The following is a 56014-nucleotide window of genomic DNA, read 5'->3' on the forward strand; positions in this document are numbered from 1 at the left end:
GTGGGCACTTAGTGCTATGAACTTTCCTCTTAGCACTGCTTTCATCGTGTCCCATAGGTTTGAGTATGTTGTCTCTTTATTTTCATTAAATTCAAGGAAGACTTTGATTTCTTTCTTAATTTCTTCCTTGACCCAGGTGTGGTTCAGTAGTTGACTGTTCAGTTTCCATGAGTTTGTCGGCTTTCTGGGGGTAGCATTTTTGTTGCCTTCTAACTTTAATCCGTGGTGATCTGATAAGACACAGGTGGACACTGATTTTTTTTGTATCTGTGGAAGTTTCCTTTGTTTCCGAGTACGTGGTCAATTTTCAAGAAGGTTCCATGAGCTGCAGAGAAGAAGGTATATTCTTTCCTATTTGGGTGGAATGTTCTATAGATGTCTGTTAAATCTATTTGCTTCATTACCTCCAATAATTCTCTTAATTTTCTATTAGGTTTCTGTCTGTTTGACCTGTCCCTTGGAGAGAGTGGTGTGTTGAAGTCTCCTACTACTAGTGTGTGTGGTTTGATGTCTGCCTTGAGTTCTAGTAATATTTATATTACATAAGTGGGTGCTTTTATATTAGGGGCGTAGATATTCAGGATTGAGACATCATCCTGATGATTTCTTCCTGTTATGAGTATAAAGTGTCCATCTCAATCTCTTCTGATTGATTTTAGTTTGAAGTCAGTTTTGTTAGAAATTAGTATGGCCACACCTGCTTTTTTCTTAGGTCCATTTGCTTGAAACACCTTTTCCCAACCCTTTACTCTGAGTAGATGCCTGTCTTTGTGGTTGAGGTTGAGATGTGTTTCTTGCAAACAGCAGAATGTTGGATCCTGTTTTCATATCCAATCTCTTAGCCTGTGCCTTTTTAGAGGTGAATTGAGCCCATTAATATTAAGTGATATTAATGACCAGTGGTTGTTTACTGTTGGAGGAATTCTTGCATTGGCTGTCAACTGTCTCTATACCTCTTCAATATAGTGCTTGAAGTTCTAGCAATAGCAATAAGACAACATAAGGCAATCAAGGGGGTACGAATTAGAAAAGAAAAACTCAAACTTTCATTATTTGCAGATGATATGATAGTGTAATTTAGTGACCCCAAAAACTCTACCAGCGAACTCCTACAAATGATAAATACCTTCAGTGATGTGGCAGTATACAAGATCAACTGAAAAAAATCAGTAGCCCTCCTATACACAAAAACAAAGAAGCAGAGAGTGAAATCAGAGAAACATCACCTTTCACAATATCCACAAATAGCACAACGTATCTTGGGGTACCTCTAACAAAGGAAGTTCAAGATCCTTTTGACAAGAACTTTAAGCTTTAAAGAAAGAAATTGAAGAGGGTACCAGAAAATGGAAAAACCTCCCATGCTGTTGGATTGGTAGGATCAACATAGTAAAAATGGCAATTCTACCAAAGGCAATCTATAGATTGAATGCAATTTCCATCAAATCCCATCAAAATTCTTTACGGACCTAGAGAACAATAATCAACTTTATATGGAAAATCAAAAAACCCAGGATAGCCAAAACAATCATATACAATAATGGAACTTCCAGAGGCATTATTATACCTGACTTCAAACTCTATTACAGAGCCACAGTAATGTAAACAACTTGGTACTGGCATAAAAGCAGAGATGTTGACAAATGGAATCAAATTGAAGACTGTTATATTAATCCACAAACCTATGAACACCTGATTTTTTATAAAGAAGCTAAAATTGTACAATGGAATAAAGAAAGCTTCTTTAACAAATGATGCTGGCATAACTGGATGTCAACCTGTAGAAGAATGAAAATAAACAGATATCTATCACCATGCATAAAACTCAAGTCCAAATGGATTAAAGACCTCAATATTAACCTGACCACACTGATCCTGATAGAAGAGAAATTGGGAAGTGGACTGCAATACATGGGCACAGTACACTACTTCCTACATTTAACCCTAGTAACACAGACAATCAGAGAAAAAATGAATAAATGGGACCTCCTGAACCTGAAAAGCTTCTGTAAAGCAAAGGACACTATCCTTAAGACAAAAAGGCAACCTACTGAATGGGAGAAGATCTTCACCAACCCCACATCAGACAAAGGTCTGATCTCCAAAATATATAAAGAACTCAAGAAACTAGACATTAAAATTCTAATTAACCCAATTAAAAAAAGGGGGTACTGAACTGAACAGAGAATTCTCAACAGAAGAAGTTCAAATGGCCAAAAGATACTTAAGGTCATGCTCAACCTCCTTAGCGATCAGGGAAATGCAAATCAAAACAACTTTGAGATAACATCGTACACCTGTCTGAATAGCTAAAGTCAAAAACACCAATGATAATCAATGCTGGAAAGCATATGGACTAAGGGGAATATTCATCCATTGCTGGTGGGAATGCAAACTTGTGCAACCTCTTTGGAAATCAGTGTGGTGGTTTCTCAGGAAACTGGGAGTCAACCTACCTCAGGATCCAGCAATACCACTCTTGGGAATATACCCAAGAGATGTCCTATCATACTACAAAAGCATTTGTTCAACTATGTTCATAGCAGCATTATTTGTAATAGTCAGAACCTGGAAACAACCTAGGTGCCCCTGAATGGAAGAATGGATAAAGAAGGTGTGGCACATCTACACATTAGAGTTCTACTCAGCAAAAAAAAAAAAAAAAAAAAAAATGACATCTTGAATTTTGCATGCAAATGGGTTGAAATAGAAAACACTATTCTGATTGAGGTAACCCAGACCCAAAAAGATGAATATGGTATGTACTTACTCATTAGTGATTCTATCCATAAACAAAGGACATTGAATCTATAGTTCTCGATAATAGAGAAACTAAGTTATAAGGTGAACCCAAAGAAAAACATATATAAGTCCTCCTGGAAATTGGAAGCAGACAAGATCACGAGGCAAAAGTTGGGAGCATGGGGGTGGGGTGGGTTGAGGGGACAGGGAGAGTGGGAGAAAAGAAAGAAGAGGAGGGTTGGGGAGAGTTTGGGGGAAATAGGATGGTTGAGATGGAGGAATGATGGATATGGGAACAGGGAAAAATATATCTTAATTAAGGGAACCATTTTGGGGCTGGCAAGAGGCTTGACTCTAGAGGGGTTCCCTTGTGTCCACAGGGATGTCTCCAGCTATAACTCTGGGCAGTGGAGGAGAGGGTGCCTGAACTAGCCTTGTCCCTTAGTCAGACTGATGACTATCTTGAATATCACCATAGAACCTTCGTCCAGCAACAGATGGAGATAGAGATAGAGACAGAGACCTACACTGGACTGACTTTCCAAGGTCCAGTTGAAGAGCAGAAGGAGGGAGAAGAGTAAGGAAGTCAGGAATGTGAAATCAGTGGTCAACCCACTGAGTCAGTGCGCCTGAGCTAATGGGAGCTCACCAAATTCAACTGGACTGGGACTGAATGAGTATGGGATCAAACTGGACCCTCTGGATGAGGCTGACAATTGAGGATGACTGAGAACCCAATGATAATGTCACTGGGATATGTCTCTACTGCATGTACAGGCTTTTTAGGACCCTAGTCTATTTGGGTGCACACCTTCATAGGCATGGATGAAGGAGGGAGGGCCTTGAACTTCCCACAGGGAAGGGTACCCTGCCCTCTCTTAAGACTGGAGGGGCAAGGGGAAGGGGAAGTGTGGGAGTGGAAGGGATGTGGGAGGAGGGGAGGAAGTGGAAATTTGAATGGTATTATTTATAAAGTAATAAAAAAATTATTAGAAAAAAATCTGACCACATTGAAACTGAGAAAAGAGAAAGTGGGAAGTAGACATCACTGCATGTGCACAGGAGAATACCTCCTAAACATAACCCCAGTAGCACAGCAACTATAAATAAACTGGACCTCCTGAAACTGAGAAGCTTCTGTAAAACAAAGGACACAGTCAATAACACAAAAAGGCAGCCTACTAAATGAGAAAAAACTTCACAGACCCCACATCAGACAAAGAACTGATCTCCAAAATATATAAAGAACTCAAGAAATTAGACATCAAAATTCCAAATAACCTAGTTAAAAAATGGGCTACAGAACTAAACAGACAATTCTCAACAGAAGAATAACAAATGGCCGAAAGAAATGTTCAACATCCTTAGCCATCAGGAAAATGCAAATCAAAACAACTCTGAGATACCATCTTACACCAGTCAGAATGACTATGATCAAAAGTACCAATGATAGCTTATGCTGGAGAGGATGAGGAGTAAGGGGAACACTCCTTTTTTGCTTGTGTGAATGCAAACTTGCACAACCATTCTAGAAGACAGTACTATGGTATCTCAGAAAATTGGGAATCACCCTACCTCAGGACCCAGCGATACCACTCTTGGGTATATACCCAAAAGATGTTAAATCATACTACAAGCTGTATGATTTGTGGTATCATTTGTTCAAATATGTTCATAGCAGCATTATTTGTAATATCCAGAACCTAGAAATTATATAGATTCCCCTCAACTGAAGAATGGATAAAGAAAATGTGGTACATTTACACAATGGAGTACTACTCAGCAGTAAAAAAACAAATGACATCTTAAAATTTGGATGTAAATGGATGGAACTAGAAAAAAACATTCTGAGTGAGGTAACTCAGACCCAGAAAGATGAATATGGTACGTACTCACTCAGAGGTGAATACAAGCCATAAAGCAAAGAACAATGAGGATATTGTGCATGACCATAGAGAAGCTAAGTAACAAAATGAACTCTAAGTGAAACATTTATAGATCCCCCGAATAGGGAAATAGACAAGATCTCCTGACAAAATTGGGAGCATGGGGCTGGGGGAGGGCGGTCAGAAGGGGAGAAGGAAGGAAGAATTGGTAGGGGGAAGAGAACTTGAGGGAACAGAACAGTCCAGATGGAGGAAGGACAGAGACGAGAGAAAGGAAAGAGATATTTTGATTGAGGGAGTCATCGTGGGGCTAGCAAGAAACCTGGCACTAGAGAAATTCCCAGGGATCCACAAGGATGACCCCAGCTAAGACCCTAAGCAATAGTGGAGCGGTTGCCCAAACTGGCCTTTCCATGGAGATAATTTGATGCCTACCTTTTTTAATTTGTTTTGTTTTGTCTTGTCTTATTTGATAACTATCTTAAATGTCACCACAGAAACTTCATCCAGCAACTGATGGAGAAAGGGGCAGAGTCCCACAGTGGAGCACTGAGCTGAGCTCCAGTAGAAGATTGGAAGGAGTTAGAATATGAGCAAAGAGGTCAAGACGATAATGGGTACTCCCACAAAAATAGCTTACCCAAACTACTAAAGGCAACTCACCAGAGAGGGAAGGAACCAGCACAGGACCAAACTAGACCCTCTAAATGTGGGTGACATTTGATTGGCAGGGGAAGAATTCGGGGCAACTACTGGTGGTACAAGGATTTGTCCCTGATGCTTGTACTGCCTATTTGGAACCCATTCTCTTTGGATGGATACCTTAATCAGGCTGGTTATAGTGGGGAGGGCCTTGGTCCTTCCTCAGAGCAATGTGCCTTGGCCCTTGCTACAGAGTGGATGATGGTGTTGTTGAAGGAGGAGGGGATGGGAGGACAGGAGGCAGTGTAAACTGGGATTAGTACGTAAAATGAAAAAAAGATAGATTTTTTTGTAAAACATTTAAAAAGAATGAAATATGTATAGATTCTGAAAACTAATTAGGAAAGAACAAACTCTACATACCAGTCCTCTGACTCAAAATGGAATGTATGGCATATGCATGTGCATACACAGAGAGAGAGACAGAGAGAGACAGAGAGACAGACAGAGACAGAGTCTTAAATATAAAATAGATATATTCAAGTAAGGAGACAAATTCCAAACTGTTATTTCAACAGATAAATGTAATTCTCCAACACAACCATAATCCCCATATGAAGTCAAAAATAGAGTCAAAACAATGACTCAGCCTTTAGCACATAAAGGAAGCCTGACAACCTTCATTAAATCACCAGGTCCCTCACTCAATGGTCAGAGGTGAGAACTGACTTCTGAAACTCACCCTCTGACCTCAACATTGTGCTTTGACTATTGCATGACAAAAAGCATTGATGGAAACAGCACACCAATCTACCAATCAATAAATATATAAATTACAATCAAATAAATTAAAACCTGCAATTCACCTGTTCACTGATATTTCAGCTCACACTTATTTCATTTCCACTTTCAATAGTTTGATCTTTTCTTAGAAATCAGAATATAAAGAAACTTCACACTCTGTAATTAAGGACTATTGTTTTAATACAAGCTTTATTGAGACATAATTTAAAATTATACATTAAATCCATTTACATTAATGAACATTTTATGTGTGGGAGCACACATAAAATCCAAGCACACATTATCCTGAAGAGGGGGATTGCTACAAGTTTTAAACCAGCCTGGTTGATGTGGAATGAACCTGTTCCAAATAAATTTTAAAAAACTAGGAGATGACAATTAAGTTGTCTTTAGCTTATTGGTGGAGTCTGATAACCTTTCCAAATCATTTTTTTAATTAAACATGGTGTGCAGTACGGCACATGAGTACAGGTGCACACAGACCAGACGTACTAAGTCCCCTGGAGCTGGAATCACAGGTAACTGTCTGCTGCCTGACATGAGCTCTGGCAACCAGGCTGGGTCCTCTGGAGGAGCGAGTGCTCTGAAGAACTGAGCCACCTCTCCAGCCCCACCTAATAAATTTGAGACCTTCAACTCCCCAGAATTAAATGCTGCACCATTTAGGCTACATCCCTCACCTCCAAACTCCCCTCAAAAATAGTTTCCCCTCAAGAAACCATTAGTTTAATATGTCTTTATGAGATTGCTTCTTCATGTATTAGAATATGAAAATATACTATTTCCTTTATCTAGCTTCCTTAACTCAGCAAAACATTCTGGGAACTTAACCATATAATAAACACTGTTTTATTTCATTTTATATTTATTTCTTTTGCCAAATATATTCTAGTGATGAGCAAGTCATGCAAAACATTCATGTACTGACAAACATTGAGATTGTTTGAAGACTTACAACATTAATAATATTTCCCTGAAGGTTCATTTATGATCTTGGCAGCCATGTGTTTATTATCATGCATACATATATCTAAGAGTGAGATTGTAAATCACATGCTAAGTCTGCGCAGGAACAGCCAGTGAAGGGATCAGTGCACACTACTGAAGCTCTCAGAACAAAGAGACCAGTGATCTGCTGTCAGTTCCTCACACCCTCAGGAACCTTCACATCCTCATCCCCTCATCACGCTTTTCACACTCTTGCAGATGGAGGACTGTGTGTGCTTCGGGTGGCAAGAGGAAGTCACAGAACAAATTAGTGAAATCAGCCCTCTCCTCCCAACATGTGGGTCCTGAGTATCAAATAAAGGTTGTCATGCTTAGTGGCAAGTATTTTGACCCACTGAGCCATGTTGCCTTCTCCCATTTATAAACTTTCTTAATTGTGATAAATGTTAGCAGTAAAATGGAGAGAGAGTAGAAAATAACATCGATGATTCTAGTATCATCGATAATCAGGAGTTATTAGTTCTGAGTGACTCACTCTTACCTTGATCGTTCCTTTAAATTTTTTTGGATCCACACAGAAACAGTGAGCTAAAACCACAGTTGGTCCTAGTGGGCCCCCCTCAAGGACTAGGTCATGAATCCTTGTGGTGCAGACCTGGGGAGACACCTTCTCTGGAGCATCTCACTCTGCCTATTTTGCTGTGCCTTGTGGTCATGCTTTAGCCAGGCAGGCGTGTTCCTCTCTGGTCTCAGCAAGATGATGTAGCACTTGGGGATGAAGATGCCACCCAGAAGGCCAGCCGTGGAGGCCAGGATGGAGAAGATCTCTACAGCCGCAGTGGACTTGCCCCGGGCACTGTGGTACAGGGGCAGGAACGCTGTCCAGACACTGCAGAAGAGCAGCATGCTGAAGGCCAGGAACTTAGTCTCGTTGAAGACATCTGGCAGGCCCCTGGCCAGAAAAGCCACAGAGAAGGTACCCCCTGCCAGGAACCCCAAGTAGCCCAGCACACAGAAGAAGATGGTGCCAGAGCCCTCCTGGCACTGGATGACAATGTGCTGGGGCTCCGAGACCATATCCCTGTCTGGGAATGGTGGGGAGGTGGCCAGCCAGACCCCACAAAGAACAACCTGCATGAAGGAAGCAATGAGGACCACTGAGGTGGAAGCCCCAGGGCTCAGGCACACCTGGATCCTGGCCCCTGGCCTGGTGACCCTGAAGGCCAGGACCACTGTGAGAGTCTTGGCCAGAACAGAGGAGACGGCCACCGTGAACACCACAGCAAAGGTCGTCTGACGCAGGAGGCACGTGGGGACACTGGGGCGGCCAAGGAACAGCAAGGCACACAGGGCACAGAGGGAGAGGGAGATCAGCAGGAAGTAGCTGAGGGTTCTGTTGTTGGCCCTGACCACGGGGGTGTCCCTGTGCTTCAGGAACACTCCCAGAACCAGGACAGCCAGACCAGCCAGGAAGAGTGCCACCAAAGCCAGCATGAATCCCAGAGGTTCCTCAAAGGCCAGGAAGATCTCTGTCCTGGGCAGGCAGCGGTCTCTGGTGTGGCTCGAGTACTGCTCCTTGGGACACAGGAGACATCTCTTCATGTCTACGGGAGACACAGACACCATTCCTACAACACAGTGCCAACTGCACCAGCTCGGAAGGAAGGTGCCCCAAGCACTCCCTGCCCTTACAGCCTTTCCATCAAGTCATGGATTTATGAATTATTCTTGGTGACAATGGCTGGGCTAGGTGATATTAGAGGCAGAAGCACAATGAAAAAAGCTACATTTCTGTGTCTGTTTTATGTGAGAGTTTTTGTTTCTGTCTTCAGTGTCGCATGGAACTCAGGCTGAGGGGCAGAGGGTGGCCATAAACTCCTAAGCCTCCTTCCTCAACCTCTTAAGTGCTGTGATTATACAAGTGCACCACTATACCTAACCTATGCTTGTGTGTGCAGGTTTGTGTGTGCACACATGTTTATAAGTGAATGCACATGCTTGTCAAGACCAGACATTTAACATGTGATATAATTCCTCAATCATTCCCCCTAGCTTATATTTCTAATCAAACATATTTTTATATTTTGTTTGTGTGAGTATGTGTATTGGCTCAGGCATGCCCTGGTTTCCTAGTGGAGGTCAACATAACTTTCATAAACTTGGGGTTCTCTTTCTACAATTTGGGTCCCAGGGCCTGAACTTTTGCTTTCAGTGTTGACAGTGAATACTTTAACTGATAGGCTGGCCGTGTAACCAGTCTCCACAGCTTCTTCTTTTATAATGACCTCTTTTATTTTGCTTGTTGACTGTTTTCTTACTACATATCTTTTGAAACCATGTGCATGTCTGGAATATGCAGAAGTCAGAAGATATCATCAGTTCCCCTATAACTGGAGTTATACTTGGTTGTGACCCACCATGTTGTGTTTCTAACTGTTGAGCTACCTCTATAGGCCCCTTTTCACCTTACTTTAAGACAGGGTCTCTTACCTAGTCTAGAGATCACTGAGTTGACTACACTCTCAGGCCACAATGCACAAAGATCCTCCTGTCTCTGGCCCCTAGGTGCTGAGATTAAAGGTCTCTTGTGTGAGTTCTTAACAGTTCATTTCAGTGAAACAGGACCAGTAATTGGCCAAATTAACAAATGTTTTAGACTGCGCTGTGTCCCCAAAACTCATTTGTTGAAATCCTGCACCTAAGCACCTCAAAATGAGATATAGTTCTCATGGGTAAACTGGTGATAAATAATAAAGGTTAAATGAGGTCTCCAGGTTAAATTAGGTACACACTAACTCTAACAGTGCAGCTATTCTACTAAGAAGGTGGAGCTGGAGTGGTGGTGGTTGCACATGACTTTAATCTCATGATTTAATTTTAGGGGCAGAGGCAGGTAGACTTTTAATAGTTTGGGGGAAGACTGATAAATGTAGTGACTTCCAAGTCAGCCAGGGCTGCAGAGACAGTGGCTCAAAACCAAACAACAAGCCAAAAGAAGACACACACACGCTCACGATAAACACATACACACTCACAACACAAACACGCATAACAACAATGAAATGAGAGCACCCAGTGAGGATATTCTTTTCCAAGGCCTCACACAACACCAACTCTGGTGAAAACTTGGCTTTGCTTTCCAACTTTCAGAAAGGTAAAGGAATAACTTCTGTAGCTGAAATAGTAGGGAATGTGGTGGTCCATTGCCACTAAACTTCTAAGAATAATCTCACAAATACAAAGCAGAAGAAAGTCACAAAAGGACATCAGCCATGCTACTCCAATTACAGGAGGTTTGAAAAGCAAGTGAAATCATCAGTGTTAGCAAATCTAGGGTTCTGACTACACGACCACTAGAAGCTTGTGGAAGCAGTTTAGGCCTGTTTCTTGATCAGGGGTCAAGGATGTGCAGTGATTGACAGAGGACAATTCTTCTGCATTCTAATTATGGGTAGCACACTTGTCTTTTAGGATAAAGCATTTACCTAACAATATCTATTAGCAGAGCTCTAGCTGATGTTCCATGAGACAGCAAGGACTCCGCGGTGTTTTGGAGGATGGGTGTGGGGATTTGACTTAGAATGGCCCCAAAGTCTCAGATATTTAAATGATTTCTTCCTACCTGGTAGATGTTGGAGATGGATAGGGAGGTGGAACATTTGGGATGAGGGGAGTCACTGTGGGTAGTCTTTGAAAGTTCAGACTCACACACCTGGCCCACTCTCCACCTCACTGCCTGCCTGCTACCTGTAGATAAGAATGGAAACCCTCAGCTACTGCCTGGCACCATGCATCCTGCCATGATGGTCATGAACTAAGTAAGCTCCCAGTTAAAGCCTTTTCGTTTAGAAGTTGCCTTGGTTATGGTGTCTCTTCAGAGCAGTGGGACGGTAACTAAGACAATGTAGAAATACAAGAGGCTCAAAATTCCTTTTGGTCCCTCAGATTCCAGATCCACATGTCCTTACCTTTTTTGTCTGCAAACTGTCCCTCGGGGCAGGGACTGCAATCAAAACAGCATTGGGGTGCTCCCAGCCTGGGCACTTGGCTGAACCCTGGAAGACAGCTTTCACTGCAGACAGAGGTGGGCACCTAGTAACAGTGAGCATAATGTCACCAGTGATTCTGTAGGGATAAAGATGCTTAACCTCATCCTAAGAACCAGAACAGGAGAGTTCCCTCTCAGCCCACTAGATGACAGGCCTTTCAGAAACATGTCTATCTGAGCAGATGCCAGACTGGAAATGTACCTTTGAGTGTAATAAACAGAACTACATTTGATTTACTTGGCTAAGGGATTAAATACATAGCTAAAAATGTTAATGTGTTATCTTCCAGTCTTGTATCAACAATTGAAGATATGGGGGTAGGAGAGAAGGCACCTAGGTTAAAACTACAGACTGCTCTTCCAGAATATCAGGGTTCAATTCCCAGGACCAGTACAGCAGCTCACACTGTAACTCCAGTTGCAAAGGATCCACTGCCCTCCTCTGGCCTGCACAGACACCAGCACACAAATATAGGTGCAGGGAAACATGCATACATGCAAAATAAAATATAAACAATAATTTGGGTATTGGCAGTCATTACAAAAGTCCATATAGCCTGGGTATGATTTTCTTGACGCCTTCAGATTTCTGCATTTTCTGAAACTCCAGCCAGCCCTGTGGCTTCTTCAGGGACTCCATTTATAATTCAAAAGACCTGGTTATATCTTTTCTTTTTCTCCATCTCCCTCTCTGATGCTGTTGAGATTTACAGTTTGGCTGACCTTGTGTTTAACAATTACATTCTAATAACAAAACATCATCCAACTTCAGTAAGAGCAGAAATGCAGTTACTGACTCCCCGAATACACACACACACACACACACACACACACACACACATTCCTAGCACACTCAGTGGCCCTCTCATTTACCTCGGAACAGCCAAGGATGACCCAGTTTATCTTAGGATAGCTCTACCTCCAGGCAAGGATTATAAAGAAGGAAGTGTGGGTGCTGACATTTCTGCCACAACAGAAGAAAGCAGAAAACCCTCCCCAGATCACGGCCATTAAAAAATTCTTCAAAGGAGTCCTGGAAACACATAGTATGTGTCTTTTTTTCATGATTGAGAAATCCAAGAATGGGAATCTCATTCTCATGTGGAATACCTTAAGGCCACCACTGACTGGAGTGGCCACCAAAATGAAGTTAGATAAAGTTGCAGAGGAGGGGACTCTTTCTTCATTGGCACAGGACAGGGAGCTGAGCCATTTCTATGTACCAGACTCCACACATAGACATAAATAACACAACACTGTTTCAAATTTTGTTAATAAATATCAGGGTTTGAATCTCAAATGTTTCCCGAAGTCTCTTGTGTTGGACCACTGGTCACCTGACAGTGGGTATGTTAAGAATGATTGAATATTGATGCTACAGTAGTTTCAATGTAATTGGCCAAAATAAGCTCATATGGAGAGGCACTATGGGGGATTTGACTTTGTTATAAGAAGTGTGTCATTGTGGGGGTGGATTTGGGGTGTCATAAATGCTCAAGCCACACCCAGTGACCCAGTTCACCTCTTGTAGTCTACAGGTCAAGATTTAGGACTTTCAGTTCCTTCTCTAGGACAATGTCTGCCTGCATGCCACCATGTTGCACCAAGATGATAATGAACTAAACTTCTGAAAATGGAAGCCACCACAATGAAATGTTTTTTATTATAGGAGATTTTGGGCTCATGGTATGTCTTCACAGCAACAGAAACCTTAACTAAGACAGAAGTTGGGTTCTGCAACTTAGGTATTGAATTGATAGGCCTGATAATGCTTCTGTTTCAATAAACATGGACCATGGGACAGTAGATTAGAAAAGCAGTAGAAAATTTTAAGTGCACTTAATGCTACTATTGCCATACTAATAAAAGCATAGAACAAGGGACTGAGTCTGATTAGATTAACTATGGGCCGGGCTCAAGAAGTTTCATCTTGTGTCATTATATATGGGAAATATGTAACCTGATTTCTTACTTTGATTTTATATGAGATTACAGTTAAGAAATTGCATGAATCTCAGAAGAGACTGAATTTTGGACTTTTAAACATGCTTCAATTGTGATAGACAGTGAGAACTTTGGACAATGTGCTGCTAAATGCAGTTTTTATTATAATATTGTCACAAGCTGAGGAGTCAGGATATGGAATGTGGTGGTTAGAATGTAAATGGCCCACATAAACTCATAGGAAGAGGCACTATTAAAAGACATGGCTTTGTTGGAGAAGGTGTGGCCTTGTTGGTGGAAGTATATCATTGTGGGGGTGAGCCTTGGGGTATCATATATGCTCAAGCCATACCAAGTGACACAGTTCACTTCCTCTTGCCTACAGGAAAAGATGTAAGACTCTCGGCTCCTTCTCCAGCATGATTTCTGCCTATATGCCTCCATGATCCATAAGGATGATTATGGACCAAATAAACCTCTGAAAATGTAAGCCTCTTCATTAAATCCTTTTCCTTTATAAGAGGTGCCTGGCTGTGGTGTCTCTTGACACTAATAGAAACCCTAAGTAAGAGAATGCCTCTGACAAGATCAATGGATTAATTCCTCAATGGATTCGCAATCTGATAAATTAGTATACATATTAGAAATAGAACATGGGACTAGGTTTGGGGTAGTGGGACATGGAGGCTATGCACTAGTCAGATATAACTTGTTTACCTGTCTAATCTATCAAGATCCCTACCACCTCACTTCCTGAGCCACATGCCCTCATCACCAACCTCTCCCACCACACATGTCTGTTGTCCTACATGACATACTGCGTCAATCACACACATCCAGAGCAATTGATACATCTGACCCTGAATCCCTCAAACCATGGGATTTGTCATTGTGGTTGAAATAAACTAACACAGTAAGTAAACTGAATGTCTATTGAGTCCACTTTCCATATTGTCTATGGGAAGGTATTTAACTGAGTGTATCACTATCTTCATCTTCTCATAACAGATCCCAAGCACAAAGAATATATTTCCAAGGTAGTACCAGCTACAGATTCTCATTGTATTTTGTATATCTTGTATGTCCAACTCCCCCCATTTCCATAAGTGTGGGTGGTGTAAATGTGTATGCATGTATTTGTACACCTATGTGGACTCGTGTTCATGTATAAAGAAGCACATGTGGAGGCCCAAGATTAATGCTGGGAATCATCCTCAATTGCTTTTCCATTATGTTCATTGAGGTAGAGGCTCAAAGGAAAACCCAGAGTAAGACTGATATGGCTAGTCTTACTCATCAGGTTTCTGTGGACATCTCCTTGTTTCCATCCTCCAGGGATGAAATTACAGGTGAGACCCACTGTCCACTACGCATGTACAAGTGTTCTGGAGATCCAAATTTTGGTTCCTGTACTTGCATACAAAACACTTTGACCACTGGCAATCTCCTAACCCCATCTTTTACATTTTCCTTTTTGCTGGTGAATCAATATCATTCAGAGAAAGATCTCTAATGAGATAAACAGCATAGCCAGTTATAACTGACTGACCCAATCCAAAGCCTCATCAACTTGATGCAGAAGTAGCAATGAAGACCCCTGAACTGAAATTTCCCTGTGACTTTAACACACTAGGACAAGAGTCATCTCTGCATTCAGGCAACTCACTTGGATTTCCTCCTTCAAATGGACCTTCATTTTGTTCCCCGAAGAGACTTGAGGGTCTATCATTCCTACATGGACCAAGCGGAATACACCCTCAGGGGTCTTCTGCCCTTGGAAAATGTCAAATTTTGTCACCAAATCTCCATTGGCATCAAATATAATTTCACTTCCATCAGGAGTCTTGAAGTGCACATTCCTAAGAGCTTGAAGCAGCTGAGGAAAGAAGGGAGACACTGTAGACCAACCAGGGGCAATCTGGAGTCTTGTCCAAAATACCACATCCCATTCACCTCTGCAGTGAGACAGAGTCACTTCAACCAAGGATTGGCACCATTGGGAGTAAGGGAGATCAAGTATGTGTGATATATTCAGGAACTCACAAATATATTTCTCTTTCTCTTTCTCTCTCTCTCTCTCTCTCTCTCTCTCTCTCTCTCTCTCTCTCTCTGTGTGTGTGTGTGTGTGTGTGTGTGTGTGTGTGTGTATCATTAACACTGTATAATCCACATGACAACTCTCAGGAATGCTCTCTCCTTCTGCTGCCATGTGGGATTCGGGAATCCAACTAATGCTTGGGGACAAGTCCTTTACTCACTGAGCCATCTCAGCAGCCTTAAAATTAAACCCAAAAACATGACAATGTAGTTCCTGCTCCAGGGTCTCATTTGGGTGTGCGCTATTGTCCTCAGTCTTCCCATCACACTCAGAAGACTCCAAACTCTAGGAAGACCTCCACAGACTGGGCTCAGCTCACCCAGTCTGCCCACTGACTCCAACCAGTCTCCCACAGTTCATCAGTCCCACCCCGGTGGCTCTTCTGTTTGTCTCCATTCAGGGCCCTGACATGCTGGACCTGCCATCTGCAATGCTATCATTTTTACCCATGGTGAGACTTCTCATCCTCTTGTCTGGAACTCAAATAGTTGCTGACAGAGAAAACTACACCAGCCTTTCACTTCCCTTCACTTCTTCATACTCAGTCTACTTTATATCCTCATCATTAAGTACACACAGACAGCTTGACACTTACATGTTTTAATTTTGTGATGAAATCTTCCTTAGTAGTCCAGATTGGCCTCAACATTCTGTGTGCTAGCATGATAAACATGGGCCTCCAAGCCTGACTTTGTGCAAATTTTAATCTGTCACCCCCAGTCAAATGACAAAAAGTATCACTGTTCTTCCTGTTTACAACCTTATGTATCTTCACCAGGCACACACTAGAATCTCAGGTCATCTGAGTGATGGTAATGAAAACACACCTCCTCCTTGGCAACCCTTCTCACTGTTTACCTCAGCAGTGAGCTACATGTCTTCCAGGGGTCCTCGTACAGATCGTGACCTACGCTACCCTGGGTGGCTAAGAAAAGATAGATAGAGAGGAGATCCATCCAAACGGGTGAGTGTGTGCCCACCCAGGGAGGATGTTCCAGGAAGGGAGCACTGGGCCCCTCTAGCTCCTACTTTTTTGTTCCATACAACCCCGCTTCCCCCAAGCCTGCCCTATTGTATGTGAGGTCCTTGACCCAAGAACAGTTCCTGCTCCTGCACTGAGGAGATCCAGCCTAATGGAGGAGGGTCATCTGTCTATGTGTTATTTTCATTGGTGAATAGAGAAACTGCCTTGGCCCTTTAATAGGACAGAAAATAAGGTAGGTGGAGTAAACAGAACAGGATGCTGGGTAGAAAGCAGTGAGGCAGCCACCATGGAGCCAGCCACCAGGTCAGACATGCCGAATCTTTCCCAGTATGCCACCATCTCGTGGTGCTTCACAGATTATTAGAAATGGGTTAATCAAGATGTGGGAACTAGCCAATAAGAGGCTAGAACTAATGGGCCAAGCAGTGTTTAAATGAATACAGTTTGTGTGGTTTTTTTTTCGGGTGTAAATCTAGCTGTGCAGGAGCTAGGCGGGACAAAAAGCAGGCCTGCCTGCAGCTCCATCTATGAATGGTGCCCAGATGTGGATTACTGAATCCACAGAAAGCCCGAGAAAGCTTGGGAAAGAATAGAGTAAAGCATGTTTTCTTGGTAGCAGCAATTTCTCAGGTCTGCTCTGCTTGCTAGAGGCAAGCAAGCGCTCTCATCTAAGAGAGGCTTCATGACTCAGCTTTAGCTGCAAAAACCTGCGGCACTTTTAAGAGGTCCTGCCACGAAACACTTAAATAGTGTTGATGAAAAGCCAACCACATGCTTTTCAGTTTTCAGACGTAGCAGGAAAAAAGCTGTGCTGTTTTAAAATGCCGGCTTTCTGGGCTGTCCTGCCAGCAAACTCTGACTCTTTCAGGCAGGCAGTCTGACTGAGTGTGGTCTGTGAGCAGAATGTTGCAGCTTGCTTGCTGGCAGAGACCTTGAAATATTGTAGAGTTGTTGCAATAAACATGGCTACAGCCGGTACCTCTGCCATGAGGCTGTAACGTTAAGAAATGGGCTGGATTCAGCTGTCAAAGCCACGTCTTTGGTCCTACTGATATTGCTTGGTAAATTAAAGACTCATGTGATCACAAAAAGAGAGATATTCAGTAAAAGAAAGACTCAAAGTCGAAGAAAACGTCTAAATGGTTTACAATGTTTAAAAATATAAGCAGGCTTGAAAAAAAAGTTAAAGTTCTTAAAGTTAAAAAAAAAGAGAGTAGTTGGGTGTGGTGATACACACCTTTAATCCGAACACTTAGGAGGCAGAGGTAGATTGACCTCTGTGACTTCAAGTTGTGGTAGCACGCACCTTTAATCCCAATGCCTGGGCGGCAGAGACAGAGGGATCTCTGAGAGTTCAAGGACAGCCTGGCCTACAGAGTTATTCCAGGACGAAGATATACAGAGAACCTTTCTCAAAAAATAAAAATAAAATAAATAGAGGTTAAAACAAAGCCGCACAAAGAAGGAAAATACACAGAGAATCTTGATGCTGTATGGTATTAAGCTCTCTTTGAATTGTTTGAATTCTGAGGAAGGAGCAACGGCTGCTAAAAGATATTTGTTTATGAATGCTGCTAAACTAATCCAAGATAGATATTTTGAAAATACCTTAAATTCAAAATTTGGCTCTAAGGTTATGATGCTTTGGGAAAGTTCTTTTGTTTTCACAGAGGATGAGACTGTGGATTGCTTCTATCCCAATATGGTATTATAGATCATGCCCTCCTGAAAGGTTGCAGTGAACACCTTCAAAAAATTACTTCACTCAACTGCTGACTGAGATGAATGTAGCACACGAGTTATACCATGAAAGACCTGAATAACAGCACCCCCATTCAGCACAAAGCAGTTTGGAGAGAAAAAACTGCACACATATTCCCAAATATTGTTTATAAATGTTCTTTTACATTTAAAGGGGATATGGTATAGATATGAATAATTTATATTGGTATGGATTTGACTTTACTGATATAAATTTAAGGTCAATCTTGTTATGTGCATATGTATTTCTGATCTTGATTAAGGTATGTGATTGTGAAGTTCATTTTTAAAATGTATTGTATAATTAGGAAATATAGGTTGTTAATGGATAATCATCAATAATAGTCAAGCTTATAGTCATGTTAGTTAGATTTTCTAGAAATATAGAGATATATTTCAGTTAGATAGGCATTCTTCATATCTTTCAAAGACTACAGAATATGGCATTTTAAATGTTTTAATAATTTAGGGTTTTTCATGACAATGAGACACATCTGCTCCTGGCAGCACCAATCTTCTTCAAGAGGAAGATGGGCATCAAAGAGGCTACTTATGGAGTTTGATAGCCATTTGGGCAAGAAACTGCTCTTGCCTGGACTGATGCATGAAATGGACACAAAGAACCCACAGAAAGAGGACTGCTGCACTTGCCTAAAGGTGAGATGGTCCTTTGGGGTTCCTGATTCATGAAAGAGTCTGTGAGATATTCTGCAGGACACGGAAAATAGTAACTGAATTGTCTTTGAAATTTCCTGCTTCATGGAAATGTCCACTGGATACCAAGGGTCTTTAGGCTGAAGATGGATGCCCCAATGATATAAAAGAACTTTGGGTGACTGTACAGGCAGTGAGATATCTCTGTCATTTCTAGAGTTTGAAAGTTGCTTATTTCTTGTTTACTTAGGTAATATTATATTACATCCTTCTGGAGTCTTTGGTGGAGTTGAAGAATGGTTAGTTATAGTTATAGTTTTTCTTAGTTATGATAAAAGATAAAATATATATAAATATTGTAACTGTGATTTTTGCTTTATAACTGTTTTGTTATATGTAATTTTACTATGTTAAAGTTAAAGCCTTCCTTTTTGTTTAAACAGAAAAAGGGGAAATGATGGAGGAGGGTCATCTATCTATGTGTTACTTTTATTAGTAATAAAATTAGAATTCAATAGCAATTCTACCGCCAAAAAGCCTACAAACTCATGGAAACTGAACAGTCAACTATAGAACCACCCCTGGGTCAAGGAAGAAATAAAGAAAGAAATTAAAGTCTTCCTTGAATTCAATGAAAATAAAGACACAACATATCAAAACCTATGGGACACTATAAAAGCAATACTAAGCATAGTATATAGGAATAAGTGTCCACATAGAGAAAACAGAGAAAGCACACTTTAGAGACTTAACAGCACACCTAAAAGATCTAGAAAAAAGAAGCAGACTCACCAAGGAGAAATAGAAGACTGGAAATAATCAAACTGAGGGCTGAAATCAACAAAATAGAAACATATAAAACAATCCAAAGAATCAATAAAACAAAAAGCTGGTTCTTAAAGAAAATCAACAAGATTGACAAACCCCTATCCAAACTAAACAAATAGCAGAGGGAGAACATGCAAATTAATAAGATCAGAAAAGAAAAGGGGGACATAACCACAGACACAGAAGAAATTCAGAGAATCATTAGATCCTATTACAAAAGCCTGTACCACAAAATTGGAAAATGTAAAAGAAATGAACATTTTTTTAGATAAGTACCATATACTAAATTTAAATCATGACTAGGTGAACAATTTAAATAGACCTGTAAGTTGCCAGGAATTAGAAACTGGCATCAAGAACCTCCCTACCAAAAAAGACCAGGACCAGATGGTTTCAATGAAGAATTATACCAGAACTTCCAAGAAGAGCTAATATCTTTACTTCTAAAAGTATTTCACAAAATAGAAACAGAAGAGTCATTGCCAAACTCCTTTTATGAAGTTACAGTCACCCTGATACCAAAACCACACAAAGACTCAACCAAGAAAGAGAATTACAGGCCAATCTCACTCATGAACATCGATGTAAAAATCCTCAATAAAATACTGACAAACCGAATCCAAGAACACATTAGAAAAATTATCCATTATGATCAAGTAGGCTTCATCCCAGAGATGTAGGGCTAGTTCAACATACAAAAATCTCAATGTAATGCATCATATAAATAAATTGAAGGAAAAAACATATGATTATTTCATTAAATGCTGAAAAAGCATTTGAAAAATTTCAACATCCCTTTATGATAAAGGTCTTGGAGAGATTAGGGACACAAGGGTCATACCTAAATATAATAAAAGCAATTACAGCAAGCCAACAGCTAACATCAAATTAAATGGAGAGAAACTCAAAGCCATCCCACTAAAATCAGGAACACGACAAGGCTGTCCTCTCTCTCCATATCTCTTCAACATACTGCTTGAAGTTCTAGCAATAGCAATAAGACAACATAAGAAGATCAAGGGGATTCGAATTGGAAAGGAAGAAATTAAACTTTCGTTATTTGCAAATGATATGATAGTGTACTTAAGCGACCCCAAAAACCCTATCAAAGAATTCCTACAGCTGATAAACACTTTTAGTAATGTGGCAGGATGCAAGATCAACTCAAAAAAATCAGTTGCCCTCCTAAAAACAAAGAACAAAGAAGCAGAGAGGGAAATCAGAAAAGCATCACCTTTCACGACAGCCACAAATAGCATAAAATATCTTGGGGTAATTCTAACCAAGGAAGTGAAAAATCCTTTGACAAGAATTTTAAGACTTTAAAGAAAGAAATTGAAGAGGATATGAGTAAATGGAAGGATCTCCCATGCTCTTGGATTGGGAGGATCAACATAGTAAAAATGGCAATTCTACCAAAAGCAATCTATAGATTCAATGCAATCCCCATCAAAATCGCAACAAAATTCTTCACATATCTTGAGAGAATAATAATCAATTTTATATAAAAAAAAAAAAAACCGAAAACCCAGGAGAGCCAAAACGATCTTATACAATAAATGTACTTCCAGAGGCATTACCATTTCTGACTTCAAACTCTATTACAGAGCTACAGTTATGAAAACAGCTTGGTTGATGTGGGAGTGTCATATATCAATCTGTTGATTTCATTGGTTAAGTTATAATAAACCAGCTGCTTGGCCTCATGGCTTGGAACATAGATGGGAGGAGTAAACAGAATAGAATTCTGGGCGGAAGAGGAAGTGAGGTCAGACTCTGCTCTGTTCCCAGAGAGACGCCATGCTCAGCTCTCCTGGGTAGACGCAACGATGGATGGAGGCTAGAATCTTCCAGGTAAGCGCACCTTGGGGTGCTTACAAACATCATTAGAAATGGGCTAGTCCAGGTGAGAGAATTAGCCTGTAAGGGCTAGAGTTCATGGGCCAAGCAGTTCTTAAATGAATACAGTTTGTGTGTTGTTATTTCGGGCATGAGCTAACCAAGCGGCCGGGGTGTTGGGGACGCAGCCCCGCCGCTCCTATTTCAACACTTGGTATTGGCATAAAAACAGAGATGTTGAACAATGGAATTGAATTGAAGACCCGTATATTAACCCACAAACCTATGAACACCTGATTTTCGACAAATTATACGATGGAAGAAAGAAAGCATCTTCAACAAATGGTGCTGGCATAACTGGATGTCAACCTGTAGAAGAATAAAAATAGATCCATATCTATCACCATGCACAAAATTCAAGTCCAAATGGATTAAAGACCTCAATATAAATCTGACGACACTGAACCTGATAGAAGAGAAAGTAGGAAGTAGTCTGCAACACATGGACACAGGAGACCACTTCCTACTAATAACTCCATTAGCACAGACAATAACAGCAACAATAAATAAATGGGACCTCCTGAGCCTGAGAAGCTTCTGTAAAGCACAGGACACTGTCATTAAGACAAAAGGGCATCCTACTGAATGGGAGAAGATCTTCCCCAACCCCACATCAGACAAAGGTCTGATCTCCAAAATATATAAAGAACTGAAGAAACTAGACATTAAAATTCTGAATAACCAAATGAAAAAATGGGTACTGAACTGAACAGAGAATTCTCAACAGAAGAAGTTCAAATGGCCAAAAGACACTTAAGGTCATACTCAACCTCCTTAATGAACAGGGAATTGCAAATCAAAACAACTTTGAATTTCCATCTTACACCTGTCAGAATGGCGAAAATCAAAAACATCAATAATAACCTATGATGGAGAGGATGTGGAGTAAGGGGAACACTCATCCATTGCTGATGGGAATGCAAACTTGTGCAACCACTTTGAAAATCAGTGTGGCAGTTTCTCAGAAGACTTTGAGTCAACCTACCTTAGGATCCAGAAATTCCACTCTTGGGAATATACCCAAGAGATGCGCTATCATACTACAAAAGCATTTGTTCAACTATGTTCATAGCAGCATTATTTGTAATAGCTAGAACCTGGATACAACCTAGATGCCCCTCAATGGAAGAATGGATAAAGAAAGTGCAGCACATATACACATTAGAGTTCTACTCAGCAGTAAAAAACAATGACATCTTGAATTTTGCATGAAAATGGATGGAAATAGAAAACACTTTACTGAGTGAGATAACTCAGACACAAAAAGATTAATATGGTATATACTCACTCATTAGTGGATTCTAGCCATAAACAAAAAGCATTGAGCCTATAGTTTGTGATCCTAAAGAAACTAAATAATAAGGTGAACCCAAAGAAAAATATTTATTTATTCTCCTGGAAATTGGAAGTAGACAAGATCACCAGGCAAAAGTTGGGAGCATGGGGGTAGGGAAAAAGGAAGAAGGGGATAAGGGAGAAGGGGAGGACTGGGGAAAGCTTGGGGATTGGGATGGTTGAGATGGAGGAAGGGTGGATATGGAAGCAGGGAAGAAGATATCTTCATTAAGGGAGCCATTTTATGATTGGCAAGAGACTTGGGCTCTAGAGGGGTTCCCGGGTATCCAAGGGGATGTTCCCAGCTAGGTCCTTGGGCAGCAGAGGAGAGGGTGTCTGAACTGGCCTTATTTCATAGCCACACTGATGAATATCTTGCATATCACCATAGAACCTTCATCTGGCGATGGATGGAGATAGAGACCGAGACCCACATTGGAGCACTGGACTCTCAAGGTCCAGATGAAGAGCAAAAGGAGAGAGAAGATGAGCAAGGAAGTCAGGACCGTGAGGGGTACATCCACCCATGGAGACGGTGGGACTGATCTAATGGGACCTCACCAAGACCTACTGGATTGGGATGAACGAGTATGTGATCAAACCAAACTCTCTGAATGTGGCTGACAATGGGGACTGACTGAGAAGCCAATGATTAATGGCACTGGGATTTGTCTCTACTGCATATACTGGCTTTTTGGGAGCCTAGTCTGTTTGGATGCACACATTCCTAGACCTGAATGGAACAGAAGAGGGCCTTGGACTTCCCACAGGGCAGGGTACCCTGCATTTTCTTAGGTCTGGAGAGGGAGGAGGAGAAGTAGTGGGGGAAGTCTGGAGGGGAGGAGGTGGAAATTTTTAATAAAAAAAATTTAAAAAAGAATAGATGATAGATAGATAGATAGATAGATAGATAGATAGATAGATAGATAGATAGATAGATAGATAGATGAGTTAGATGATGAATAGGTAGATGGATGGACAGACATATAGAAAGAAAAACAGACAGGGAGGTGGACAGAAAGATGGACAAAAACTCAGGGGAAAAAGACCAACATATATTATACACATGTATGAAATTTTCAATATTTTTAAATAGAAAAATAATTAAGGGCTTTGGATATGGCTCAGTGATTAAAGCACTTGTCATAAAAGCCTGAGGATCAGACCTCAAAACACAGAACCCACCTAAATTTCAGGTGGATGTGGCCACTATTCTCTAATTACATTCTCAGAAGGAGGAGACAGGAAATGCATGAAAAAGCTGACTACCGAGACTAGCCACATCAACAAGTTCTGGGATTGAGTGAGAAACCATGCCCCAAAAATTAAGATGGAAGAATGATTGAAAGGTGATTCCTCATCATCCTCAGATATTCCCACATGTATGTACAAGTGAGAGCACAACCCGCCCGCATGGGCCTGTATGCTTACAAACATGTGCCCATATACATGTCCCATACACCAAAAAATGAAAAATAAATGGCATTTTATATCTGTTTGAAATTCTGATTTGCAGCACATCTATACTAAAAGTCATCCACTGTTTATCAAAGCTTAAATTTGGGGTATTAAAAACTCTATGACATGGGATGCCCTTCTGTTTGCTGTGGATATGTATTGATTTTATTAGTTGATGAATAAAGTTACTTTGGCCTATGGCCAGGGAGAAACCCAAACTTAATACTGGAAGAAAGAAGGAAGAATCCAGGCAGATGCCAGGAGCTGCTGGAGCAGCAAGATGTGAAGTAACAAGCCACAAACTTGTGGTAAAATAGAAAATAATAGAAATGGGTTAATTTGGTTTTAATAGCCTGACTGCAGCAAGGTTGGCCTTTTGTCTGCGAGCTACCTGGCCAGTAAGAAGACCTGATCTTGGTACCAGAACACACTTAACCTGATAGAAGAGAAAGTAGGAAGTACTCTACAACATATGGGCACAGGAGATCACTTCCTACATATATCCCCAGCAGCACAGACATTAGGGCAACATTGAATAAATGGGACCTCCTAAAACTGAGAAGCTTCTGTAAAGCAAAGGACACTGTCACTAAGAAAAAAAAGGCAACCTACTGACTGGGAGAAGATCTTCACTAACCCCGCAAGAGACAAAGGTCTTATCTCCAAAATATATAATGAACTTAAGAAACTAGACTTTAAAATGCTAATTAACCCAATTAAAAAAATGGGGCACTGAACTGAACAGAGAATCCTCAACAGAAAAAGTTCAAATGGCCAAAAGCACTTAAGGTCATGCTCAACTTCCTTAGCGATCAGGGAAATACAAATCAAAACAACTTTGAGATACCATCTTACACCAGTCAGAATGGCTAAAATCAAAAACACCAATGATAGCCTTTGCTGGAGAGGTTGTGGAGTAAGGGGAACACTCATCCATTGCTGGTGGGAATGCAAACTTATGCAACCACTTTGGAAATTGGTGTGGCAGTTTTTCAGGAAATTCGGGATCATCCTACCCCAGGACCTAGCAATACCACTCTTGGGAATATACCCAAGAGATTCCCTATAATATGACAAAATCATTTGTTCAACTATGTTCATTGCAGCATTATTTGTAATCACCAGAACCTGGAAACAACCTAAATGCCCTTCAATGGAAGAATGGATGAAGAAAGTGTGGAATATATACATATTAGAGTACTACTCAGTGGTTAAAAAAAATGACATCTTGAATTTTGCATGAAAATTGATGGAAATAGAAAACACTATCCTGAGTGAGGTAACCCAGACCCAAAAAGATTAACATGGGATGTGCTCACTCATAATTGGTTTCTAGCCATAAATAAAGGACATCAAACCTATAATTCATGATCCTAGAGAAGCTGAATAAGAAGGTGAACCCAAAGAAAAACACATAGTTATCCTCCTGGGTATTGGAAGTAGACAAGATTGCAGGGCAAAACCTGGGAACTTGGGGGTGAGGTGGCATGGGGGTAAGGTGAGATGGGGAGAGAAAAGTGAGAAGGGGAGGATGGGGGGAGATGGGGGAATGGGATGGTTGGGATAAAGGAAGGGTGGATATGGGAGCAGGGAAGTATATATCTTAATTAAGGGAGCCAGTTTTGGGTTGGCAAGAGACTTGACTCTAGAGGGGTTCCCAGGTGTCCAGGGAGATGTCCCCAGCGAGTTCCTTGGGTAGCTGAGGAGAAGAAACCTGAAATGGCCCTATCCTATAGCCATACTGATAAATATCTTGCATATCACCATAGAACCTTCTAGCTATGGATGGAGATAGAGACAGAGACCCACATTGTAGCACTGGACTGAACTCCCAAGGTCCAAATGAGGAGCAAAAGGAGAGAGAACATGAGCAGGGAAGTCAGGAATGCAAGGGATACACCCACCCACTGAGACAGTGGGGCTGATCTATTGGGAGCTCACCAAGGCCAACTGGACTGGGACTGAATAAGCATGGGATAAAACAGGACTCTCTGAACATGGCGGACAATGAGGGCTGCTGAGAAGCCAAGGACAATGGCACTGGGTTTTGATCCTACTGCATATACTGCCTTTGTGAGAGCCTAGCCTGTTTGGAGGCTCACCTTCCTAGACCTGGATGGAGAGGGGAGGACCTTGGACTTCCTACAGGGCAGGGAACCCTGACTGCTCTTCGAACAGGAGAGGGAGGAGGAGAGAAGTAGGGGGAGGGGGAGAGAAATGGGAGGCGGGAAAGAGGCAGAAAGTTTTTCAATAAAAAAATGAATAAAAATAAATGTATTAGGTCATTTGGAAAAAAAATGAATAAAATCATAAAAAAGAAATGAGTTAATTTAAAAGAGCTACTAAATAATAAGATTAAGCAAATAGATCAAAATTTATAATTAATATAAGCCTCTGAGTGTTTATTCAGGAACTGGTGGAAAGAAAAAACTCCACTTACATGTTTACTGTTATGTGAAATACTAATTTTACTAGGCATCCTGATGGTGCTAAATCAGGCAACCCACAGGAACTGGACTCTTCTGAGATCCCACACATGGCAGGGATTCCTTGGCTACTGTTCCTTCTAAGATGCCTCTCATTGGTAAGCATGTGACATCCTTGCTGAAGCATATAGTCAGCTTTTCTACACCCTAGTCAGTACCAATGTCCTCTTCCCCCACTATCCCAGAGCCACCCACTGCACATGTCCTCTCACCTGCCAGGGCTGGAAGTCCTGGGAGTCTGTACTTTTCCCATCCTGCTGTCCATTGGTTATCACGTCGTGCAGGGCATGGGCAATGCTGTAGACAGCTGTGTAAGCTGCATCAATTTTACTCACTTCTGGGAAAGGATACTGCTTGTTTATCAGACTCTCATTCCCTGAGCACAGCTGGACACCCTCTGTCACTGTACTGCTCTGGTCGGGCCATGTGCAATCAAAGGTAAACTCCCAAAACTTCTTTATAAACATATCTTCTGGAGTATGTCTGGGGCGTAGGTTAGCAAGGAACTCTGGGAAGCCAGTAGCCCTGCAGCTGTGATACAGAAGGCCAAATGTGCCGAACAATACCTGGGAAATGCCTGGAATAGACAGGGCAAGTGCCATGTGCAGAGTGCCCTTGCTGACCCAGACCTGGCCTGAAACAGGAACGCCCAGTAACCTATATAGAATAAGCTGGAAATTTGAATTGCTTAGGAAAACCAGAACAACCCTGGCTGTGCATTTCTGCATCTTCTGGACAATCTCTCCAATCTTCCCCATGGACTCATGGGAAGGGACATGGAGGGTGAACTCAATGCACACACCAAATGAGCTCAGTTCCTGATTGGCCAAAGAGCTGGCCTGCTGCCCAAAGTCATCATCATGGGCCAGAATGATCACCCAGGACCACTGAAAATGAATGATCAGCTGGGTCACTGCACGGCAAGATGTGAGGTCACTAGTCAGGGTTCGAAGGAAAGATGGGAACTGGATCTTGTCACTGAGGCTGGGTAGTGAGGACGAATAACTGACCTGTCAAGGAAGAACCAGGCAATAGAAGGGTGAATGAGACTGGGACTTATGCATAGGCTGATGATCTGGTTTAAAGGTGGGAAGGAGGAGGCTGGAGACTTGACTCAGTGGTTAAGAGCCCTTGTTCTTCTGGTAGAAGACTCAAGTTCAAGATCTAGCACACACACCAGGTGGCTCACATCTGCCTATCACTCCAAGTCAAGGAAATCTGATACCCTCTTCTAGCTTCCTCTTACACCTGCGGCATAGACTCACATAGGTAACAAAACACATAAACGTATATTAAGCTCTCTGATTTGCATACAGCTGTGATGCTGTTCTTTTTCACTTTCGTGTGTGTGTGTGTGTGTGTGTGTGTGTGTGTGTGTGTGTGTGTGTGTTGTCTGATAGTACATGTGTGGAGGTCAGGAGACAAATTGTGGGGACTAGTTCTCTTCCACCACATGGGTTCCAGAGGTTCAAACTCAAGTCATCAAGCTTGGTTAGCGTCTTTACCCCACAAACCTTCTTTTAGTCCCTGGTAGGGACCAATGGGTTCTCAGTAGAACCACCAGGCAAGAACAACGATCAGCTCTTATCACACCACCACTACAAGACATTCCTATTTACTGAGTTTACTTCCCAGAACCAACATAGAAGAAAATAACTGACTCCCAAAAGGTGTCTTTTAACTAACATGCAGATGTGTACAATGGCACTGGTGTTGAGTATACACACAAACACACACACACATAATAATAATAATAAATGATGTAGAGATGGTTCAGTGGTTAAGAGTACTTACTACTATTTCAGAGAACTGAGATTCAATTCCCAGGACCCATATGACAGTTAAAAAAATCTGGAACTCAGTCTAGAGAATTCAATGTCCTCTGATTTTCATGGGCATGAGGCAAACATGTAATACATGTGTGCATATAAATATATATAGATGCATATATAAAACATATAAATATTTACATATATGCATATATGTATATGTACATGTGTGCATATATACATGAAGGAAAATACTCATAAAATAAAAATAAATAAATCTTTAAAATATTTCTTAAATAAAAAAGAAATGTTTTCAGTTTCCTGGTCACTGAGAGGGATGCCAGTTCTCTCTAAACTATCTTTATCTGTATATGGAGGGGAACCATGTTGCACATGGAGAATACTTGCAGGGAGCCTGGCTCCACAGCAGAGCTGCTCACACCTGTGGCCATCACCATCAGGTTCTCTATCATCATTAAGGGACTGCACTACATTCATGAAGGAAGAAGGCTTGAGACACTCACCTGGGGAAACTTGTACAGCCCCAGAAGTCTGGCCATGGAGACAGACAGGGATGACCGTGTGTCCCCAACCAGAGCAGCCTGAGGAGAGCCATGCTGGCAGGTATAGTTGGGGATGGGCTCCTCCTGCCTCGAGAGAAAGCTCATTGTCTCGTGGACGGCTCCATGCACTGAGTCCCCAGAGTTTCGAATGGAGAAGCCCAGAGTCAAATTGGGCAACAAGTGAGCACTCCTATTGATCTCCTCGATGGCAAAGACGAAACTCTGGGCCACCCGGTAGCCCCACTTGGAAATGCTGAGAGAAAGAGAAGCCCAAATTAATCACACATTATGGGATATATAGAACAAGAATAAACACAGGAACACAAGGATAAAAATCAAACACATACATCTTCACAAATACATGTGCACAGATGTGCACAGAAACACAGTTCAGAATACTCAGAGGGGAGCCAGAGGGAATGTGGAGCCAGTAATCAGAGGGGACAGTTTCAGAAGACAGAATGGATAACTGAATATCTATTGAATTAGCTGGGTGTGGTGGCACACTTGTTTAATCCCAGCACTCTGGAGGTAGAGCAGATGGATCTTTGTGAAGTGGAGACCAGCATGGATGACAGAGACACATCCAGGTACCAGGAACTACATATATAGAGACCCTGCCTCATGCAAACAAAAAAATTATTGCACAGTACATTTGGTTAGAATTAACAGTAACAAACATCTATTTCAGAATTGCTCATAGTAAGAGCCAGAATACAGGGAGAGGAGATGTGAAATGCTGTCTTTGGTAGATAATTTGGGCATAGCAGACATGTGAGTCTGCCAACAGCCAATCATGCACTGGGAAATTCCCTGCACGGCCCTACTCTTCCCTGCTGAACTATTGGCAATGGATGTATTCTGGGGGAAAGACACTCACTATTGTCAGTCATGTCCCTAAGAGGTGAACCCACAAACTTCGGTACACAGTTCCAGACCTGCAGCCACACAGACAGTTTTGGGTAAAATCGGGGGGTCACAGCTGAGTGGAGGTGGTGCATGCCTTTAATCCCAGAACTGGGGAGGCTCAGGCAAGCAAATCTTTATGAGTCTGAGGCTAGCCTAGATTACAGAGTGAATTCCAGAACTGTCAGTGCTACACAGAAAAACACTATTTAAAAAAAAAAAGTTTGAGGTCAGCCTGATATACAGAGCAAATTCCAGAATAGTCAAGCTTAGGCAGTAAAGGCCAGAAATCTGGGGAAGATGTAATTGAATATGAGGGCCATGTTCCAGCCCCAGCAAGCAGCAGAACTTGGCAGTTTTGGTCACGGAGTTCTGGCTTTAGACTTAAGGATAGAAGAAAGGCACTATGGAACCTTCCTCCATGACTAAGGAAAGGCAGGTGTCCTTGAATGGAGGCCTAAGGAGGCCACTGCATGAAGCTGTGAAGTTGAACCCTGGAATTTCTTGGAGAACCCAAGATGTTGGAAATGTCAGAGTCATGAGATTCCTGATGAACGAAGCTACAAACAGGGAATGGAACCAACCCAAGAGAAACAAGTGTGTTGCAGTAAACAAAACTAAAAAAAGTTGGAGATCTGAAGAGTGTTTGGACATGAGACATGGAGGTGCAGGGTTTAGAGTTTGCCAACCTGGTTTTCTGTCTTGCTTTGGTCCAGTATTTCCTATGTTCCCTCTCTTATGCTTTGGAATGGTGCCATTGTATGCTGGAAATATAAGATCTGCTTTTGGATGTTGATTTTATAGGTAATTACAGTTAAGACATTGCATGAATCTTAGAAGAGACTTTGAACTTCAGACTTTTAAATAGACTATGGGTACTTTTGAAGTTGGACTTAATGCATTTTTGCATTATTATATGGCTACAAGTCTTTGGGGTAATGGTTTGAAATAAAATGGCCCCCAAATTAAGGGACACTAATAGGATGACCTTGTTGGAATAGCTGTGGTCTTATTGGAGGAAAAGTGTCCCTGTATAAGCAGGCTTTGTGCTTTCTATATGCTCAAGCCATGCCCAGTGAGACTGCCTACTTCCTGTTACCTGCATATCAACATATAGCAGCTACCTCTCCAGCACCATATCTGCCTGCATGATAACATGTTCCGTGCCAAGGTGATAACGGACTAGACCTCTGAATTGTAAGTGAGCCACCGCAATTAAATGTTTTCTTTGAAAAAAAAACAGAAAAATAATCAGTGCCTAACAAAACAAGAAGGCATGAATGTGGGAAAAGGACCTGTAAAGGGAAGGAGGAAATGAGAGGGAGGAAAGGTAGGTAAGAGATGCTGGGGTTGAGAATTCAACAAATGCACTATGTAAACATATGAAATCAGCAAAGATCAAATGCAAGAAAATATTAAGCATATACATACAAGTAACACTAAATGGACTCAATAGGTCTCATTTATAAATATATATTTGTTTGCATATGTATGCAGCAATAATATTTAAAAAATAAAAGGCAATAAATTTAAGAGGGTAGACCATTTGGGAGCTGTTGAAAGGAGTAGAGGGGAATATAGTTAGATAGATCGATAAATGATAGATGGATGGATGGATAGATAGATAGATAGATAGATAGACAGACAGACAGACAGACAGACATCAACATAGACAGAGATAGAGACATATGGGGCTGTTCAGACAAAGAATTTCTTTGTGCCTTTGGCTGGCCAGAATCCAAAGGTATCGACCTTCCTTGGCCTCTTGAGTGCTGAAATTAAAGCAAAGTGTCACCATATCCAGTTGATGCTGTTTATGTTAATTAAATTTTTCTAAATGTCAATCCTGAGAGAAGATTTGTTTTTGTTTTGAGGCAGAGTCTCCTTATCCCCCAGTCTTACCTCACACTCACTGTATAGCCAAGAATGATGAATTCTTTCAATATATGTGTATATATACGCCAGAAGCTGACAACTACTACTCTCTTTAAGCATGTTCTGTGTGTGTACGTGTGTGAGTGTGTGTATGTGTGTATATGTGTGTGTGGCTGTATATGTGGTGTTGTATTCATATGCATGTGTGTTTCTGCTTGGAGGGTAAAGGCTGCTAGGGTGCCAGAATAGCTTTCTAAATTACTTTTCCATCTTTAAAAACATTATCTTGTGTTCATGTGTGTATATGATGTGTGTGTAGACTCACACAAGCTAGAACACATGGAGGTCAGGAATCGACTTTGTGAGTCAATTCTCTCCTTCCACCTTTATGTGGGTTCCAGGCAGGGCCAGGTCATCCATCAGGCTTGCATGCCAAGTGTTTTTCTCCTTATTGCATCTCACTGGCCCTTCTTCACCTTATTTTTTGAGACAGGTTATCTCACTGAACCTGGACCTCATCCATTCAGATAGGCTGACTGGCCACAGACCTGTAGGAATTTGCCTGTCTCACTCATTGTTCCTAACCAGAGTTAAAGATGCTCTGATGGAGGTGGGTCTTGTATTTATCTGTTGCTTTCATTGGTTAATTAATAAAGAAAACTGCTTGGCCCTGATAGGACAGAAAATTAGGTAGGCGGAGTAGACAGAACAGAATGCTGGGAGAAAGAAGTCGAGTCAGGCAGTCACCATGATTCTCCCACTCCAGACAAATGCAGGTTAAGATCTTCCTTGGTAAGCCACCTCGTGGGCTACACAGATTATTAGAAATGGGTTAGATCAATATGTAAGAGCTAGCCAATAAGAGGCTGGAACTAATGGGCCAGGCAGTGTTTAAAAGAATACAGTTTCCGTGTAATTATTTCGGGGCATAAGCTACCCATGCGGGCGGCAGGGTGCTGGGGACGTAGCCCTGCCGCACCTATTACTACAATGCTCAATAGCCTAAGATTTCACATGGGTTCTGGGAATCAAACTCAGATCTTCATGCTTGCACAGCAGACACTTCACCAACTCAGACATTTCCCCAGACCCTAAGACCTTCACTTTCAGATTCTCCTGTCTCTGCCTCCCATGGTAGATTATAAACATTCACATCACCAAAAGCTAAGTGTGCAAAGTGCTGGGTTTGTGAATGAAATAAGCTTGATAAATCATTCTATAATGTATACATTTATTAAAATACAGCTCTGTGCCCAATAGACACATGCAATTATTACTCACTGGCTTAAAATATAACATGGGATTGATATGGTAACAAACACTTGTGATTCCAGTACTAAGGACATGGACAAAGGAAGATATTGAATTCTAGGCGAGTATCATCTACACAGTATAGCCCTCTCTCAAAAAAAATTAAAATAAAATAAAAGAGAACTCGAGGACAAGCCAGTATGGCCAATGTGTTGGTTCGTGCTTGCAGTCCTGTGTTTGAAGGCTAGTCTGAATTACACAAGGAGTTCCAGAGTAGTCAGAACATAAATTGGGATACTGACTCCAAAAAAAAAAAAAAGTAATATAGCTCTCTCTCCTCCAGCCAGGCAAGATGCCCAAGGGAAAGGGGAAGAAGGTGGCCCCGGGCCCCGCCATCGTGAAGAAGCACGAGGCTAAGAAGGTGGTGAATCCTTTGTTTGAGAAGAGGCCTAAGAACTTCAGCAATGGGCAGGACATCCAGCAGAAGAGAGATCGTCAAATGGCCCCCGCTACATTAGGCCGCAGCGAGAGGGCCATCCTCTATAAGCGGCTCAAAGTTCCTCCTGCCATTAACCAGTTCACCCAAGCCCTGCACTGGCAAACAGCTACTCAGTGGTTAAACTTGCCCACAAGTATAGGCCAGAGACAAAGCATGAGAAGAAGCAAAGGCTGCTGGCCCGTGCTGAGAAGAAAGCTGCCGACAAAGGGGATGTCCCAACTAAGAGACCACCTGTCCTTCGAGCGGGCGTCAATACAGTCACCACTTTGGTAGAGAACAAGAAGGCTCAGCTGGTGGTGATTGCCCATGACGTAGACCCCATTGAGCTGGTGGTCTTCCTGCCTGCTCTGTGTCGGAAGATGGCGGTCCCCTATTGCATCATCAAAAGAAAGGCCAGGCTGGGGCGGCTGGTCATAGGAAGACGTGCACCACTGTTGCCTTCACACAGGTTAACTCGGGAGACAAGGGTGCTCTGCCCAAGCTGGTAGAAGCTATTAGGACCAATTACAATGACAGATATGATGAGATCTGCCGCCACTGGAGAGACATCGTCCTGGGTCCAAATCTGTGGCTTGAATTGCCAAGCTGGAAAAGGCAAAGGCAAAAGAACTCGCCACTACACAGGGTTAAACGTACTGCTGAGTTTTCTGTACATAAATATAATTACAAACCTTTAAAAATACAAATGATGTCAAATATGAAAACACAGTAATAAAAAATCTCATTCATTTTTAATTGAATAAAAAATTATGGATGTTACTTTAAAAAACACTCTTAAATGGTTTTTGATACGAGACTCATCATGTTCCCCAATCTTGCCTGGAACTAATAATACTCCTGCCTCAGCTTTCTGAGCGATAAGAGTACAGCCATGGGCCCTATGCTCGATTAAAAGCAATAAAGCTAAATACAAATGTTTAAAAAGGCTTGTTTTGGAAACTACAGTATATTGAAAAGCTGGAATGATTATATCTAAAAGTGGAACTGTTCATATGGCTCACGTCATGAGCTGGATCTCCAGGACTTCATAGACTAAATGTGGTGGTTCAGTCCATCATGTCATCACTGGGAAAGTGGAAGCTGGAGATCAGAAATTCAAGGTCATCTTTGACTACCTAGTGAATTCGAGACTTCATGATGCTTAGAAAAAATAACAAGAAAAAGGAATACAGCACAAAGGAATCACGGAGGCTGATAAATGATGAAAATCTATTATTTACACATTAATCCATTCAGCAAACACACCTACATAGACACTATTTTAAGAACCAAGGATATACAGAAGAATCAAGAAGCCCTACCTGGCCTGTGGAGGGCAGACATTACACCCAGTACAAGAGCACCCATACTTCAGTCCAAGACAAACAAAAAGGACAGACAGACAGAGGTCATGTAAAAGGAGAGCAACAGAGCTACTGCATGGATACACAGAGAAACGTGGTGGCCATCTAGCTGGGACTCTGAGAATCAACCACTATCCAAGGATTCACACAACCTTGTAAGGCTGCTTCTGGGTTTCAGAGACTCCCATTCCACATTCAACACTTACTCTGAAGCCAGCAGTCCTGATGGTGGGACAGTGAAGTCAGACAGGGTACCAATAGAGAGATCAAAGATGGAGAAGCTGCCCCCCACTATTACATCCCCAGGACGGTCAAAGTGACGCCTCTGCCTTGGCAACAGCCAGGCTCTTGGTGAGGAAAAAGCAGAAACAAAGACACAACCAAAGACAACAGGAAAGAGAGTACACAGCCACATGCCTGCTGGGCACCAGGCAATCAGTGACAGGACAGCCTCATATGGAGCAGTAGCTTACAGTGAAGGGGGCTTTTATCTGGGAGGATGCTCTCGATCAAGGACCTGAGGCTAAGACCACACTGGGAATTCTAGATTTACAGACTGTGAGGAGAATATTGATCACAACATGGTGGAGGTGGGTGACCACTAAATCCCAGAGTCATTAAAAGTTTTATTCCCTTCTCCTGGGTCTTCTTAGACTCTTTGCATCCAAGGTCACAGTTCTGGGCATCATTTGCTGACTGCAGAAAAGGCAACAATGGGTCTGATTGTCTCCTGAGGGACTTGCAAGCCCAGGAGCAGCTGTGCTCAGGACAATGTTTGGTAGAGAAACCCCAGGTGAGTACAAGAAGCAAACAGCCCAGAAGCTGAAGTCAGATATTTAGCACACTGTTCACACTCTATAGCCCCAGAATAGACCCCCCCATGTATCTCCCCTGTGTTGATCCACTATATTCTGGATGGTTTTGCTGTTCCTTAAGGAATTTTCAGAAAAGTTTATCTATGACAATTTGGAAATACACACAACCAAACACCAGATAACAATACCCATGTTTGTAGAGCCATTACTCATCTTCCCAAGGTACTGAGCCTTTTCCTATGATTTGAAGACAGATTTCAAGGTTGCCAAGGTGGTGGTGTTCAGGTAAATTCACTTGATACACAAGCCTGATGGCCTGTGTGTGATACCAAAAAATCAGCATAAAGTTAGAAGGAGACCCCACCCCATCCTTCAAACCCAGCAAGCTACAAGTCCCACCCCACCCCAAACCCTTCTATCCCCAGTGACCTCAGAGAAACTCTTAAACACAGGCTCCAACTACAAAGCAAAATCCAAGAGGGACGCTGAAGAACAAGGTGTAACTGCAGAAAAAGGACAAAGAGAGTGAATTGAGAGAGCAGACAAAGAGAATGAGCCAAGGGAGATCTCGGCAGCTCACTGACTCCAACCTTACAGAAAGTAATAGGAGGAAAATCACAACCCAAGGAATCCAACAATGCCCACAATAACTGAGACATATAACAACCCTTTACCAGCACAAATCAAAGAACGGAAATACACAAACTCTACTACCAAAATAAATTAATAAATAACCAGCGTTAACAACAACTGGTCATTAATATCACTTAATATCAATAGACTCAATTCACCTATAAAAAAGCACAGGCTAAGAGATTGGATAAGAAAACAGGATCCAACATTCTGCTGTTTACAAGAAACACACCTCAACCACAAAAACAGACATCTACTCAGAGTAAAGGGTTGGGAAAAGGTTTTTCAATCAAACAGACCTAAGAAACAAGCAGGTGTGGCTATACTAATATCTAACAAAGTTGACTTCAAACTAAAATCATTCAGAAGAGATGGAGAAGGACACATTATACTCAAAACAAGAACAATTCATCAGAATGAAGACTCAATCCTGAATATCTATGCCCCTAATATAAAAGAACCCACATATGTAAAAGAAACATTACTAGAACTCAAAGTACACATCAAACCCCACACACTAATAGTAGGAGACTTCAACACTCCTCTCTGATCAATACACAAGGCAATCAGACAGAAACCTAACATAGAAATAAGAGAATTAATGGAGGTAAAGAATCAAATGGACTTAATAGACATCTATAGAACATGCCACCCAAATAGGAAAGAATATACCTTCTCAGCATCTCATGGAACCTTCTCAAAAACTGACCACATACTCCATAACAAAAGCTTATATGTCACAAAGTCAGAAAATGTAAAAGAAATCGACTTGGTTTTTAGATAAATACCATTTACAAAAATTAAATCAAGACCAGGTGAACAATTTAAATAGACCTATAAGTCGTGAGAAAATAAAAGCTGTCATAAAGAATCCTTTCAACCAAAAAAAGCCCAGGACCAGATGGTTTTAATGCAAAATTTTATCAGAACTTCCAAGAAGAGCTGATACCTATACTCCTTAATGTGTTTCACATAATAGAAACAAAAGAGTCATTGCCAAACTCTTTTTTGAAGCTACAGTTACCCTGATTCCAAAACCACAAAAGAATCAACCAAGAAAGAGAATTACAGACCAATCTCACTCATGAACATCAATGCAAAAATTCTCAATATAATTCCGGCAAACAGAATCCAAGAAAACATCAAAACAATTATTCAGTATGATCAAGTAGGCTTCATCCCAGAGATGAAGGGCTGGTTCAAGCATATATATATACTGAAAGAAAAAAAACATATGAACATTTCATTAGATGCTGAAAAAGCATTTGACAAAATTCAAAACCCCTTTATGACAAAGGTTTTAGAGAGGTTAGGAATACAAGGATCATACCTAAATATAATAAAAGCAATACATAGCAAGACAACAGCTAATATCAAATTAAATGGAGAGAAACTCAAAGCCATCCCACTAAAATCAAGAACAAAACAAGGCTGTCCACTTTCTCCATATCTCTTCAACATAGTGCTTGAAGTTCTAGCAACAGCAATAAGACAACATAAGGGGATCAAAGGGATTCGAATTGGAAATGAAGAAGTCAAACTTTTGTTATTTGCAGATGATATGATACTGTACATCAGTGACGCCAAAAACTCTACCAAAGAACTCCTACATCTGATAAATAACTTCAGTGATGTGGCAGGTTACAAGATCAACTCAAAAAAAATCAGTAGCCCTCCTATACACAAAGGATAGAGAAGCAGAGAGGGAAATCAGAGAAAGTACACCTTTTACGATAGCCACAAATAGCATAAAGTATCATGGGGTAACTCTAACCAAGGAAGTGAAAGATCTGTTTGACAAGAACTTTAAGGCATTAAAGAAAGAAATTGAAGAGGACACCAGAAAATGGAAGGATCTCCCATGCTCTTGGATGGGTAGGATCAACATAGTAAAAATGGCAATTTTACCAAAAGCAATCCATAAATTCAATGCAATCCCCATTAAAATCCCAACAAAATTCTTAACAAACCTTGAGAAAACAATAATAAACTTTATAAGGAAAAACAAAAAACCCAGGATAGCCAAAACAATCATATACAATATAAGTTCTTCCGGAGGCATTACCATCCCTGACTTCAAACTCTATTACAGAGCTACAGTAATAAAAACAGCTTGGTATTGGCATAGAATCAGAGAAGTTGACCAATGGAATCAAATAGAAGACCCGGATATTAACCCACAAGCCTATGAACAGCTGATTTTCGACAAAGGAGCTAAAAGTATACAATGGAAGAAAGAAAGCATCTTCAACAAATGGTGCTGGTATAACTGGATGTCAACCTGTAAAAGAATGAAAATAGATCCATATCTATCACCATGCACAAAACTCAAGTCCAAATGGATTAAAGACCTCAATATAAATCCGACCACATTGAACCTGAATGAAGAGAAAGTGGAAAGTAGACTGCAATACATGGGCACAGGAGACCACTTCCTAAGAATAACCCCATTATCACAGACAATAAGAGCAACATTAAATAAGTGGGACCTCCTAAAACTGAGAAGCTTCTGGAAAAAAAAAGGACAGTGTCATTAAGACAAAAAGGCATCCTACTGAATGGGAGAAGATCTTCACTAACTCTGCATCAGACAAAGGTCATATCTCCAAAACATATAAAGAACTCAAGAAACTATACATTAAAATGCTAATTAACCCAATTAAAAAATGGGGCACTGAACTGAACAGAGAATTCTCAACATAAGTTCAAATGGACAAGAGACACTTAAGGTCATGTTCAACTTCCTTAGCTATTAGGAAAATGCAAATCAAAACAACTTTGAGATACCATCTACACCTGTCAGAATGGCTAAAATCAAAAACACCAATGATAGCCTTTGCTGGAGAGGATGTGGAGAAAGGGGTACACTCATCCATTGCTGGTGGGAATGCGAACTTGTGCAACCACTTTGGAAATCAGTGTGCCGGTTTCTCAGGAAATTTGGGATCAACCTACCCCAGGATCCAGCAATACTACTCTTGGGAATATACCCAAATGATGCCCCGTCATACTACAAAGCATTTGTTCAACTATGTTCATAGCAGCATTATTTGTAATCACCAGAACCTGGAAATAACCTAGGTGCCCCTCAATGGAAGAATGGATAAAGTGTAGAATATATACACATTAGAGTACTACTCAGAGGTAAAAAACAATGACATCTTGAATTTTGCATGCAAATGGATTGAAATAGAAAACACTATCCTGAGTGAGATAACCCACTCAAAAAGATGAATATGGTGTGTACTCACTCATTTGTGGACTGTAGCAATAAACTAAGGTCATTAAGCCTATAGTTCACAAGCCCAGAGAAGCCAAATAACAAAGTGAACCCAAAGAAAAACATTTCCTCCTGGAAATTGGAAACGAACAAGGCTGTAGGGCAAAATTTGTGAGCAGGGGGTTGGGAGTAGGAGTGGGGGTGATATTGGGGAAAAGGGAAGCGGGGAGAGGGAAGGCACAAGGGCAGGACTGGCAAGAGCTTGGTGGAGTGGGAGGCTAGAGATGGAGGAAGGGCGCATATAGGAGCAGGGAAGAAGATACCTACATTAAGGAATCCATTTTAGGGTTGGCAAGAGACTTGGCTCTAGAGGGGATCCCAGGTGTCCACGGGGATGTCCCCAGCTAGGTCCTTGGACAGCAGAGGAGAAGGTACCTGAATGGTCCTTGCCCCATTATCACGCTGATGATTATCTCGAATATCACCATAGAATCTTCGTCCGGCGATGGATGGAGATAGAGACAGAGACCTTCATCAGAGCAACGGACTGAGCTCCCAAGGTCCAGTTGAAAGGCAGAAGGAGGGAGAAAACAAGCAAAGAAGTCAGGACCGAGAGGGGTTGGTCCATCAGCTGAGGCAGTGTGCCTGTTCTAATGGGAGCTCACCAAATACAGCTGGACTTGGTCTGAATGATCATGTGATCAAACCGGACTCTCTGATTGTGGCTGACAATGGGGCTGACTGAGAAGCCATTGATAAAGTCACTGGGACTTGTTTTTACGGCATGTTCTGGCTTTTAGGGACCCTAGTGTATATGGATGCACAGCTCCCTAGGCCTAGATGTAGGGGGGAAGACCTTGGGCCTTGGACTTCCCACAGTGCAGGGTTCCCTGCCCTCTCTGAAGCAGAATGGGAGAGGGAGAAAGGAGTGTGGGGGAGCCGGAGGGAATTGGGAGGAGGGAAGAAAGTGTAAATAATTGAATGAAAAAAAAAATAAATAAAATCAGAGCAAAAAATCATATGACAAAAGCATTTGTTCAACTATGTTCATTGCAGCATTATTTGTAATAGCCAGAACCTGGAAACAACCTAGATGCCCTTCAATGGAAGAATGGATGAAGAAAGTGTGGAATATATACATATTAGAGTACTACTCAGTGGTAAAAAAAAAAAAAATAAGTTCGCAAATTTTGCATGCAAATGGATGGAAATAGAAAACACTATCTTGAGTGAGGTATCCCAGACCCAAAAAGATGAACATGGGATGTACTCACTCATAATTGGTTTCTAGTCATAAATAAAGGACATTGAGCATATAATTTGTGATCCTAGAGAAGCTAAATAAGAAGGTGAACCCAAAGAAAACATATAGTCATCCGCCTGTATATGGGAAGAAGACAACATTGCAGGGCAAAACCTGGGAACTTGGGGGTGAGGTGGCATGGGGCTAAGGGGAAATGGGGTGAGAAACGTGAGAAGGGGATAATGGGGGGAGCTTGGGGAATGGGATCATTGGGATAAAGGAAGGGTGGACACGGGAGCAGAGAAATATATAACCTAATGAAGGGAGCCCTCTTAGGGTTGGCAAGAGACTTGACTCTAGAGGGGCTCGCAGGTGTCCAGGGAGATGTCCCCCGCTAGTACCTTGAGCAACTGAGGAGAGGGAACCTGAAATGACCCTATCCTATAGCCATACTGATGAATATCTTGCATATCACCTTAGAACCTTCATCTGGCGATGGATCGAGATAGAGACAGAGACCCAAATTGGAGCACCGGACTGAGCTCTTAAGATCCAAATGAGGAGCAGAAGGAGGGAGAACATGAGCGAGGAAGTCAGGACCACGAGGGGTGCACCCACCCACTGTGACAGTGGAACTGATCTATTGGGAGCTCACCAAGGCCAGCGGGACTGGGACTGAATAAGCATGGGATGAAACCGGACTTTCTGAACGTGGCGGACAATGAAGGCTGATGAGAAGCCAAGGACAATGGCACTAGGTTTCGATCCTAATACAAGAACTGGCTGTGTGGGAGCCTAGCCTGTTTGGATGCTCACCTTCCTGGTCCTGGATAGAAGNAGAAGGGTGAGGGTAATGGGAAACGGGGAGGAGGAGGAATTTTTTTTGCAACAACTAAAAAAAATAAAATAAACAAAAAAAAGAAAAGAAATAAAGAAACCCAAGTAAAAACAACCAAACAGTTAAAACAGTTCAAGACTTGAAGACTGAAATAGAGTCAATAAATAAAATACAAATTGAGGGAATTCTGGAAGTGGAAAATCCTGGGCAAATGAACAGGAACTACAGAGGCAAGTATAACCAACAGAATACAAGAGATGGAAGAGATAATCTCAAGTGTTGAAGATACTATACTGGAACTGAATGAGCATGTGATAAAACCAGACTCTCCAAATGTGACTGACAATGGGGGCTGACTGAGAAGCCAATGATAATGGCACTGGGATTTGATTCTACTGTATGTACTGGCTTTTTGGGAGCCTAGTCTGTTTGGATGCTCACCTTCCTAAACCTGGATGGAGGGAGGAGGGCCTTGGACTTCCCACAGGGCAGGGTACCCTGACTTCTCTTAGGACTGGAGAGGGAGGGGGAAAGGGGAGAGTGGGGGGAAATGGGAGGAGGAGAGAAGGTGGAAATTTTTAATAAATAAATAAAAGAGAAAATAGATTCCTCAGTCAAAGAAAATGACAAACCCCACAAATTCTTAACACAAAACATCTAGGAAATCTGGGATACCATGAAAAGACCAAAACTAAGAATAATAGTGATAGGAGAAAAGGAAGAAATCCAGCACAAAGACACAGAAAATATATTCAATAAAATCATAGAAGAAAACTTTCCAATGCTAGATAAAGATATACCTATGAAAGCACAAGAAGGTAACAGAACACCAAATATATTGGCCAAAAAAAAAAAAACCCTCACCATATAATACTCAAACCACAAAACATACAGAGTAAAGTAAGAATGTTGAGAGTTGTAAAGGTAAAAGCTCAAGTAACATATAAAGGCAAACCTATCAAAACTACACCTGACTTCTCAATGAAAACCATGAAAGCCATAAGGTCCTGGACAGATGTGCAGCAGACACTAAGAGATCAGGGATACAAGCCCAGACTACTATATCCAGCAAGGTTGTTTATCAACATTGATGGAGAAAAAAAGATATTCCATGACAAAACCAGATTTAAACAATACTTATCCACAAATCCAGCCCTACAGAAAGTACTAGAAGGAAAACTTCAACCCAAAAAAGATAAGTGCACCCACAAAAACAAAGGCAACAAGAAAACCTCACACTAGCAAGCCCCCCAAAATGGAAACACTACCACAAAATACAAACACTACAACCACAAACAACAATCACTAATCAATAATATCTCTTAATATCAGTGGACTTGATTCACCTATAAAAAGACTGGCAAAAAAAGACTGGCTAAGAGAATGGTTATGAAAGCAGGATCCAACCTTCTGCTGTATACAAAAAAACACATCTGAACCTCAAAGACATTACCTCAGAGTAAAGGGTTAGGATAAGATTTTCCAATCAAATGGACCTAAGAAACAAGCGGGTATAGCTATCCTAATATCTAACAAAATAGACTTCAGACTAAACCCAATCAGAAGAGATAGAGAAGGACACTTAATACTCTGAACAGGAACAATACATCAAGAAATCTCAATACTGAACATCTATACCCCAAATACAAGGGCACCCTCATATGTAAAAGAAATATTACTAAAGCATAAATCACACATCAAACCACACACACTAGTAGGAGGAGACTTCAACACCCCTATTCTCCTCAATGAAAAGGTAAACCAGACAGAAACTTCATAGAAAAATAAGAGAAATAACAGATGTTATGACTCAAATGGACTTAAGAAACATCTACAAAACATTTCACCCAAACACAAAAGAATATACCTTCTTCTCAGCACCTCATGGGACCTTCTCTAAAATTGACCTCACATTTGGTAACAAACCAATCCACAACACATACAAAAAAAATGGGAAAAAATAACCCAGCATCTTATCGGATCATAGGGTTAAAGGTCAAAATTTAACAACACAAAATGCAGAAAGCCTACAAACTAATGGGACTGGAAGAGTTCTCAATTGACCCACGCCTGGGTCAAGAAAGATAAAGAAAGAAATTAAAGACTTCCTAGAATTCAGTAAAATGAAGGCAACAACATACCCAAACCTACAGGATACTATGAAAGCAGTGCTTAGAGGAAAGTCCATAGGACTAAGTGCTTACATAAAGAAATCAAAAAAATCTCAGACAGTGACTTAACAGAACACCTGCAAGTTCTAGAACAAAAGGACGCAGACTCACCCAAGGGAAGTAGAAGACAGAAAATAATCAAATTGAGGGATGAAATCAAGCAAATGAAAACAAAGAAGACTATACAAAGAATCAATGAAACAAAGAGCTGATTCTTTGAGAAAATCAACAAGCTAGACAAATTCTTATCCAAACTAATCAAAAGGCAGAGAGAGAACTTCCAAATTAACAAAATCAGAAAGGAAAATGGAGACAAAACAACAGACACTGGGGAAATCCAGAGAAACATTAGGTCATACTAATGCCTATACTCTATAAAATGGGAAAATATAAAAGAATGGACAATTTTCTTGATAGGTACCACATACCAAAATTAAATCAAGACCAGGTGAATGATTCAAATAAACCTATAACCTGAAAGGAAATAAAAGCAGTCATCAAAAGGCTCCCAAACAGAAAGTTCAGGACTGGATGGTTTCAGTACAGAATTCTACCAGAACTTCAAGAAAGAGATAATACCTATACTTCTCAAAGGGTTCCACATAATACAAACAGAAGGAACATTAATAAACTCTTTATAAGAGGCTACAATTACCCTGATACCAAAACCAAAGACTCAAACAAGGAAGAGAATTAAAGACCAGTTTCCTTCATAAACATTGATGCAAAAATACTCAATAAAATTCTAGCAAACTGAATCCAAGAACACATCAAAAAAATCATTCATCATGATCAAGTTGGCTTTATCCCAGAAATGCAGGGCTGGTTCAACATACAAAAATCTATCAATGTAATCCACCATATAAATAAACTGGAAAAAAAAAACACATGCCCATCTCATGAGATGCTGAAAAAGCATTCGACAAAATGCAACACCCCTTTATGATAAAGGTCTTGAAAAGATCAGGGATACAAGGAACATATATAAACATAATAAGAACAATAAACAACAAACAGACAGTCAATATCAAATTAAATGGAAAGAAAGTCAAAGAGAATCCCCTAAAATCAGGAACAAGACAAGGCTGTCTTATCTATTTATCTATTTAACACAGACCTTGAACTTCTGTTTAGAACAATAAGACATCAAAAGGAGATCAAGTGGGATACAAATTGGAAAAAAAGAAGTCAAACTGTCACTATTTGCAGACAATATGATAATATACGTAAGTGACCACAAAAATTCTACCAAGGAACTTATACAGCTGATAAATATCTTCAGTAATGTTGCAGGATACAAGTTCAACTCAAAAAATCAGTAGCTCTCCTATATACAAATAATGAAGAAGCTGAGAAAGAAATCAGAGAAACATCACCCTTCACCATAGCCACAAATGACATAATATATCTTGGGGTAACACTAACCAACGAAGTGAAAGACCTGTTTGACAAGGACTTTAAGTCTTTGAAGAAACAAAATGAAAAAGATACCTGAAAATGGAAAGACTTCCCATGGTCTTGGGTAGGAAGGATCAACATAATAAAAAATAGCAATCCTGCCAAAAGCAATCTATAGATTCAATGCACTCTCCATCAAAATTCCAACACAATTCTTCACAAACCTTGAAAGAAAATTACTCAACTTCATATGGAAAAAAAACCCAGGATAGCCAAAACAATCCTGTACAATAAAGGAACTTCCAGACACAATCACCATCCCTGACATCAAGCTCTATTATAGAGCTACAGTAATGAAAACAACTTGGCATTGGCATAAAAGCAGACAGGTTACCAATGGAATCAAATAAAAGATACAGATATTAATCCACACACCTATAAAGACCTGATTTTTCACAAAGAAGCTAAAATTATATAATGGAAAAAGAAAGAATCTTCAACAAATGGTGCTGGCATAACTGAATGTCAACATGTAGAAGAATGCAAATAGAGCAGTATCTATCCCCAAGCACAAAACTCAAGTCCAAATGGATTAAAGATCTCAATAAAAATCTGACCACACTGAAATAGATAGAAGATAAAGTGGGAAATAGACATCAATGCATGGGCACAGGAGACCACTTCCTAAATATAACCCAAGTAACACAGGCACTGAGAGCAACTATAAATAAACGGACCTCTTGAAACTGAGAAGCTTCTGTAAAACAAAGGACACAGTCAATGACACAAAAAGGCCATCTACTGAATGGGAAAAGATCTTCACCAACCCCACATCAGACAAAGAACTGATCTCCAAAATATATAAAAAAAAAACTCAAAAAATTAGACATCAAAATTCCAAATAATACAGTTAAAAAATGGGATACAGAACTAAACAGACTATTCCCAACAGAATAATCTCAAATGGCCAAAAGACATTTTCAACATCCTTAGCCATCAGGGATGCAAATCAAAACGACTGAGATAACATCTTACACCAGTCAGAATGACTAAGATCCAAAGCACCAATGAAAGCTTATGCTGGAGAAGATGAGGAGTAAGGGGAACACTCCTCCATTGCTGGTGGGAATGCAAACTTGCACAACCACTCTGGAAAGCAGTACAGCGGTATCTCAGGAAATTGGGAATCACCCTACCTCAGGACCCAGCAATACCACTCTTGGGCATATACCGAAAGGATGTAAAATCATACTACAAGGACATTTGTTCAACTATGTTCATAGCAGCATTATTTGTAATAGCCAGAACCTAGAAACTACATAGATTCCCCTCAACTGAAGAATGGGTAAAGAAAATGTGGTACACTTATACAATGGAGTAGTACTCAGCAGAAAAAAAAAACAATAACCTCTTGAAATTTGCATTCAAATGTATGGAACTAGAAAAAAATCATCCTGAGTGAGGTAACCCAGACCCAGAAAGATGAACATGGTATGTACTCACTCATAGGTGAATACTAGCTGTAAAGCAAAGGAAAATGAGCATATAGTCTATGACCCTAGAGAAGCTAAATAACAAGGTGAACTCTAAGTGAAACATTTATAGATCCCCCTGAATAGGGGAAATATTCAAGATCTCCTGACAAAATTGGCAGCATGGGGGAGGGGAAAGGGAGGTCAGAAGGGGAGGAAGAAACAAGAAGAAGAAGGGGTAGGAGAACTTGAGGGAACAGGATAGTCAAGATGGAAGAAGGACAGAGACGAGAGCAAGGAAAGAGATATTTTGATTGAGGAAGCCATTATGGGGCTAGCAAGAAAACTGGCACTTGAGATATTCCCAGGAATCCACAGGATGACCCCAGCTAAGACCCTAAGCAACAGTGGAGAGGGTACCCAAACTGGCCTTTCTGTGTAGATAGACTGATGGCTATCTCTTTTAGTTTGTTTTGTTTTGTCTTGTCTTGTTTGATGACTATCTTAAATGTCACCATAGAAATTTCATCCAGCAACTGATGAAAACAGGGGCAGAGTCCCACAGTGAAGAGTGGAAGGAGTAAGAATATGAGCAAAGAGGTCAAGACGATGATGGGTACACCCACAAAAAGAGCTTACCCAAACAACTAAAGGGAGTTCACCAACCTTGGCCTGGCAGGGAAGGAACCAGCAGAGGACCAAACTAGACCCTCTAAATGTGGGTGACATTTGTATGGCAGGGGCAAAATTCGGGGCAACTAGTGGTTGAACCAGGATTTGTCCCTGATGCTTGTACTAGCTATTTAGAACCCATTCTCTTTGGATGGATACCTTGATCAGCCTGGATATATTGGGGAGGGCCTTGGTCCTTCTTCAGAACAATGTGCCTACCCTTGCTACAGAGTGGCTGAGGGTGGTGGAGAAGGTAGATGGAATGGGAGGAGGGGAGGCAGTGGGAACTAGGATTAGTATGTAAAATGAAAAAAGTTTGTTTTCTCTTTTGAAAAACATTTAAAAACAAAAAATATGTATAAGACTCTGAAAACAAATTAGGAGAGAACAAACTCTACACACTAGTCCTCTGACTCAACATGAAAGATATGACATACACATGTGTATGCACACACACACACACACACATACACAGCTTCTTAAATATAAATAGAAATATTCAAGTAAGGAGACAAATTCCAAACTGTTATTTCAATAGATAAATATAATTCTCCAACACAACCATAATCCCCATATGAAGTAAAAAAATAGACAAAAATATGGCTCAGCATTTAGCAGGAAAAGAAAGCCTGACAACATTCATTAAATCACCAGGTCCCTCACTCAATGGTCAGAAAGAAAACTGACTTCTGAAACTCACCCTCTGACCTCAACATAATGCTTTGACAATTGCATGACCAAAAGCATGGATGGATACAAGCACTCCAATCTACCATCAATAAATATATAAATTACAAATATATAAAAACCTGCAACACTCCAGTTCACTGATATTTCAGCTCAAACTTATTTCATTTCCACTTTCAATAGTTTGATCTTTTCTTAGAAATCAGAATATATACTCTACAACAAGTGGGCACAGGAGATCACTTCCTACGTATAACCTCAGCAGCACAGACAGTAAGGGCCGCATTGAATAAATGGGACCTCCTGAGACTGAGAAGCTTCTGTAAAGCAAAGGACACTGTCGCTAAGACAGAAAGGCAACCCACTGACTGGGAGAAAATCTTCACCAACCCCGCAACTGACAAAGGTCTGATCTCCAAAATATATAAAGAACTCAAGAAACTAGACAGTAAAAGGCTAATCAACCCAAGTATAAAATGGGGCACTGAGCTGAACAGAGATCTCTCAACAGAAGAAGTTCAAATGGCCAAAAGACACCTAAGGTCATGCTCAACTTCCTTAGCGATCAGGGAAATGCAAATCAAGACAACTTTAAGATACCATCTTACACCTGTCAGAATGGCTAAAATCAAAAACACCAATGATAACCTTTGCTGGAGAGGTTGTGGAGAAAGGGGTACACTCATCCATTGCTGGTGGGAATGCAAACTTGTGCAACCACTCTGGAAAGCAGTGTGGCGGTTTCTCAGAAAATTCAGGATCAACCTACTATGTTCATAGCAGCATTGTTTGTAATAGCCAGAACCTGGAAACAACCTAGATGCCCTTCAATTGAAGAATGGATGAAGAAAGTATGGAACTACTACTCAGCAGTAAAAAAACAAGGACTTCTTGAAGTTTGCAGGCAAATGGATGGAAATAGAAAACACTATCCTGAGTGAGGTAAGCCAGACCCAAAAAGAGGAACATGGGATGTACTCACTCATATTTGGTTTCTAGCCATAAATAAAGGACATTGAGCATATAATTCGGGTTCTTAGAGAAGCTAAATAAGAAGGAGAACCCAAAGAAAAACATATAGGCATCCTCCTGAATATTAACCTTCATCAGGCAATGAAAGGAGACAGAGACCCACATTGGAGCACTGGACTGAAATCTCAAGGTCCAAATCAGGAGCAGAAGGAGAGCGAGCACGAGCAAGGAACTCAGGACCGCGAGGGGTGCACCCACACACTGAGACAATGGGGATGTTCTATCGGGAACTCACCAAGGCCAGCTGGCCTAGGTCTGAAAAAGCCTGGGTTAAAACGGGTCTCACTGAACATAGCAGACAATGAGGACTACTGAGACCTCAAGAACAATGGCAATAGGTTTTTGATCCTACTGCATGTATTGGCTTTGTGGGAGCCTAGGAAGTTTGTATGCTCACCTTACGAGACCTGTATGGAGGAGGGTGGTCCTTGGACTTCCCACAGGGCAGAGAACCCTGATTGCTCTTTGGGCTGGCGAGGGAGGGGGACTTATTTGGGGGAGGGGGAGGGAAAGGGGAGGCGGAGGTGGGGAAGAGACAGAAATCTTTAATAAATTAAAAAAAAATTACAAGCCAAAGGAATACAGTAGCTGGCGATAGTGGTGCATACCTTTACTCCCAGTACTCCAATGGCAGAGGCGGTGGATCTCTGAGTTGGAGGTCAGTCATGTCTAGAGAGAGAATTCCAAGACAGTCAGGGCTACACAGAAAAACCCTGCTGCAAAAAAAGAAATAGAGTAGAGAGGAATCACAGGGCTGATAAATGAATAAAAATCTATTATTTACATATGAATTCATTCAACAAACACATCTACCTAGACACTATTTTAAGAACCAAGGATATACAGAAGAATCAAGAAGCCCCACCTGGCCTGTGGAAGGCAGATATTACACCCAGTACAAGAGCACCCATAGTTCAGTCCAGTACAAACAACAAGGACAGACAGATAGAGGTGATGTAAAAGAAGAACAACAGAGCTACTGCATGAATACACAGAGGTGGCCATGTAGCTGGGACTCTGAGAATCAACCACTATCCAAGGATTCACACAACCTTGCAAGGCTGCTTCTGGGTTTCAGAGACTCCCATTCCACATCCAACACTTACTCTGAAGCCAGCAGTCCAGATGGTGGGGCAGTAAAGTCAGACAAGGGACCATTAGAAAAGTGAAGAACGGAGAAGCTGCCCCCCACTATTATGTCTCCAGGACGGTCAAAGTGAGGCCTCTGCCTCGGCAAAAGCCAGGCTCTTGGTCCAGAAAGAGCAGACACAGAAACACAGACAAAGAGAACAGGAAAGAGAGTACATAGCCACATGCCTGCTGGGTACCAGACAGAACAGCCCCATATGGGGCAGTGACTTGCAGTGCAGGGGGATTTTATCTGGGAGGATGCTCTCGCTCAAGGACCTGAGGCTAAGATCACACTGGGAACTCTAGGCCCGCAGGCTGTGGAGAGAATACTCATGAGAGGTGGTGGAGGTGGGTGGCACTAAATCCCATACCATTGAAAGTTTCATTACTGTCTCCTGAGGCTTCCTAGTCTCTCTGCATCCAAGGTCACAGTTCTGGCCAGCCTCTGTAGACTACAGAAGAATGACAATGAGTCTAAATATCCCTTGAGGGACTTTCAAACCCAGGAGAAGTTGCTCCCATGGTGCTCAGTGTACTGTTTTGTAGAGAGGACCCAGGTGGGTACAAGAAGCAAATAGCCCATGACTCCCGTGAGCCTCACTGGCAGCATCTGGAGATAGGTGTCCTCAAAGCTTCACCAGGCCCAGGGCTAGTCCTCTTGCCCCAAGCAACCAAGCAGAGGGTCAGGCAGGAAGGCACCTCTTCATCATCAGGAGGCAGCCCTTGATGGGATGGTATGCTTCTGTGGTCAAGGCAATGGGTCCATGCAGCAGAGGGAAGCGGAGTTGTGAGCAGTTTCCCAGCATGGAAAAAGTTCAGCAGCCCTCAGTACCTAAAGGATGGTGTTCAACATTGCCTGTCAGCAAGGTCAAAGTCATTTAAATTAAAACCTTGGTGAGTTCATGTCATGTGACTCTTCCTGGGGAGGTGGGAACACATACATCTACTTATCCACACAGAGCACTATGACAACAAAGACATTCAAGTACAGTTTGGAAACAGTGTGTTTATTGCCTTTCCCCACAGAGGCATGGGCAGCTCTTGACCAGCTGCATCACTGACAAAGCATGGGTGCTAGTTCATGAATGCTGCCTTCCCTGAGCACTTTCCTCAGCCTGAAGGCACTGCCACTAAAGCCTTCCTGTTGCCCCACCAACTGCTTACTGTTTAGATCAGCTTCGAGGAGTCTAACACATCTTAGAACTTTCTGAACTTCTTGAGACACAGGTATAGGCCTTCCCACAGTTTTTAGTTTCCTGAGTTTTATGATCCTCACTCTGTACACAGAAGAGAATGCTTTAATTCAGAAGAGATAGCTACCTGACAGAGATACCCTTTTAGAACCAGTAAGAAAACTGTTTTTTAACTTCAAAGGAGTCTCAGTAAGGATGCAAAGAAGAGATGCCTCCACAGGTATTGCCATGCAAGCATGAGGGCCTGAATTCAGATCCCAAGTAAATGCAGGGAGGAGATTCCCAGAGCAAGCTGGCTAGGTAAGACTTGCCGTACCAGTGAACTCTGGGCTTGATTGAGAGCCCATCTCAATGAATAGAAATGACAAGCAATCCAGGGAACAACCCAGAAAGATTCCCAACATCTAGTTCTCCATCTATGCACACCTACAGGCACACCTACACACATGTGCACCCCTACACACACACAACACAGACATATATGCATGGAAATGGAAAAGATCCAAAAAAAATGATGTGGTGAAGTTAGCCCTTAAACTTTTTTGAGACAGAGTCTCACAATGTAACACATGCTAGCCTTGAACTCTGCAAACTGAGAGTAGCGTCTTGGCCATCCTTGATAAACAACAGGTATGAACTGAGTTAACCTTGAGGAGACAAAGATGCGTGACCTCTGGGTTAGGCACTGTCTCTTGCTATGGGAAACTGGTACCATCCAAAGGGGAGGTATGGGGCTCCAGTATACACTGCCTGGAGGAACCAGGACAGACAGTGGACAAGTACAAACACCGTCTAACTAATGAGCTCTGATAGTGGAGGCTGTAAAGTATGGCAGTCTATATCTGAGTTTTACCTTGAGATCGTGTGAAAAGCTTTCTGCTGTCTTCTAAGTTCCCAGCTAAGAACCAATTAATTCTAATTTATTAACCTTCTGGTGTTACTAGCAGTCCCTTTTCTGACTAATTGCTAAAGATACCTGTTTTCTTGCAATTAGTGACTTTCACTGTAATCTACTCTGAAACATATTTCATGATAGCTGCCTAGTTACCCATTAACATTAGAACTCACTCCCCTCCTTAGGTTCTACTTGACTAACCTATGGGTCAGGGTAACATTGTAAAAATTCCTTTGCTCAGACTTAATGCTTGGTGCCCTAACTATAAAAGGGGGTTCAGAAACTAGCCTTTTGCTACAGCCTAACAAACACCATCCCTGGCTGTGGTCTCAGCTAGCTGATAAGCTTCTGTGCCCCGTGGTGTTTTTATTATTATTATTTTATTATTTTTAAGTTTGTTTCTGGTTTCCCTGGAATCTGGTTTCTGGAATAAAGTTTGCTTCTGGTTTATTAGACTTTGGTGGTCTGTCCCAATCTTTGCACGATCCCCCTGGACCCAACAGCAGTTGCCGCACCAGCGCAGCTAGAGTCAAATCGAAGCAAAGGACATCAGGATTAATGGAACACGCACTTTGGATGTTGCAGATTCTGAAGCCTTTATTGTACATCACCAAGGGGGGGAGGGGTTATACCTAACCCAGACAGGTGAGCCAACAGGATGGAGACCTCATCACCCGGATCCTTGGGTTAGGGCCTCAGGAAGCAGAGTTGGTAAACAACTCTGAGAGCACAGAACTTGCAAGTTTCTCAGAAACCCAGAACAATAAGGGCAAGAAACGTCACCAACAGGGGAAGTGAGTAAGAAGGCCAGGATTCCATTAGGTCCCAACATCAGGTCAGCTCTGAGCCTCACCAGCTGCCCAGAGGAGGAAGATAAAGAAAAGGAAGAAAGAAAAGCCATGCTATTTGACATGTTAGGCATGGGGCTCAGCCACAATGGCAAACAATCACCCACATGATGGAACAGGGGAGCTTTAGAGAGAAAGTGAAGCCCAAAATATTAGGGAAAGCACCTTAGAAGAGAGACAGAGAGAAGAAAATGGAAAGTTTTGCATTTCTGAGTCCTGAAGTTTCTGTACTGGCTGCCCTATGGGTTAGGAATTCAAGAGGGGAAGGGTAGAAGCAAAATTATACCTTTAGCTTATTAAAGGTATAATTATTCCTCTTATCTTTTTGGCGTGACTTAAGGCAAACAAACCTGGTCCTATGTCCAGGTGATTGACTAACACAACTACATATCTGGATTCTGTGTTTGGGATAAATTGAAATATTACATCTTCACCCATGCCAGAGAAATATCTTCCCTAGTGTGTCTCCACAGAGCCCTGATCACGGCTACTATAATATCATGCCATCACATACTCAGATGCAGGACACAGAGCTACAGGACTTAATGTTTGCCCTTCTGAGTTGCAGTCATCCCTTGGTGTCTCTTTGTCTCTCTCCTTCCCTCTCCTCTCCTTCTTTCTCTTCCCCTCCCTCTATCCCTTCTCCCTGAGAGGGTCTCACTAAATAGCCTCAGCTGGCCTAAAACTCACAGGCTTCCACCTGCCAAGTGCTGGGAGTAAAGGTGTGTGCCACCATCAAGGCCCCATCTCTCCTTTCTATGTCTCCATTTCCTCCTTTTAAAATGGGAATCTTTGTTGTGTTACTGTATTTAGTAAGTAGGAAGCTTGATCTTTGCTTTTTAGGTGGCTCACAGCTAAAGGTTTGCCTCGAATCTCAGAGGATACTCTAGAGTTGGACTTTTGAGAAACATCAGAATTACTGAGACATTAAGACTCTTGGGGATGAGTTAAATACGCCTTGCTTTATAAAGATAAGCATGAGCATCTGGAGGCCAAGGGTAGAAGGTTATAATATTGTTATCTCGGTGTTGAAGGCTTGTTTCTCAGTTAGTGGTATTATCAAGACATAATGAAACCATACAAAATCATGGTGATGTCATAATTCAATGGGCTGTTAGGAGCTAGAGTCTCAATGAAGGCAGCAGACCACTGGTCTTGTCCATGAAACCTTCTGCTCTCTATTTCTGTATTCCATGAGGTAAACACTGTTCCACTAGGTAGATGACAAGGAACACCCCTTACTCCAACTGAGAGCTCCCCCAGACACTGCCAACTGTCTTGTAGGGAAGAAGGAAAGAACCCATCTCAAACTAGAATCAGTCCAGTGGAGACTCTGAACCACTGATTTCTCTGCAGTTTAGAAGAACCTTTACCCTGGGGGTGGGACCCCATCAGACATCCTTGAACCAGAGATTGAATGTCAGCTGTCCCTTAGAAGGTCCATAGATTTTAGAAAACTTCAAGTGCCACACCAACCCCAGTAGATTCTGTGTGACAAGATCCACAGACTGAGACATTAGGACTCCAAAGGGAGGAGGTCTCCTGGAGTCGGTTGTGGAACTCTCTAGCTGGAGAGACATTATTGAGCCGTAGTTCTCATGGCAGTTTGTCTGCTTCTATTTCCTTTTTGTACTTACGAGATGTTCCTGATAGCCTGGGCCAAGAAGAAGCCACCCCCTTGAAATGGGGTTACTGGCCATGACTTCTCTAAGAGATTCAATGCTTTTCTTCATGATCATTTACATAATTACAAAATAATGTTTCGATAAAATATCCTCCTAACAATATATGAAATTGTATGGCTGTGGATGTGTAGGTGAGGTTAGCTTTGACATTGTGGTAGAGAAAACATTGCTTAAGTATAGTTTTAAATTGAACTTTGTGGATTTTTAATAAGACAAAAGCTAAGATGTTAGATAAGGATTACACATGAAAATTTATTAACTTGATCAGGACCTAGGAGTCATTCATTAACTATAAGTGATATTTTTTGTTTTTTGTTCTGTTTAGTGATTATGATGGTATTTGTTCCGTTTATAATTGATTCTTTGAACCCACTGTCTAGGAAATGTAATACCTGATTGATTTTGTGCCTGCTTGTGCCAGGTGATTATGATAATTGTTCTTTGTAACTGCTTCACTAAACACATCTTTTAAGAATTGTAGGGGGCTGAAGAGATGGCTCATTGGTTAAGAGCATTGTCTGCTCTTCCAAAGGTCCTGAGTTCGATTCCCAGCAACCACATGGTGGTTCACAACCATCTGTAATGGGGTCTGGTGCCCTCTTCTGGCCTGCAGGAACACACATAAATAAATAAATAAATAAATAAATAAATAAATAAATAAATAAATGAATAAATGTAATACCTGTTCTTCTTGTATAAAAATCCCTGTTTGAGAGCTGCAAAATACACTCAGATTCAAACTGCCTCTGTGTTTCTTTCTGTTTGTCACCACCGAATCCTTACCCCCTAGTCTTCAAGAAACCACAAGAAACCTGGCTGAGGTGGTCAGTGGCATTCAAGCATTACATAACCACCACAACAATTTCATTCCAGAATGTTATCAACACTTCAAATAGAATCCTGTTCTTTCGAGGTCTTTGAAGAATTTTGCTGGGATTTTGATGGGCATTGCATTGAATCTGTAGATTGCTTTTGGTAAGATTGCCAACAGTACTCAACTTCATATGAAAAGGCAAAAAAAACCAGGATAGCCAAAACAATCCTGTGCAATAAAAGAACTTCTGGAGTCATCACAATCCCTGACTTCAAACTCTACTATAGAGCTACAGTACTGAAAACAGCCTGGTATTGGCATAAAAACAGACAGGAAGACCAATGGAACTGAATAGAATAGAAGACCCAGATATCAATCCACACATCTTTGAACACCTGATTTTTGACAAGGAAGCAAAAAATATCAAATGGAAAAAAGAAAGCACATTTAACAAGTGGTGCTGGCATAACTAGATACCAACATGTAGAAAAATGAAAATAGACCCATATCTATCACCATGCACAAAACTCAAGCCCAAATGGA

The 56014-nt window shown here is 41.4% G+C and overlaps 1 protein-coding gene across 1 annotated transcript; it reads right to left on the minus strand.

The window, feature by feature from the left end:
- Positions 1-7271: 7271 nt before the first annotated feature.
- On the minus strand, positions 7272-35139 carry LOC126493805 (vomeronasal type-2 receptor 26-like). Its single transcript, XM_050130916.1, has 6 exons — positions 34931-35139; positions 28812-29103; positions 26731-27528; positions 14651-14890; positions 10991-11114; positions 7272-8626 (listed from the first exon to the last, which is right to left on the minus strand). Exons 1-6 carry the CDS (start codon positions 35137-35139, stop codon positions 7650-7652), a joined length of 2640 nt encoding a protein of 879 aa, XP_049986873.1. The 3' UTR covers positions 7272-7649.
- Between the last annotated feature and the right edge of the window lie 20875 nt (positions 35140-56014).

Source organism: Alexandromys fortis, unplaced genomic scaffold (genome assembly GCF_014885135.2).
Source record: "Alexandromys fortis isolate MF-2015 unplaced genomic scaffold, M_Fortis_MF-2015_v1.1 scaffold_339, whole genome shotgun sequence".
Lineage (NCBI taxonomy): Eukaryota > Metazoa > Chordata > Mammalia > Rodentia > Cricetidae > Alexandromys > Alexandromys fortis.

Bases quoted from the DNA above. Each gene is read 5' to 3' on its own strand.
- LOC126493805 (XM_050130916.1), bottom strand. From the start codon at position 35,139: ATGTGGCTGTGTACTCTCTTTCCTGTTGTCTTTGGTTGTGTCTTTGTT. The intron at 27,529-28,811 runs GTGAGTGTCTCA...CTTCCTTGACAG, and splicing joins GGCTGTACAAGTTTCCCCAG to GTCAGTTATTCGTCCTCACT. The intron at 8,627-10,990 runs GTAAGGACATGT...TGTCTCCCGTAG, and splicing joins ACAGTTTGCAGACAAAAAAG to ACATGAAGAGATGTCTCCTG.